The following is a 65,898-nucleotide window of genomic DNA, read 5'->3' on the forward strand; positions in this document are numbered from 1 at the left end:
TTAACATCTCGCTGCACTGCAAGTAGCTTCATACTCAGGCTATTATACTTCTTAGCCGTGGACAAAACTGTGATTTATTTTTTGTTATTAACACCATTTCTGTATAGCTAAAAGGTGTGCCAGCATTCACACCTGCTGAGCATGTACTGGACAATTTCTCACACAAGTCTTGCATGAAACCCAGAAAACATTTAAAGTTTGACAGCTCAAAAAGCTAAATTATAAGCATACAGATACAAAATATATGTTTACTAAACTCTAAAAACAAATAAACTTATAAAAATGAGGTAAACCAGAACAGTTTTCTATGTGCAAGCCTATATTCAGTCTAGAAAAAACTAGTAACAACCCTGCTCTTTTAAAGAAATTAGCTCTCACAAAGTGCAGCTAATTCACTGTCTTCAATATGAAGGACCTTGCCTATGTTACTTGTGAAAAGTCATGGCTAACATTGCAATTAGGAGCAAGATACTCAACCATCAGATGCTGTAAAATTAGATCTGGTGGTGAGTGGAATCACCTAATGATACTACAGAGTAGGAAATTCAAAATCACTTTCTTTTGTTGCCTAACCCTATTTTTGTCATATTAGGGTGGCTTTAAAATTTTTTCAAAGGCACATTTTTCTTTTAACATTGAAAGGCAACTATTTGCCTGCTAAATAAGTAAGATGGTGAAGTCAAGGTTACATTTGTTATCAAATGCAAGGCTTCACAAAGACAGTAAGGACAGAGAAGACTTCTTAAAGCAGTGGTCACTTCTACTATTCACTTTGCATCATTTTCTTTAGTCTTCTTTTTATCCCATAGATCTTTCTCTGAGATTTAGAAAAACAGCTTTGGAAAGAAGTAATCAGAACATTGCACATCTCCAAGTCATGTAGCACATACTACCTCTTCCCCTTTTCCCACTTGTCCATTATCCTATCCAAGTTTCTTAAGATGTATTGAAGCCACAAATCTTTGCCATGCACCCCTACATGCCTTTGCTACAAGCACACAGAGGGTCACAGCAAGCCTCCTGACAGCATCTACTGTACTCCAGATAGGTGCAAAATGAGTTGTGCCATTCTGTTTCCAGCCCTGTGCACACACATACTCACACACAGTTACCACAGCTTGCGGAGACACCCTTGCCTTCCATACACTTTGCAAGTCTCTCCTAGTGACCCAGGAGAGCTGACAGCAGGAAGAAAGCAGCATATACTTGGGATACAGGCAAGCTACTCCTATAGTATGTAAGATACACATGAGTTGCACCTTGGTTTTCTTTTCTTCCAAGGATAAAGTTTGGCTAAGAACTTCAGGAGCATAATATGGTTTAACAAGTCCCACAGTCTAATGAACTTGGATTTTTTCAGACAGCAGACAAAACCTGCCAGGTGGTTTCACCATGCAGTATGTGAACCAGAAACCTAGCACTGTTCTGTTGCCAAATGGAAGCATTCTTCCCCAGCAGTCTGGATCACCAATATGGTGATGAATTTTCAATCTGACCCGAGCTGTGCCACTGGGGAAACAGGCCACTGGACAGCCTTGGACTGCCCAGCTGATCAGGTTCTCTCTCTTGTCCTCTCCTTGAAGTCTGAAGATCTACATAGCCGTCCTTGGCAGACGGTATCTGAACACCATTAGGCTTCCACTCTGCATGTACAATTTTGTAATTCTGCCCCTCGTTATTGTCCCAGAAGGTATGTTCTCTACTTTGGTAAGAAATGCAAAACTCTATCTTCTCTTCAGAGGAAATGGCAGGAGGAAAATCAATGGCAAATGAGAAGGTATCGTTTTCAACATCACTGTAAACATTGTTCATGTACACACACTCAACATCTTTGTAGGTCTTCCATGTGTCGAAAGTAATACGAACCTGAACCTTTTTTTCAAAGCTGACATTTTTTACTTTCACAGTGCCTGACAGGACCTTCTCTTGCAGGGTGCAGGTCTCCAGGCAGACCAGGTTTGTCTGCAGACGGTTCCTGAAGTCCAGGTAGTCAGCTGAGGGCTGAGGGAAACCCAGAATCAAGTTTTTGTCCTCATGGAGTTTTAAGTCAGATGTTATGTCCTCAATGCCTAAGAGGTCAAAGGGCAGATCCCACACGGGGGGCTCCTGGAACTCGGAGAAGGTGTGGATCACTGTCAGGGACAGCCCCTTGGAGTCTGCAAACACAACGCGCTTCTTGGCTCGGGCTGCCGAGGGGCTCCAGTCGCTCTTCTGATCTTCTGAGTCACACTTCACATGAAGGCATGGCCTGAGAGGTTTGATTCTGTTCACAAAGCTGTTTCTTTGGCAGTCCTCGAGGGGGCTGAGAAGGCTCTTCAGTGGAGGAGAATGGGCTATGCAAATTCGCATGGCCATATCCACAGGCATGCTGGAGCTGGGCAAGGGTCTCGGCTCCAAGATCTGTATCATTCTGAATGGAGAAGAAACACAGGATGTCACCATTTATTACATCTGATAAGAAGCTTCTCAAGAATGTGTGTTTACTTCATCATTCTCTTAATTATTCATGGCCTCATCTCTGCACAGTTTTAAACAATGCAGCCTAAATCAAAATTGACAGTCCTACCTACAGAACCAGGGTGAAACTAATCAGTCATTTCTTGGCAATCCTAAACTTCTTCAATTCAAATCTACTGTCCTTTCTTTATCCAAACCTCTGAAAAAACAGATTTTAGTGAAAGCTAATTGAACATATTTTCTTGAAAATAGAGAAAATAACATTCTAGTAATGAGTAAAACAGATCTAATTAAAGTAGAAGTGCTCATCCACTTGAACTTCCCTCTTAGAGGCCCTGAGTGAGGTCTTAAAATTCCAACAAGCCGGATCAGCTGCTTCATCTCTGAGCACAGACAGCACTATATTAAGCAAGTTGCCTATCCCATCAGAGCATCAGATGGGATTCTATGTATCTTTATGCAGAACCATCATTCTGTAGCTCTGAATAACTGTCAGTTGATCTTTTTAGGAACTTGTTTGGTTGAATAAAAATACTAAAGCACCTTTAGAAACATTTTTATGAGCTGTGAACCCAGGTCTATGTAATAGGGCTCTTTGCACTGTTAATGTCAATGGCTGAGTGAAGCAGTGGAAAAAAGTGGGAGAAGAGAAGGACATACTATTTTTTCACCTCATGAGGCTTCAAGAATTGACTTTAAAACAACTTTTCATAATCTCTAAAGACTATGCTGAAAGTCTACTGCAAGGATTCAATAAGAATGCTACAGCTGTTTTGTACAGAATTACTCATAACCCTCCCTCTCAGATAATGGATATCAAAATTACTGTGCAAGGCCATGGCCCATGCAATGCCAGATAGCTTGAATATTTCTAAAAAGGGGCTTCAACTGTAGCACATCCCTGCTGAGATGAATGCTGTCCTTGCAGGAAATGCAGGGTTCTGTCGAGTCACGGAAAGGCATTTGCTTTGTCACTTAAATAAATGGCTTTCTGCTTCTCAGAGTTCGCACTGGTATTCCAGAGCCCTGCCAAAACTAAAGCAGAAGCTGCACTGGCCTCTTCTTCCTTTTTTTAATTGTGGAGTATTTACCATAATAAGCAGTAGGAGGAGAGTACTCAAATCAAATTAATCAACTTTTGCTTTGCTTTATTAGGAACAGAACTAAGGCTTCAGAAATACTCTCTCTGCAACTTTTTCAGTGTCAGGAAAAGAAAAAAAAAGAAACAAACAAAAAAGAAAAAGGAAAAAAAAGCTCACGCAACACGGAAATAGCAAACAAGCACCAAGCATGCAATCCCCACGCCACCGCCGGAGCAGCTGCCGGGTGCTGGAGGGGCAGCGGGCGCTGCCGGGCGCTCGGGCAGCAGCGGGGGCAGCGCCCGGCGGCAGCCGCGGAGCGCAGCGGGACCCGGGCACCGCTGGCACAGGCGGGCGGGCAGCGGGGCCCGGGCGGCGCTTACCTGGTGCGCTGCAGTGCTGGGGCCGCCACCGCCGCTCGGGCCGCGCCCGCCGCTCCGCCGCCTTTATGGGGCCGGGCGCGGCCCGCGGCCAAGGGGCGGCCCCGGCCGGGCCGTGCGGGGGGCGCGGCCGCCGCTCTCGGCCGGGCCTGCCGCGTGCCCGGGGGCTGCCGGCCGGACGCGCCCCCGGTGCCCCGTCCCTGTCCGTGCCCGGAGCTGCCCCCGCTCCCTCGTGCTCCGGGAAGGGCGGCAGCAGCTGCGGGCACGCAGGGCCCGGGCAGGGCCGGCTGCAGCACGCGGCTGTGCCGCAGGCGGGGAGCGGACGCGACCCTCTGCGGCCTGCGGCAGAGCCAACAGGTGGTGCCCGGGTGGGGCTGCTCGGGGCGCTGCTAAGGACCTTGCCCCGTGGAACTAAACCCGTGTTAACTTATAGACTTCTCTGCTACGTGGAAAGGAGCTGAGACTCTGAGTGGTAAGGTAATGTTCCCAGGGCTAGAAATCCATCGTTCTGGAATGTAACTGCCTTTGTCGTCAGTGAAAAAGCACTTTTGAACTTTTAATGTGAATGGCACCGATAGCTTTTCACCGCCCACACCTGGTGATCTGTGCGCTATCTGAGGATGACAGGCCTTGCTACAGGTCCCACATTTTATCTACTGCCTTTTTCCAGAGGAAAGGGACAAAACCTGGTGGAAGGCAGCCCTCACAGCATTAGCCATAGCAATACTGTGGCACTGCTGGTGTCCTGCCTCCCAGAGGCTCCGTGGCAAACAAGCCCGTACAGAAGCTGTGGACAGCTGACAAGCAGCATGCTGTCTTCTGCAGGCTGAGTAAATCTACTAGAGAAGGTTCATCGCTGAGTTACTGCTCTTCAAAGACCATGTCCTGGTTGCTAACTTTCTCTCTGGGTCTTCTGTGGATCAACAGTTCCACTGCCACCTTTTTGCTGCCCAGCTGCTCTTTCCCAAGGGTAGTAGATGACTTGCAGACAGCCTACAAGATGTGATAGGGAGTCTGTGAACTGAGATTTTTCTGAGTTCACAGCTTTTACCAGCAGATGAGACCGCATACATCTGTATGAACAGCAGGAGGTCCTATGTTCTACATGAAGCTAAGGGGGCTTACAGTGATGAGCAAACAGTAAAGAATTTTTCTGTTCTTGATTTGTGAGCAAAAGAAATTTAAAGCTCTACTGCTTATGTGTGAGGAGTTATTAGAAGATGGGGTGTGAGCATACCAGATGATGACAAGGACACTTCCACCTTGGATTCAAGCTACATATAAGCAGAGGGAGCAAACAGGAAAGGCTAGAGGCTTCTGCTGACAGATGCATAGCACATGGATCAGTATCTGCCTCTGCACAAATAATGAGAGTATTCATAAAACAGTAACACTTCAGTTTCTTAGTTCTGCCCCTTGGTGACTGAAGTTCCTGCCTTTTGTGACAGTACGTGACATTAAGTGTCACCCAGACGAAGCCTGAAGCAGTAACTGGCAATGCAGACAAGGCTTTGGAAGGTCCTGCTCCATTCCCTGGAGCCACTTACTCAGGACAACCTTCCCTGGTCCTCCACTTCTCAACTTGCATCCCTGCTGCTCACATTGCTCTTCCTCTCCTTTCCCTTCTTTTATTTTTTGGTGACTGTTGGCTCCCTATCAAGGGCAGATGATATTTTCTCGTTGTTTGTCTACAGAAAGTGATAGAAAACAGCATCTGTGTTTTGGAAACCTTGCTAGTAGCCTTACTAGTAGCAAATTTATTTTTCTTTTGGAGGAGCTACAAAGACTTTCAGCCCCAGACCCCACCTGCAGTAAGCCAGGCCAAACATACCCATAAGGGTATAAGGGAGGACTGAACACATGGCTGGCACTTACCAAATCTCTTCTATTTACCCATTATAAAAAATGAGTAAATAACCCTGGAGTTTGTTTGCCTGTGCTACTTGAATCTTTGTCCATGGATCTTCCCCCACACACAGCTTAGCTGGGCTGCTGTGTTATCAGGGATCACGTGCAGCAGCTGGGGCTGCTCTATCCCACTATCTGCAGACACTAAATATGAGCTGCTTGATTCCTGTAAAAAAGGAGTTGCCTCAAGGCTTTCCTACACATATTTCTGTTGCTATGTAGTAGCTCATTGCCCTGTTGGTGCTATAAAATATTTTGCTCTTGCTGTGTAAAATATCTGTTTTGCCCAACTTGGAAAACATCTTGAAAGATTGTTTAAAGTGATATGTTTAGCAAAAAGCCAGTAGTGAGATCCAGAGCCTTTCACAGGCAGATCATTGCCCAAGTCAGTAAATACAGACTGGATACGGTAACTTTGTGCCTAATTGGTAATCTGGAGCACATTCATGGCCGTGGACTTGTGTCCCAGTTCCTGGTTGCCAATACAAGCAGAGAGCACTGTGTAGAGCCAGGGTAACTCTTTCCTCACCCAGGGAGACATCCCTGCATTGAGGCAAACTGACAGGGTTATCTGAGTTAGCCCACCAGTTTGTCCTGTCAGTGATGGTTCCCTAGCTGTGCTTTTTATAGAGGACTCAGGTTTCCAGATACTTTGGTTTGGCATTTTAAAATGTAGATCTGTCTGTCTGTCTTACCTTTCAAATAGTGCTGCTAAAATGGGAGCACTGGAGGAAAAAAAACCTACTGTCTTATTGTGCATTTGACAGCACTTTGTGGCATATCAGCTTTTCTGACATTTGTAGGAGCACAATGGCAGAAATATGTAACTGGAAAAAGCACAGCTGATTATAAAATCAAGCCCCATCACAGGGGGCTGTACCTTCAACCACTTCTGTAAGAAGGAAACCCAAATCAATCACCCAGACTAGTTCTCTGTCTTTTCATGAAAAAGTGGCACATTAGATCTAATAATTTAATTGCAACACATTAGCTATAGAAAACACAGTTCTATCATAGCTACCATAGTTTCACTAAACGTTAAATGTATGTTTTTAAAAACACTTTGCAGCCTAGATGGTCCAGATGCAATGGAAGGCACAGGCTCACTTTCAAGGAGTTCATTGAGGTTGCTCAGTGACAAACTGGCAATTGGGTTCACGCTGTTCTGTTCAAAGACAAATATATGGTATTAGCTCCACAGTGAATGCTTTTATATGCAGATGGTCCTCCGGGTCTTGCCATTCTTCACCTCACCTGAACTACCCACGACCTTTCAATCAGCAGTTCTGAGAACAGATAATGAGTGATTGTGCCTTCCTGTCAGCCATCACACTGCAATTGGCTGCTCTGGTAATCTCTTTGCTGGCTCTTGTCATTTTATGAGAATGAAAAAATTGCTTTTTTTCAGCCTCTGTTCTGAGCATGAGTAATTAAGCAAGGATTTTGTGTTTACTCTGATTTTATTACTTTCAGGTCGCTCTGCTTCTTTGCTATCCTCCCCCACAACTTCAGGAGGGAAGAAAGGAAATACATTGCAGTGGAGGATATAGAAAGAGTAGAGGAGCTATTAGCATTTAATTAAAGCCTTTTGAAGCAAAGATAGGCAAATATTTCCTCAGAGCAAAGTAAAGTCATGACGGCATTTATAGGTAAAAAAGTCCAGAGAGAAAAACATATGTCCATTTCACTTGCATAGTATCTCTTGAGAAATCCCTGCTGTTTACAAGGGAGAACAATGCTAGCTTAATGCAGTTACAGTATGCAATTGAGCAGGGAAGCTTTTGAGTTGGTTTTGGGCTTGAAACTAAAACAAATTGCTAGGCCAGGGGCACTATACTGGTGTCATTAGAAAACAGAGTATGTCCACCTTATTGGCTGGCAGGTTCCTGCAGCATCACACAACACCTGTGACAGAGACAGAGCTTTAATGAGTTTAAGGAACACCTGTGGAAATAGACAGGGATAATTCTGTCACACAAGATTAACAGCAGCATTTTTTTCCCTTGTTTTGAGCTCTTCTGTTCAATATTTGTTCTCTGCTACTAAGACCAATCTTTGTAAAGTGTATTATCTATGAAGTTGGGTTTCAGTTTTCTGTGAAAGTGACTGTGAGGCAAATAGTGATTTTTCAGATACATAGCAAGTTACTTGAGCCTGTAAGACTTTGAAAATTTAAAATTACTTTTAATGGTCTATCTGATGAAATACAGTAGGCAGAAGTTTTATTAACTCTTAATAGAAGGCTATATTTTTTTCTTGCTTCTCAGAACCCTTTGGTGAACTTTGAAAATTACTAATGGTTGCAAATATATACCAAGGAAACTAGTCCTGGGAAACTCTGTTATTGTTTTAGGAATTTTTTCAGCACTGATACAGTCCATACAAGGAAGAAACAAATTTTTGATATTTTTAGAATTTTTATTAGCCCATTTTTCATGATTGGTGGGGGGGCATGGTGTCAACCAGATCCAGCATGCTACAGCTGTTGGGAAGCACTCACTGAAATACCTGTAAATTGTACTTTAAGTAAGAAAGTGTAAATAATTACCTTGTAATCACTTGCTAATAAATCAGAGAGAGCCTGGGGAAAAATATTGCGCTGCCCTCACTGCAATACTGCCACAACCATCCCCCAGAGAGCAGGGTAAGCAACGTGCAGCCAAATGCACATGCAAAAATGGATCAGATTTTTGTTTTCTTGCAGCAACAGGACATGGGTCTAATTCTTTGGGCATTCATAGGGGTTCTAGGTCTCATTCTATTTCAGTCAATAGTGCAAGTTCTTGCCACTCCTGGAAATCTCTAAGGTTAAATTCAAAGACATTTAAATTCCTTGTAACTGAAAGCTTTGGACTGAATTAAAAACTCGAAATTGATTTAAAATGTCTAATCTTGTTAAAGCTGATTAATGATAAATTAGTCAATTGTAGATGAGTCATCACTTTGAAAATGTATAGTGGCAGAGAAGTGCATTGCTTTCTGGAAAAAGTGACATACGAAAAGCAAGAAAATATATCTCAGCTTCTCAAATGTTTAATGTCATGTGATTATATCAAATTCAGGATATTTTGAGCAAAATTCCTTAAACTGATTTTATGCAAAATGCAGTCTTTTAGAAGTCTTTGCTAGTATGTAGTAAGATGAAATAAAGACAATGCCACATTATTTATTAATTGCTGTGATATAGAGTGAAAAAGGAAAGAAAACCAGAAGAAGGAAGAGCACAAATGTAGGTATTCATTCATGGAATAACCTGAACTTTCCATGAAGTGTCTTACAAGAGTGCAGAAAACAAAACATGTACATATGTTTTATACATGAGTATAAATCTGGCTTATAAGTGCAGACCAGATTCACTTTTGAGAATGCAAAAGCTGTCCTAGATATCTAAAATAAATGCAGTATTTCAATATCACAACATTCTTTTTCTCCATTTTTTGTGGGTTTTATTTTTAACCACACACCTAAGATGGTTGAACCTTGATAACCTGTGGCCAAACATTTTATAAATATAAATCATGTTGCTGTGTATAGATAATCAGTGTCTCTTCTCTGCTTTTTTCTCCTAGGCCTAGATAAAGGAATTACCTCTGCTGACAAATAGTCTTTTCCAAAGAAAACAGTAAGTGAAATGCTGCTTTGTGCAATTTGGTTTATGCTTAATGTTGTGTGAAGAAGCAAATGTTGGTTCAGCAGACACTTCCATCAGCTATGTGGGCAGTGTTCTTGTTCTTTGCAATCTCTCAAGGAAAAATGTGATTTTTTTATGCACATGTGTATAATTCCCTGCAGACTTGCAGGAGCCATGTGATTATTCAGTATGATTACCATTCCCATAAAATTTATGTTGACTAAAACCTTCATCCTGAATAAGCATTGCTATATCTGACAGCAGCCCAACTGAGAGCTGCAAGATGTTCACACAGAGTGTTTAGAAGCCCTTGAAGGGTCTGAGTAACACTCCTTCTCTCGTTCTGCCACCCAAGAGACATGATCCATTTCCCTATTTTAGGTTCTCTTACAAGGTCCTTCTTGTCTTGTGTATCACCAGGGAAGAATGGGGCTTGCAAATCAGTAAAGTGAAATTCTGTGCCAAGTTTTTCTTGGATTTTCTGTGCGGGGAAAAAACTCCCCTATGGCATACTAAGAGATGAATGAATGAATCTTTTCTCTTCCAGATTTAATTTAATTTCTAACCACTTCAGACTAAAAATTTGAGTTTCCCAGGATCTGACCTAGTTATGCCTCTTTGGGTGCAGCATACATATGTATATGAATGTATCTTTCCCCAGTTTCATGGGGGTCAAATTTCATGCAGACATTCACTTCATTTTTAGATTTGCTGGAAACAATGAAGCTCTTCAGTCCAAGTGCTGTAACATCATCAGTCCTCTTTCATCCTGCAGTGGAAAGGGAACTAGTTATGGGCCTGACTGTAGGAAGATTGTGGCCTAAATAAGATATTTGCAATAAATTGGTTTCTTTGGGTTATTCTTAGATGCTGCTTCCCAGAACCCAGATGGTTTACTGTCAAAATGTGCTGCTCCATATATGCAACAATGCTTACAGTAAGTTTTGCAAGATTCAAAATGGTTTTAATCAGTGAGAATAATCTTGCATTCTTCTCTGGAGAATTGCAGTCACAAGAATAGTGGAGGTTGCAAGAGGCCTTTTGAGGTCACATAATCCAGTCTCCTCCTCAAAGCAAGAATAGCTTCAAAGTTAGATCTGGCTGCTCAGATTGCTCCTCCAGCTGAGCTTTTAACAACTTCAAGGATGCAGCCTCTCTAGACAACCTGTGCCAGTGCTAACAACTCTATTATTTTTTTCTGTTTATCTGTCTGGAATTCCTTTTATGCAACACATGACTGCTCCTTCTTTTCCTTTTGCTGTACTTCTCAAGGGAGAGTCTGGCTCCACCTTCTCTTGATTTCCTCTCAGTACTGGGAGGCTGCAGTCTGACCTACTCTAACTTAGCTTTTCTTTTGCAAGTTAAGCAAAGTCAGCTCCCTCAGTCTCACCTTCTGCAGCACATTCCAGGCCACTAACCATGCTGGTGACCTTCCACTGCTCTTAATGCAAACCTAACCCCCCTACATCCTTCCTGGCTAGCTCTTTTTGTCCACTTTGGCACTGGGATGGACTTAGTTCATTGAGCAAAACAGATCTCATGCCCTAACTTCATCTACCCTTCACTCTGCTGCAAAGGCATGGATCTCCCCTTGGTGACACTGACATGCACTTCCTAGCCATAATGTACACTTTAAGGGTATGAGGACTGAGGGCTTTCATCTGAAGAGAAATCACTGAGTGTCTTGGGGGGAAAAAGAATTCTGGTTTTATTCCCAGACTAGGTGAAAACAAAGCCTGTCTTAAGCCAGAGGTAGTTAGAAATTTTTCTTTTTAATGAAGTTCTGATATTTAAAGGAATAAATATCCACCAGAGTGCTTCTTGGAAACATAGCATTTAAAAAACAAAACTCAACAAAGCCAACCTTTCTCTTTGCCTTTGGCAAAGATTTCTATCAAGGATCCCTTTGTGGAGAATGAGATGGGACACAAAATAACACATGGCATTGGTGGTGTGGCATTCATGTCCTTCTCCTAGGTTAGGACAACCTGTCCTGAAGTACTTGATCCTTTTTTACCCATATATTTCTCTGCAGTATATTTATACATGCAAAGATCCATAGCTCTAACAGGAGAGGCTCAGAGAGATGGAGTCCAGCCAAAGCAGTTTTCAGCCTATTCATAGGACAGGAGCTGGCTGTCACCAAGCCAGGGCCTGGCCATATCAACTGGCTATTATGGGAGAGGAAGTTGTGGTTCTGTCCTTTGGGAGCAAGTGGGGAAATGGAGGGAAGTAAAATATTTACACAATAAATCTTTTTCCATCCCATTTAAATTACTAACTTTTTTCATTTCTCTGTACCCCAAAAGAAAAAGAAGTTGCTCCCTTGGTAGCTTTTTTCCTCAGGCCAGTAATAAAGACAGTGAACATGAAAGAAAATAAACTGTAGTTCCGTATGAAACAGGTAGCACAGAAATTATGCATTGATTTTATTACTGCTGTCATATATTACACATTTGGTTTCCCAAGAAAATAGCCATATTCGTAATTTATACAGTCAGTGTTTGAATATCCCACAAAGAAGGTATTTAGGGAGAAACTTCTCTGCTAGTCATAGCACAACAATGTTGAAAGCAGGATGGGGTGTTGGTCAATGGAATGTCTCTGTTTTAGAAATTACACCCTATTATCAGGGCTGCTAGTTTCAAAATCAGGTTAGGCATGCCCTGCAGGTACAATACCAGAAAATAAAACAGAATACCTGGCCCTTTTATGTAACACAGTGTAAGTACAGATAGAGGAAGAGAAGTGATGATTCATTATCTGTTCATCCAAAAACCAAGAATGCTGATTCACATACTACATCCTAAAGCTTCACAAGTCTAAACGTATTCTTGACTATTGTTAAATCACCTTTCTAGATACTGTGCAAAGGAGACGGGCTATGCTTTCTGTCACTGATGTTGTTCTAAATCAAAAGGTTTAGATCAGCCTTAGAGTCAGTAGCATTTAATGTCTCTTCTGGTATATCCTACTTCTATCATCCCTTGTTATAAGTTTTGCAAGTGATATAGTACTTGTTTTGTCCTCTATGTTTTCAAACAGCATATGGAACTTTAAAAATACATAATATAGTTGATAGCACACTATGGCTTTTTATTCCAGGCTTATGTTTGTGCCCTGTTTTTTATGATAGCCATATACAAAAATAAAAGCAAATGAATCCTTCTTGCAGGGAAAAGTCATTCTGTCCAAGACAGGGAGCTTCCTGGACTCTGACATTTATGGTTTTTATTTTTACATCAGTTTGCTGAAGCTAGCAAAACATTCTTTCTACCATTTTTATCAAAATAAGACATTCATCTCTATTTCGTTTAAACTGTATAAACTATGAGAGTTGGATGCAAAGTGGATAAAAACCAGCTGTTCCTAATGAAACTGCATGAGACCTACTCCAGTGTAAGCACATCAGACTGGTGTGAAGTATGAATAACATCTACCATGTAAATATAAAAAGTCCCTGCCCTGATTCTCTGGCTGACATTTCTAATGATACCTTCTCAACGAAGTCAACAGAGATACAGATTGCTTTCATGGGTCTTTGAGGTCCTCTGTTCTCAGGATCATTTCTGTTCTTTATCCATATGAATTTGAAAGAGTAATTATACTCCTGAAGATCTTTCCCTGAGCAATGTTACCACACACAGTGTGTAACCCTTACAATGCAGCTAATAACAAGGGTGGGAACCCCCACCTGAAACTCCTGCCAAGCTTTTCTTGATGGGGCAAAATGGTGCTTAGAAACACATTCAGTGGGGTGTGTTCCCAGTTTAGGGACAATTACACTTTCACTGTGCATCATTCCCACAGCCACAGTAGTTTGCAGAAATTTAACAGAGCATGGGGTTCCTTTGAATCCGTGGGTTTCTGTACTTCAGTATACTATAAACAGATCAAATGGCAAAAACCAACTCAAATCTGCTGCAGTGCTGAAAAGAAATGCCAAGAAGAGCTTACAGTTTTATGAAGTGTTGCCTAACATTGATTTCATCTTTCTATACTGTCTGTTTATGGGAGGAGTGGTTCAGCAGACCAGCTGAGCACACCTTCTTTCCCTGCAGATTCATACTGGTGTAAGTTTAACAGTGGAATGATGATGTTTCCATGCCTTATCAAAAGAGTTAGACAGTCAAAGATCTGAATTAGAGCAAGACTTTATAGCAGGAAGGAAACATGACTTACAGATAAACCAGACACTCCAACAACCTGTAGCCAAAGTACCATAGAGCTCTTTGACGTGCTGCTATGTCACACAGTATTTTAACTACTACCAAAATGTATTGTGGCTCCATTGGTGACATATAGTATCAAATCTAATTCCAGTGTTCTTCCTTTCTAAGTCTTTTGAGTAGATGAGTTCAATTACCCACTGAGACTTCACTCCTGCAGATAATTGACTACTCAACCACCTTAAATTTGCTGTTGGTAGCCAGGCTCAGAGGGCTGATGATAGGATGGCTGATGCAAAAAGCATGTGCATGGATTTAGAGTGGGTGAGAGAGATAAAAGCATACATCCTGAGAAAATGCTTAGCTTGCTTGCTCTTTTTTAATCTGAAAAACAGAGCACTGATTTCCTGCCAGGGGACACTTTTGAATAGGAATATCTGGAACTGCCTACTAAATTTGGTTTAACTTGGAGTAGCGGCAGAGAGCAGGAGGAAGTCATGATGGAAAAAAATGTATGTCAGCCTAGGAAAAAATTGGGCTAGAGGCTCTGTATCTAGAGGCTTTCTTCTGTCTCTAAGTAGATGCTGTGACAGAGGCCTGTTTTTGTGGAATCATGCCTTTTCTTCAAAGGGGACCCAGAAGGGAGTGCTGCCAGTTCATGTCAGTCCTTTTCTTCCATCACAAATGTCATCATTTAAATGCAATATGTGCCAAGAAAGGCCCAAGCAAAAATAATTTAGATACATTGTCTAAACATGAAGGGAAATTTTAAGCCTTCATAAATCCTATATTCTCACTGCAGGTAAGTGAGAATATTCTGACAGAAATTCAGTCTTGGATGTTACTTAAAAAAAAAAAACGAAAATCTTTTAGTGTCTTTGAGCAGTGCTAAGCACAAGGTCTCTAATTCAGAGGAGATGCTAGCCACTGCCCTCCCTTTGCTCTGTTTCCTTCACCTTGTGCCTCAATTGATGCAGCACAAAATTAAGAAAAGGTGACAGCTAAAATGACACGTGACATTTTAAGAAGCACGTTTTCCTGACATCCAGTTTCTCCTCCTACCTCTTTTTTTTCATCCCTGCAGTTAGAGGAGCTGTGCTAGTCACGAGTGTCTAACAGCTCTGTGTGCCAGTCCTGGGGCTGGGCTCACATACCTGCACAACAAACTCTCCACAGTGGAAAACTTATCCCTGGACTGGGGCAAAGCAAGTTACTGGAGGAAATGTAACAGGGACTCAGTGTGGCATTCTTGCCCAGAGGACTCAAGGGGAAGGGATCAGATTCATCCTTGCCTCCTCCCACTTGTAGCTGACAGAAAACAGTCAAGAATTGATTCAGTGAACTAAGAAATTTAGGGTCATGTCAGGTGTTTGCTGAAGACAGAGCAGGACTTGAGGTGAACTCCTTTGTCCTGAAAAATGGCTAAGAGCAGTCTTGTTCTCAGGTGCAGCTGAGGCAGCTTCCAAGGTGCACAGCCTGTGAGCTCCAAGTGATCCCTCACAGAATCAGTGAATTAGTCTTACTATATGCTAACACAACAGGTGCAAAAGCAAGGTTAGTGTGTCAGTGGGTCTGCTGCAAACATGTGCCAATTTGGTAGCACAAATGCACAACTATTCATATTTATCTTAAAGGAAAGGCTCTGCACCTTATGCAGAAGCAATTTAAAAATAGGAGAGTGTTAGTTTCATATAGATAAACTTGGAGGACTGACATAAGATAATAAAAGGTACACAGCAAAGGAAAAGAACATTCAAATAAATCCCTGCAGGTCACTGTGGCCTGCTTTGAATTCCTTCCAAATTTAGCCTGGAGGGTCCATGCCCATGTGAAGTTGTTTTTGTACACAGCACAACAGAACTGGTCCAAGCTAAGCTTCAAACAGAAAAAACAAATTCCACTATCTCTTTCATATTTTTCCTTCTTAATCACTTGGTAACTTAAAACCTTCCAATAGCTGACAGAAAATTTGCTAGTTAAGAAGTTGTTTAGAGATCCCTGAGTTGAAAGAATGTGAAGTGAATACCAGTCAAGGTACCAAGGAACTGTGGAAGATCTTCTCTGGGACTTGTCCCTGGAAAGGCTGTTACTATTTGGGGCTTTTTTTGTAACCATACTTTTTCCTGCAGGAGAAGGATATAATTTTTCCTATTAAGTCGCCACAAAGAGCAGATAATTGTCAGTCACTGGTGAAAATATTTCCCTCTCACCTCCCAAAAGTCAAAAACTTCTTAGACTTTTTTTATATGAATTTTTTTTATTGTTTGGGATTTTTGGTTAACATTTATGTAAATAGTTCCATTTAGTAATTTTAAGTGCTGTGGTGTTTTGCAAAAGAACGGGGTACAAAATATCCTGTGTGCAGAATTACAATTTAATTTGTCAGCCATGTTTCTAATTCAGTTTTTAGCATAACAGAAGTACCATTTTGGCCTAAAAAATCGAGGTCTTTTACTGATTTTAAATTTCTGGTTTGAAACTTTTTGACACATAATTCACATTATGTTTATGGTGGTTTCTCTTCATTCAACTTCTTTTTCCCTAAACAATGGACAGAAGGCAGGGTTTCCAAATGGCACCATGTTCTAAGATTTATCAGGGTGCTTGGCATCAGAATTAAAAAGACCATCAGACTTTGCCATTACTCACAGTAACCACATGCCCAGCTGCTTTGCATAATTCCTCCCAATTATAGCCCCACAGAGGGGCTATATTAAGCCTTGTCACAGTTTGAATTTGGAACCCCTGTCCAAAAAGTATAATGTCACCTAAGCTTTCACATTTGTGCTGGGAACAGCTAGAGCAGAAGCAGGGGTTTAAACTAGGACACTGGCAGTTTGCCTGAAAAAAAAAAAACCAAACTGCCAATAAATCTTCTGTCTAAAGTATTTGGACAAAGTGTAACTTAGAAATTAAAAAGAATCAGTAACCAGGCAATTTCAAAATACGAACACACAATCTTGGATTCCTTGTTTCCTTGTCAAGAACAAGTATATTTCCAAAGTAAGTCAGTAACTAAAGGTTAAATCTGATTCCTTAGGCTGCTTTCCTAAAGGAGGAGCTTAAGTGCTGTGCCAAGCTGACTTCTATCCATACATACAGATATCAATCTTGAGCAACTCTGTGACCTTGGCCTGTGTGGGAGCATAGCTTGAATTTCATCCTTCCTGATCAGACTAATAATAATAGCAAGGCTATGACTGCTTCATTCTGCCAGCAGAACTATTTAGGTGGTTTAATATCACTTTGCAGAACATCTGCTTTTACTTCACCCTTTTTTCATTCTCGAATTAACTCTTACCACACCTACAGTGAACTCTTCTACCATCCCAACTGGGTAATTACCTCAATAAAAAAGACAAGATAGCTGTACAAATGCTGTTTTGCAAGAAGTGCAAGGTGGTGCACACTTCACACAGCAGTGTTGCACTCCCTGCCCATCCTCCATCCATCCTGCTGCCTCTCAAGCCCCTTGCAGCCTGCAGCCTTCGTGGCCCTGTGCAGAGGAAGGCACCAGCTCACACCATGTCTTAACCCAAGCTTCCAAGTCAGCAGCTGCTGGACAAGGATGGTTTCCCAAAGCTTTTTTGAACAATGTAAGTAGCATGAATACTTGTTTCATTTCTTATTATACTGAAGCATAATGTCCTGATTTCTGATTCTTCTCTTCAGGGATTTATTAAATATTCCTTTTAAGAATGTTATGAGCTCAGCATCAAAGTACATTATAAATCTGTCCAGAAATAAATAACACAGTGCTGAGGAATGTTAGCTAAGGGAATCTATGGTAGATTTATTTCTTTCTCTCCCACTCTTCTGCCAGTGCAGAGGCAAAGCTTTCAGATTCTTTTCCTATCCCAAAGGGACTGGCAGTTGACCAGCTTAATTATCAAAGCTCTCTATGTAAGTCAGTATGACTACTCCAAATATTCCAATATTTTGCTAGACAGAACTAGGCCATGTGGGGAAAAAAAACTAATTCAGCTCTTAGCCAAGGTGGGCTACAGGAGTCTGTGAGATCTCTGCTAAAAGCAGACCAGTTCTCTCCCAGAAGATGGTGTTACATCTTGTGCTGTTAGATGCAAAAGACAGTTTCTACTTCATACTGTCTATAAGGCAAATCCAATTTCCCAGAACTTCCCTCTCTGTGTTACCTGAGTAGATGCTAAGTAAGAATTGCTCAGAAAAGTACAATTTTATTTTATTCCAAGTTTGTTTTGCTAAAAGCTCTTTTGGCTAAATTGGAGGATTCCCAATGTTTCCTTGCTGTGGTTTTTCTGTCTTGGACAAAATGAACACAGGCATGTATCAGTAGTTGTGGTAAATCTGCACTGTGGCTTCTCAGATCTTTGCTACAGCACAGACTGCTTTTGGATCTCTCAATGTAGCTATAAAAGGGAAACTAATATTCCTACTAGCATTATCAAATACTGTTACAGTGTAAAGTGCCTGAATGGAGAAGAAAACCCTTGAGCCATTTGTGCATATGCTCTTATCAGTTCTACAGTGCTCTGCACCCCTCTGAATGCACAGCAGACTTTGCTGGTTGTGTCAAACTGACTCAAATGATAATTTGTTTGCCTACCATTTAGGATCCCTAGTAACTAGTATGCATTCCATATATTTTTTCCAGGAATACCATTTATCTTGGACCAAATACAAATTAGGCCAACTTGTATCCAATGTTTATCTGTTGCAGAGGACTTCTGTTTACAGGCTAAGAGGGCCACAAGAACATCTGGATCATGTCATCTAGATTACAAGGGCTATTCTGGCCCACACTGAATAGTTTCCATGCAAGGACAGTATTGAGGAAGACAGCAGTAGCTCTGCTCCATGAACTGTCCAGACAGCAGAGAAAGAATTTCGCTGATGATCCTTTCTGAAGAAAACCAGTTGGTAACCTAATGTGAAAAATGCTATTTCACTGTTAGATGCCTGTGGGACCTTGATTTGTGTGCACACATATTGTGTGCAGAGATAATATTTCAAATGTCTTTAAGGTTTTAAGATCTCTATCATGCCTACTCTTCTCCACACCAGTCTAACCTTCCATTCAGCTGTTCTGTTTCCAGTCTTGAAGTTGTTCAAGTTATGAGACAGATCTGGAAGTAAAATAGGCTTCCACTGGGTATTTTCTGGGGAAGTGAGGTAGGAGACTCAGTTAAGTATTTCTCATCTTGAAGACCACAGGGCCTGGCCAGATGAGGCAAAGAATTGAAAAGGAAAGAGAGAAGGATTGACCATTCATGTTCCTGGAACCATTCCAGAGAGATAGAACATAAGATATATTTAGTAACCTTGCTGTTGAAATGAAATATTGTGTAACTTCACCTTAGCAGCAACAGTTAGCATTTGTGTAATCATGCAAAGTAAAAATGACCTACTTTTTAATTATAAAGAAATGTATTCAGTAACTCTAAAATATAAAAAGGAAAACTTTAAAATATACTTCCCAGATAGCTAAAATCTTCATTACATAGCATTACCCTATACACTAAAATTATTGCCATTTAAAGAGGAGTTTCTCAGGTATTAGGCATTGGCTGTACTGGCCAAGTACACAGTGCTGTGCTAAATAATCACATTCCCAGGTGAAATTTAGCACCATTTACTATTTTGAGGCAGTCAGATTACATCACTGTGGACCCATGATCTTGAGAGTCACTATAAGGCAACATTTCAACAATCAAGCATGTTTGATAAAAGAAGAAAATCAGTAATTTTCTAAACGTAATGGAAAAATTATCTTCCATGGATAAAAAAAGACATAAATTACTGCTCTAAGGCTTCATATAAACTATATAGAAGAAATCTCAGTTGCTTATAATAATTAGAGATTAAAAAAAGTAGATCACAGAAAAAATCCTAGAATAAACTGCCTGAATAAAGTGCTTAAAATTTTCTCTCTCTTGCTAAAGGCTTTTAACTTATTTTTGCAATTTAATTTGCTTTCAACACTGTTCAAGTATATAGTTGTTTCAGAACTTTCTGACTACTCAATTTTTTCTAACTTTTGTTAGACTCAAGCCTTCAATAAATTTAAGGTGCAACCAGCAGTTCTGCTGCTTTTTTTGATCTTGTAGTTCTGATAAAGGGATTCTGCCTTCAACTGACTCAGGGAACAAATAAATGAAATATACATCCCTTAAGTGAAGATTAGCCCCTTATTTGTAGAGTGGCTGTCTAGTCTGCATTCAGGTAGGAAGGCAAATATCTTTATCTGGTAAATATCTGAGTATTATGAGACTTTTCTGTTAAAGACAAAAATATCTTTGGATGAAGATTTTAAACTTTGCCTGCAGGAACATAAGAATTGTCTTAATGGAGCACTTTTTTCCTCAAAGAATATCCCTCACAAAATATACTCTACCCTTTCTGAGACATTACTGGTTACAATGAATTTTAAGGTGTGGGAAAAATCCTCCCAAAGGAGAAGTTTCTAGCTGTAATGCTGGTTTAGCTCTGCGATAACTTATGCTTAGTAGGACATATACATTATTGTGTTCACTTCTCATAATCCTCCTTTTAAAAATAAAAAATTGCATTCATTTTTATAGGCTTTACTGAAGATTACTGACCGTTAGAGTGTGACACCAACAACCATTTGAACGTTTCCTACTTTCTGTCACTAAGTTAAAAATCTGCATGTATTCTTCACAGTAAGTCTTAGGATTTTAATGGTTTAATGTCTGATTTCAATATCACTGTAATGACATTCCTTCTTTTCATCACAATTCCTCTTCTGAATCACTGCCATGGACTACTTTTCAGCAGGAGCCTTCCATTATAAATACTGAAGTTCACTGGATTTGACAATTATTACTTCATGGTGAAACTGTAAAAACTTCTTAAACTAAGTAAGTTTTTCTTAGGCTGAAGTCAAGAATAGCTTGTTCATTCTCCTATTTTTTCCCTGGACTGTGGAACTAGCTGTTCCAAGAAGCCATCATTTGAATTGTTGAGAAATTGCCTCTCAAAGATCTGGCCTGAAATAACAACTTGACAATCTATGTGCAACTATTTGGAGTGGTACACTACTACTTCCTTAAAAAAAACCATTACATTTAGTTGCTTCTTTGCTTTCCTTCACACTGCCTGCTCTGGATGGTATTTACATACTATAGGCAACCAATTCAGGTATCCAAATTAAAAGTATAGGCTTCTTATGCCATCAGTGGAAAGAGGAACATTGCTTCAGAGGTCAATTAAGAGTAAAACACTGAGAAATCTGCCTGCTTTGTTAATTTATTGGAGGACCTGGGCACTTCTGTTAAAGGCCCGGGGCAGATTGTGAAGATGTCTGAACCTCCACAGAGCCTTTTGTATTTTTTTGCTTTTAATTGGGACAGAAAACAAGTACAAAATTTGTTAATAAAATGTCCCTTGAATTGCAATTTAAATGCATGGAGAGTCTCTCACTACTTGTTGGTTGCTCCTTCTAAATATTCTCCCTTTGGATGATTTTTCAAGAGAATTGCTCTTTCCCTATTACTATCTCAGTCAGTTCTACACAGATTTTAACCTAATTAGCCCACTATTTTTTTTTCTTTTGACTGGCTCCAGAAAAAATGAATTTCATGGCTGGACAGATATTCTGGTTTGCCTTCAATTGCTTTCAGCATGTTCATATTATTATACCTATTTGAGGTACAGATTAATCTGTTTTGCTGGCATCCCCCGTCAATGTTGATCTTTGGCCCTACTGCTCCTCTGCTGCTTGTGGTTTCTTCCCAATAAAAAATCACAGCTTCCCAGGCCTCTGCCATGTTCTCATGCTGGCACCCTGTGTGGTTCTGCTTTGCACACAAGGAGCCTATGCTTTTAAAAAAGCTCTCTGTCACCTCAGAATGTTCCAGGCACTACAGATAAACAAACAAGAGCTCCATTTAGGCCCTCTAGACATGTTTCTGTCTAGCAGTTTTTGACAGAAAACTGGAACAATTTTAAACAAATCACAGGCATCCTGGACCAATGGCTTTCCTTTTTTTCTGTGCAATCTAGTTTCCATGAACTCTTATACATTTATCTGTGCTGCTGGTGTCCAGAACACAAGCTTCTCCCTAGCACTAAAAAGAATCTTCTCTAACTGCTGTCCCCACAGCTGGTCATGAAGCTGCTGAACAATTATCTGGGTTGCTGCATACACAGGTAGAGTATTTTGATAACTAAATGGCCTCCCATTACAGCTTGTTAGCAGCTGACAGTATATCCCCATCTCCTAGAGGGACCACTTGGCTTTGTGCTTGCTCCTCTCTGAAAAGCTGTCTCTCAACATTTCACCATCTCTGTGTCTCCTCGTTTTTGTTTTTTTTTCTTTTTAATTCCTTTGTTATTCCAGAACAACATGTTATAATTATTACACTTTACCCCCAACTGCTGGTTAAATATAGGTGTTGCATATAAAACACCACTAACTACACATGGGTAACTGGCAGAAGAAAAGAACCAGTTCCTGCTTGTTTAAGAGACATAGCCAAAGTACTTGATGGATGAAATAAGGGGAAGGGAGAAAGTTTCTGTAAAGATCCAGTATTACACATACTAATGTACAGCCTGTACTGCTTTGATTTTGCAGTGAGCCTATATTTCATAAATTGATCTTTTAATTTAGAAAAAGAAGCTTGCACTGAGAAAGTTTCTATTTATACTTATAAAAATATAGTAATAAACAACAGATCATTTCTGTTTCTCTCCAAAATAAACTCTTTTCTTTATAGGAACGTTTTATTATTTCCTGATGTACACATTAATTATCCCTGGTTTGGGCTTTTTTTCCAAGTCTCATCTGGAAATACTTCAAATGGAATAAATTTTGAATCATTCTCCTTTTGGAATACACTAAATTTCTGAACTCTTGAAATGTTCTATTTATTCCAGCATTTTACTTTGCTTCCAAGAGCAAGGCAAAGAACTGCAGGGACCAATTGGAAAAAAAATGGAAAATCCTCATAACATGAAGGGCTGACAGCCGAAAATCCTAAACCTGATGGACTGCCTTGTAGATTGGCATGAACAGTGTCTCTCCCCAAAAGTAAACCTTAATCTCCTAAGCAGAAAGGAAAATAATTTCTTCTTAAGGCTGCAAGGCTGCTGTAGTCTTTCCATGCCCAACAATCCCTCTTTTCCTTTCTTTTTCTATATATTTCTCTATTTATTTTTATTTTTCTTCTGTTTTCTTTTTTTCCCCGTCATTTTTTTCTATTTTTTCCTTCCTTTTTATCTCTTTTCCTTTCCTGCCCTCTAGTGACCAACCAAGCATGTTCCTAAACAAACTGAGCACGCTTCCAAAATACTTCATGTTTCTGTTTTGTGAGGTTATGCCACCAGAATAAATATACTTCAAAGGTAGAGGCCATTGTTATATCACAAATTAAACTAAAAGGAATAACAGTGAAATGTTTCTGATCTGTTCATGGCTGAGCTTCTTAGGCTGGGTTAGTAACAGGTGGGTTACAAACCCCCTGCTGCATCTAGAAAAGTCCCTGCCACCTGTATTGAGTGGGATTTGGCATATATTTCAGCTATACTTTTCTAACCATGGTATTGTACAGAAGAAGGAAGAAAAATATTGAATTTTACAGATTATTTTCTCATAAAATAAATAAACATATAAATAACATATAAAAGGGGGGTATGTATGGTGAATCTCAAAAGTCACTGAGAAGGCTATTAACACACCAGTCCTAAAATATGCTGAGAGTCTTTGCCTCTTGAATTAAAGGCTAATTGAATCCTGCTCTTACAGAGTAATTTTTTTAATTGTTTCCATTCATAAAGACCTGCTGTAGTTTCACAGTCAAGCTATCACGAGGGCATGCTGGAAAAGGACATCAGGCTGCAGATAATTTAGAATAATAGTAGTACCTTTTGGGTATAGTGATGTGGAGAGAATGTAGAATTTATTTCAGGCTATGCTCTTTATAATCATGCTCCAGCGGAAGAGTAAAATATTGTTCTGGATTTTAAATTATTTAGAAGACTGAGGAGCAGGATGTGTTTGTGTTTACACAAGTATTTGCACTTCCACAGATTTCTAGATACAAAGTCCCTTCTTTAATTTTGATATGAAAGCAGTCAAGTTAATGCATTTGCTGCTTCTGCTGTTAGTGCATTCTGCTGCTTCTCTGCTTCTGCAGAGAAGGGTTTATGAACTCAAAAGCTTGTATCATTTTCCAAGCTATGCTAATGGTGATAATAAAAGATACAAATGGCAGCATTGCAGGTCTTGTTTTCAGTCTGTGGTGCCTGCAGGCAGGAAGGGAAGCTCTCATCATGCACACTTTGGAGGAGTTGGGAAGGTCTGAGAGGGCCCATGAGCCACAGTTGATGACAGTTTATTTGGGAACATTATGGCCCCATGCAAAGCAGTGGATGAATTATGTATGTGTGGGACTCTTGGCTATTCCCTGCCTGCTGAGCACAGTTTGAAATTTCAGTGGAGACCCAGAGAGAAGCCAGTGGGATTACAGAAAACACACATGACGAAGGCATGTCAAAGCATGTGGTTTCTGCCCTGTGCTGGCTGCATTCTTCTGTCACTCTGCTGCTGTGGCTGTGTGTAAATTACCAAACTGAACACACACTGACACGAGCATCAGACCTTGCTCTGTCCCTAGCATGGTGGCAGCCTGGTACGGCTTGTAGTCTCCCCCAAAAAATTCCTGAGTTCAGTTTAGGCATTAGCATGGATCAGGGAAAGAAAATTTGGATGTAACTGCCTTGTTTCAGGGACAGGGATATTTGACAGAATGGAAGTGACTAGACTGTACAAATGTGCTAGATCTTTTTCCTTGTACTTAAGTAATTTCCTAATGTGACAGAAGTCTGCAAGGTGAATTGACTTTGGAGCTACTCATCTCTGCATTTGCAACAGGAAGGTACTGACCCTATTCAGCTACTTTTTCCAAAGTGTTTTAATATGGTGTGAATGAAAAAAAAAACCACGTTTCAGAATGATCAACTGAATTCTCTTCCAGTCAGTCCCAGAGGCTCAGGCTTCCCCATCAAGCCGATGAGGCTTACTGCAGGGGCAGGGAGGAACAGAACACTTCCTATTCTCTTCCAAAACCTTGAATTGGCAAAGTCAACTAACAGGTTTTTTAATATCTGTGTTTCGAGATTAATAAAGAGAACTGTGTCATTTAAGTTGTATAATTTCCATTTCATAGTTATTATGCAAGCTCTGAACTTCCTAGGAGTCACAGTATTTTCCTATATAAGCAACTGTGCAAGGATCATGAAGCCATTGGCACCAAAATGCAGTCTTACACACTTGCAGGGGGGAAAAATCCCTGAACAGAAAAATCCTCACATTTAACTACTGAAAGCACCAAAGACACATTTGTTCTTCTGGGACGAATGGCTGGCGCTGTATTTATTTTCTGCTCCTCACCATCCCTCCCGAGGGAGCAGAGGGCACTGAGGGCAGCCCGTGAGGGGCCGCGCCGGGTTCCCCTCCCGGCCCGGGCCGCAGCACCGCAGCCCGGCGCTGGGAGGCTCCCGCCGCGCGCGCCTGCGCACGAGGCCGGCGGTGCCCGGATCCCTCCGCCGGGCGCAGCGCCCGCCCGGGAGTGCGTGCGGAGCCCCCCGGGCCGTGAGGGGCGGCGGGCGGGGGCTGCGCGGGGCCCGGCCCGGCCATGGCGGGGCGAAGGTGCGCGGGCGGCGCGGCCGCCCTGGCCGAGGCGCCGGGCTGCGGCGCGGCGGCGGCCGAGCCGGCCCGGGAGCTGTTCGAGGCCTGCAGGAACGGGGACGTGGAGCGGGTCAAGCGGCTGGTGCGGCCCGAGAACGTGAACAGCCGGGACACGGCGGGCAGGAAGTCCAGCCCGCTGCACTTCGCCGCAGGTACCGGGGCAGGGGGAGCCGGGCGGCAGTGCCGCCTCCCTGGGGCGCCGGGCTGGGCCGCGGGGGAGCGCCGGCAGCGCCGGGCCGCCCGGGCCTCGCCGCTCGGGCCGGGCGCAGCGCCGGGGTCCGAGCGCTCCGAGCGCTCCGCCGGCCCCGAGCATCGGCCTCGGGCCCGAACCGGTGTCACCCACGCTGAGGGGTCAGCGAGCGGTACAGCTGTGTCCGCTCGCTTATTTCATTTTTCTTTTTTTTCTTTTTTTTTTTTTTTTAACAAACCTCGTCTGGCTTTGAGGACGGATCTGGAGTGGGGTTTCTGCTGTTCGTGTTGTGACACGTGAGCTCTGACAGGGACACATGTCCCACGTACAATTCTCATGGATTTCAGCGGGCCTGTGCATTTTCAGAATTGAACGCATGAAGGTGTTTGTCAGACAACACCGTTTCTAAGCTTTTTGCGTTCTTATCTTTGACAAATGGACTTTGTTAATTCAGGACGTAGGTAAGCAAACGCCTGACGTCACAGGACAACGGCTTTCACTGGCAGCTGGCCAGAAGATTGTATCCCACCTTTTCAGACAAAGACCTGACTGTGACTCTTGTTTTCATGTTGGTTGTTTTGGTTTAATTACAGCCTTAGATGTAGGGCTGACAGGCTGCAGAAAACAGCAGCTTCTTTTCAGCTAATCAATATGGGTAGTAGCAGAGATGTTTCTTTCTTTATTAGATTGTTTTGGTAAAGGTTTCTGCTTCAGGTGTCCTTTCCTCATGTTAAGAGAGCTTGACTCAGACTTAGGTCTAGGTTCTTGAAAGTCTTCTCAGGACAGCAGTATTTAATAAATTCAAAAAGCTTAATTGGCAAGAGAGCTCAGGAGACAACTTAAAATATCCTGTCAGAGGAAAATAAATTTTTGTAGCTAATTTTTTATATGCAGCAATCCTTCCTGTGCACTTATAGACTTTGAACTTCTAAACAACTGTGTATGTTTTAGGGCATTTGGGAGAAGTGAGGGGTAGGTTTTATTTATTTATTTGCTTTTGGTTAGTTTGGGGTTTTTTTGCCTAAGATGTTTCTCATTCACTATAATGATCTGTTTTATCTCTCTGAACAGGGGTGATCTGTCTTGACTTTAAATAACTTCTGATCTATAGAAAGATTTTTCTTTTAAAATGTATAGCCATAGGTTCGTGTAGTTGTTAGATTTCTGAGGTTAAACATGTTGTTGTGTAAGTGAGAGACACTCTTGTCATCCCGAGTCTTCTTCCAGCTTGCTACAGAGAAATTAATTGCTCCTCTCAGCGGCCTGCAGGAGATGCTGAGAGTTTCTGGTTAAATGGGACAGAAAACGCTTGTGTGATTTCTCTGAGGAACTCTCTGTACCCCTCAGGTCGAACTCTGCTGTTGTCAGCCCACCTGCACTAGGCTCTGTGTGAAAGGTGGACATAAGTAGCTCTTGGACTTGGGCCTGACTGGTTTTGTTTGGTTTTTGCCTTTCCCCTATTATTCACAGTTGGAATAATACTCACTTCTTTTGTCTTTGCCTCTGAAAGAGTCACATTCCAGGAAGTAAAAGCAAAAATCTGTTTTATTCTGGCTTTGTTTATCCTAGTTGTCTGGGTGTTCTTAGAAAATACATTACAAAACTTCTCTGACTAGTTTCATTCAGTTTCAAGATTTCTTTTATGGAGGAGTTGGAGCTGAAATACATAATGTCACCATGTTTTGTATTGCCCTTTTTTCCTTTTTTAGTGGCATTCTGGGTCTAAATTTGGGTTCTATTTTTTAAGTCTTTTCCCCGATCTTACTTAACAATTTTTTTAAAAAAATAAACCCAATTCCTCTTTTTTTATGTGTCAGTTTGTAAAGGCAGATTTTGAAGAAAAAGAAAAAAGCTTCAGGCTCTCCCTAGAAATGTGTCATTATCAAAAGTAATACATATTGGAGTTTTGCTGGAGGTTGCTCTTTGGATTTTGTAGTACACAACTGTGTGTGTGATAGTTAAGTTATCCTGAAGGTTTAGTCAAGAGCCCACCATCCTTCACAATAAAAGAGGCTCCATCCTCTCCCATCATAAACTGCATCTATTTCCTCAAGTCAGTCTTTTTCTTCGCAGTGTGTGTCAAAGTATCACAAGGTTTTAAGGACTTGGCAGGTAAAATGCCCTTCCTGCAATCTAAATTTCATAAAATATATGAATATCCAAGGTAGGGGAGAAGAATTTGAGCTAAGTTCTTTCTGTTAGCTTTTTATCCCATCAGAAGTAGCTGAATGTCAGTTATAACCCACTGTGATTGTAAATAAATACCTTTTTAAAATTATGCACAGTTGTACATTTTGTCTATGATTAATAATTGCAAATTGTCAGCTAAAAATTTGTAACTTTCCAGGGAGCAAGTGCATTGAGCTGCTCAACTGTCACAGGTGATAGAAGATCGTCAGCTCGGGGTCCTGAGTAGCCAGCCTTTCTTGCTGGCAATTAAAACAAAGAGTTCATGATGATAAGACCATTACCTTGCACAGTTGAAACGTGGTCTCTTGATAAAAGCCCAAGAGCTAAAGAAAACACCTACCTCTTAAAAATTACAGCGTTGGGGTTTTTTAAAGTGTTGAAATAGTTTTTACTGCAGCCACTAATGGTGAAGAGGAGCTGTTGGAGTAGGCAGTGACTGCCTTCCCATGATAGCAAAGGCTGCCCCTGCTTTCCACTCTCAGGAAAAACAGCAGAGGCAGAGACCATTGTGCAGTTTGGCCACTTCCTCTGTACTCATGCATCCTTTAGAAAGCAATGGGAAAATAATTCCCCTTCCATATATGGTGCCCTGTTGTACAGATGCTTCCCCAAGGAAGTAAGGAATCCCTGCTGTGCGCTCGGGGCTGGAGAGAAGTTACAAAAATTGGTGTGATACAAATGAGTTCATTTCATGGACATCAAATTAGCTGCAGGGGTGTTGCTGTACTGAAGGTACTTTGTGAATAGATGCAGGCTTTGCTGAGAGAGAAGCTGTGGATTGCTCATGAATTGTATCTGATTGAACGTCTGTATTAAATAGAGGGAATTCTCTATGCCTAGAATAAGGTTTACTACAGCTGATTTTCAATTATGATGTTAATTTTCAATTATGATGTTGATTCCTGGTGAGGAATTTTACCTGTAAAAACGTGGCTTTACATCAATACCTTGAGGGGTGGGAATTGTTCTGTACAAGAATGAGTGGTTTAGCTGCCAGATATGTAATAAAGAATTTGATCAGAGTCTTGTGTAGCATGATTGCAGCAGTCCTGGAGAACATTTTTTGGTACTTAGAAGAAAATACCAAGCAGTCTGTCATCAAATTACAGTTTTGATTATGTGTTTGCAGGACTCGTGCACATGTGAATTTCTCTTCTGAGTAGTTCCTCAAAATAATTTAGTACATTTTGATTATATATTCAAACTATAAACAGAATTTTTTGAAAGCTTGAGGAAACGAGAAAAATGTCGGGACACATTTAAGAAAAATAACAGTATTTATAATACTTAGAATAGCTGAACATATTGAAAAATGAGAAACATTATGCATATAATGTAATATAGACAATAAGACTGCATGGGTATAGCCACTAATAATTTTTTTGGCAGCAGAAATATGATTGCATGTGCAGTGAATATGAGTTACTGTGCCTGTGCAGATAAATTGGTTTTGCATGGACCATGTATCTGATCCAGTTCTCATCCCAAGTATTCTGAACTACTCTTCTCTGTTAGGACAGGCAGGGTGGGTAAGTGGCATGGTGAGACTCAAAAGTGAATTTGCTGTAGAGTCTGTGGTTCTGGCCTCATATGGAGATAGTAAAGCAAATATAGATACAGTTTGATGTCCTAGTTCATTTGCCAGATATACAATAAACATATAAGTATGCCAGATACAGCTGAAATTGGAGGGAACCCTATCAAGATATTGTTTCTGTAATCTTTAATATTACTTTTCTACTGAATTCAATCAAATTTTAAAGAATTTCAGAAACATCCTTAGTATGTAAATGCTTCTTTAGCAAATATGCCAGTTGTGATTGTCTTTAGGAGTGGTCACTGTTACTGAAGTTTGTTGGTTTAATCTGCACATCTGGGGCAGGATTTTCTCTTCCCCCACCCTGAAGCCTTTTCTCCCTTTCCTCTTCCAGGTTTTGGTCGGAAGGATGTAGTTGAATATTTACTTCAAAGTGGTGCCAATGTCCACGCCCGGGATGATGGAGGCCTTATTCCTCTTCACAACGCCTGCTCCTTTGGCCATGCTGAAGTTGTCAATCTGCTCTTGCGGCACGGTGCAGATCCCAATGCTCGAGATAATTGGAATTACACTCCCCTTCATGAAGCTGCCATTAAGGGGAAGACAGATGTCTGCATTGGTAATTTTCTCCCACTCTTCCTGTGACTGACTCACTTGTTTTCACTGTAAAAAATCTAGAACCCTTTTAAGACCATTTTAACTCTATGGAGCTATGGCTGATACAAGGGTTAAAAGTAAACATCTTTCATAAACTTCAATACATATGTCACTGTTACAAGATACAGGTTTTTGGATCTTTTTTTATAGTTTTTTTATAAAGTCTACCTATTAAGGTTCATCATGGGAAAAGTGCTTTAAAGGGACATGATGGAGCTAAATTCTCTTCTATTTCAGCCTAGACTCTTATGCTGCCTTTTGCTTCTGATCATAGTGCAGTGAGAAGAACAGAAGTGATCTTAATAATGGATTCATTCTGTCTTATGTGTAGCAGCTGTGTTAAATTAGTTAAGGATGGGAAAACTTCAATTATATTGACTACCTGTTTTACCTACACAGTTCTTAAGAGGAACTCTTTAAGGAGGAGGTAGAAAGTTAGACACATAGTCGAGACACATTTCTTGATTGTGTGGTTTGCTGCCATTTACTTTAAGAGAGCTGTAAAACTCTAGAGAGCTGTACAGATAACATTGCCTGTTTAACCTGAGTTCAGCATGCACAGCCTGCCACTACTGTCTGCAGGTTAGCACAGGACTTGGGGCAGCATGCTCTGGAGCTGATGGAAAATAGCTGAGTTTTGTGGTGGGTCGGTCACAAGCTTTCAAGTGAGATTTTCTCTTGTCGGTCTGTAGTTGTTCTCTTTCTGATCTGCTTTTTTCTCTTAAAATGTGTCTAGACATGTTTCATCAGAGACACTGGTCACAGATGACATTGCAGAATGCTGACATTAAAAATTGGAAAAAGGAAGTTAGAATGATTCTTTTGTTGTTTGCAGATGACAGTAATGTTATGTCTCATAAACTTTGTCTTGTAGAATTGTTTTCTCATGGAAAACTTTGGCATTTTTGCAGTGCTGTTGCAGCACGGTGCTGAACCAACCATCCGGAACACAGATGGCAGAACAGCTTTGGATTTAGCAGACCCGTCTGCAAAAGCAGTGCTGACTGGTAAGTGATAATCTTTAGATTCCTTTGGGACTGATGTTGAACTGATGTAACACAGTAGTTTGGAGCTTGTCTTTTTGATACTACTTTAACTTGTCTCTGGTTTATAATTCTAAATAGAATTCCCATATGGCTTTCATCATCTCAGTCATGGCATGGGTTCTGGGTAGTTTATCATGCTAGTTCAATAATGAACTGTCAAATTTTTAGAGTCATAGAATGGCTTAGGTTGGAAGGGACCCTAAAGATCACATAATTCCAACCCCCTGTCATGGGCAGGAACATTGACTAGACCAGGCTGCCCAGACCCCATCCAACATGGCCTTAAACACATCCAGAGGCAGGGAATCTACAACTTCTCTGGGCATCCTATTCCAATGCCTCACTACCCTCTGAGTAAAGAATTTCCTCCTAACATTTAGTCTAAATCTCTCCTCTTCCAGTTTGAGCACATTTCCCTTTGTCCTATCAATACCCACCTGTGTGAAAACTCACCCTTCCTCTTTTTTAAAAGCTCTCTTTAACAACTGAAAAGAGTACTTGTAAGTACTCTAGCACTTTTGGTCTCTAAAACTTTTGAAGAGGAGGATAAATATTGAACTGCACGTACAGATATTTATTTGATAGCTAAAGAAAGCCCTTTTGTCTTCTAGGTGAATACAAGAAAGATGAACTCTTAGAGAGTGCCAGGTATGTATGTTTGGAAAATAACTGGAATTAGTTGTATTTGCAGAATTTTGTGTAATTTATATATAGATATTTAGTCTTTGGAGCTTGCATTCCATCTAGATGCTAAGTTTTGCCTGTTTTCTGTGAATGAAGCTACAAAAGTAGTTCCATAAATGCATTTTTGTTCTCTCTTTAATGCTGGCAATGCAGATGGGAATGTGTTGCGTCAGATCTGTTGAATGTGAAAAATATAAAACCAGAATAAGCTACTAAAAATTGGGATAAGAATATTTCTGCTCATTTCACATCTTGTTTTTCAGGAGTGGAAATGAGGAAAAGATGATGTCTCTTCTTACACCATTAAATGTTAACTGTCATGCAAGTGATGGCAGAAAGGTATTTTTGTTTAAAACTGATTTAAAAGTAGTTATCTCTTACATGATCCAGTTACTGTTTGATCAGATTTTAAAAATGTTAAACATAAAATCTACTTTCTTCACTGTATGTGGGAAAAATAAGATTCCACCTCTCTAGTAGCCAGCTGAGGGGTTGGTTTTTTTTTTTTTTTTAATCTTAAAAGGACTCTGCAAGTAATTCTATATAGGATCAATAAACAAACTCCTCAGTTGAAGCTTCTGCTTGACCTTCATATCTGCAGTGATAAAGAAGTGAGGACTTTGCACAGATTTTTGTCCCTGTCAGGGAGAAATACACAGGTGCTTTATTTGACATGCACCCTTAGGCAAGTTGCTGCTCCTGATGCAGGAGCAAGCTGCTCATTGCTGTAAGTAATGGTAAAGAAAGACATAAAAATGTTCAGAATCTCCATTCTGAAAAGCCCTGAGTCTTCTGGTTTCAGCCTCTAGCCTACAGAAGGTTCAGGTTATTGAGTATCACTTTTTGGCATCATTATTCTCATTAAGTATTTGTACTCATTCACCCAAGTTTTGATTTAGTTACTTCCCCTTTGTGAAGCTTTGTGGTAAGATACTGGGATCTCCAAAACACTGATGCATCTCTGTTTTCTCATCTGGTTATGAGGCTCATTCTCTAGGAACTGTAGAAATCTGGTTCAGTGGATGGGTTTGTAAATGCAGAGGATAAGATTCCTCCTCACTAATTTGTAGCTCTGCCTTTAGTGCTGCTGATGCTTGAAGGCATTTGCTAGAAAAGATCCTAGAGCAGTTAGTTATCTGTGTGCTCTCTGGAGGGTGAGAGTTTAGAAGAGATGAAATTTCCCCCACACCCTGCTCACTGCATTCACAAACGTGGATAACAATCCTTCTTGATAATTTTCAAACTTACTTCACTGATTGGCAGAGAGACTTCTTCATAGTTTAACAGTCATTGTTGCTAATGGTCTTCCTACTTCCCCTTTCACAAGGATATAGTTTGTGCCAGCAAAGTATTTATAGCTATGGTAGGCTAAAAAACCAAAAGTGGCCTTTGTATTAGTGATGGAGTAAATTTGGGATTTGTGTTCATGTTGACTTCAAGAGTAGTCAGTCAACAGTGAACATAGTTATCAAATGTCTGATTCAAGCACTCTGGGATTTTTTTAAGCTTGTAAGTCTTGAAGGACTTCATCATTTAGTACTGTTAACAAGTTGTGAAAAAATAAATAGAAACTCAACCTTGATTTTGTGTTACTGACTCATTCTGCATTCTCTTGTTTCAGTCTACTCCATTGCATTTAGCAGCTGGGTATAACCGTGTGAAAATAGTCCAGCTCTTACTGCAGCATGGAGCTGATGTGCACGCTAAGGATAAAGGGTAGGTTCCTTTTTCCCTTTGTTCAGAATAAACAAAATCCATTTTGAGGTGAAGTAAAGAGCAGTAATACTGTTTTAAGCACAGAGAATTTCCAACTTTAGACTGTTCTGTAACCTTTAACCTTTCTGTTGTGACAAAAATGCGAATTGATTAGTTTTCACAAGAGAAGATATTACAGCATTGTTCTTGTGAAAAAGGATATAATTAGGGTCACTCCTGAGCATCCCCTGCAGATAGTTGTTCCTGCTTAGGATTCCAAGTCTGAGTGGAATCATTTCATCTGCACTGAGACGATGCAATTCACTTCTCATCTTCTGATTGTTTTAGATGCTTACTGTTCTGATAAATGCTGATGGGATTTTCTGGTTTCTTCTTCAGCTTCTTACTTCTCCATAGTTTCATTTGAACATTTGTCATATAATTTTTGTAAAATGTTCAATATGAAGCATAGTACCAGTTGCAATGTGTTTGATGCATTTGAAATTAATATATGTGTATTCTGAACTAATCATCCTTCTCCTTTTTCTTCTATGTAGAGATCTGGTACCACTTCACAATGCCTGTTCCTATGGTCATTACGAAGTAACAGAGCTTCTAGTAAAGGTTGGTCTTTGAAGAGATCAAATTGCATATTATTAAATAAGAACAGTTTATAATAGACTAATACAAGTTGCATATTTTTTTATTTTGTATGTAGATTTACAAAACTTAATAATAAATTGCTTTTGCTCTACATGATAGTGATTATTAAGCTGGAGCTACAGAATCTTCTGCTTGCAAGGAAGCTTTTTCTTTATAAATGTGCTTTCTGTTTTTAACTCTCTCTGCTCCAAAGTTGAATATTTTCATACCACCAAGTAAGTACTGCTTATCTCAATCTTTCTACACTCACCAACAAATAAAAAATGAAGCACCAAAAAAACTCCTACAAGCTGAGTAATTTTTTGAGTTTGACAGTAGAAGAATATTTTAGAAGACGAAGCAATAAGAGATGTTTTAAAAGAATACTAAAAAGATAAAGATAAGGTAAAGATAGTAAATGTTTTAAAACTAAAGAGCAGTCAGTCTTTTCAGGAAATTAACTTTACAGCATCGGTTCTGGCCCTGAATTGTAGCCTTTACCCCAAAGAAAGAGAAACCTGTCAATTTTCCTAACAAAAGGGAACTCTTGGAACTGAAGCAGTGTATCTGGATTATGTTAGTCTTGAAGATAAGTATGATACACTTTAAACTAGTGGCTTGAAGATGTGGTCTGCAGCATAATATGTGTACTCCACCAAAGGAGTTTTGAGCTGTGCCTATTCTCAGCTGCCACAGCAAATCAAGATTGTTATAACAGCTGAGAATGTTCTGTTGTCTAACTCCAGACATTTGGCTGCTCAGAGAATAGCTCTTGTTCTGCTATGTGTGTTTCAGTCCCCCACTAATTCCGTGTATCTTTCTACTTGTTTAGCAAAAAATTTTGCAAAAGAACCTATTGAAATAAGCTTACATTGCCGTGAATATAAATAGTCATGATTTTTTTTACTTCAGGGGCCAGTTGTAAAGTGAATTTTTACAGTGGTGGTACTAGACACAGCCCCACAAATGAACTTTTGACTATACACTACTGTGTGTCTAACTGTTTATCTAGAGTTGTGTTCTATATTGGATTTCTGCTCTAGAAAATTCTGAATTACTTTTTGCAAAGCTATACATCTTTAAGAGAAGCCGTGGGAAAGAGCATGTACTTGCTTATAGACTGAACTTGAAGTACAATCAAAATGTTACTGGAGAAGAATTACACATACATTACTCATCCAGGAGTATTACTTGTAGAATCTTGTACTTAAATGTTTTGAATTAAAATTGAGTGCCCATCTCAGTTGAGATACCGTGGCATTCATATCTTGGGGTTTATTCACAGAACTTGTATTTATCTTAGTACATCTGGTCACTCTAGACATTTTCTAGAGCTGCAAAGAACTAGAGCTTGTTCACAGGTGATTAGGAGAATGTGAATATTTCTCTTTCTCTGATTTGACCTGTAGCAGAGCTCTTTTCCTTTTTGAAATAAGCCTGAAAAGACTAGCTAGCCTTTGGATTCTTTGATTGTACCTGTGGGACACCAGGTGATTAAAAACCACAATGTGCTGAAATGTTGTGTTAGATTGAAAATTAGTGTCTTGGAAACAGTTTGCATATAAGCATTGATTTTTATTTTAACAGTCTACTGTATTAAAACTAATAACATAGTCTTTTTCTAACGTCCTGGTTTTGATTGCATCTTTTTTTACCCCTTTCCCTTTCAAGCATGGAGCATGTGTGAATGCAATGGATCTGTGGCAATTCACCCCTCTGCATGAAGCAGCTTCTAAGAACAGGGTGGAAGTATGTTCTCTTTTGTTAAGTTATGGTGCTGACCCAACACTCTTGAACTGTCACAACAAAAGCACCATTGATTTGGCTCCAACACCCCAATTAAAAGAACGATTAGCATGTGAGTATCAAGTGGGATCAGTTCTGCAGTTACAGCTTGTAATGTGTAATTCGATTCCCTAGACAGTGACCAGCCAGAAACCAGATTTGGAAAATGCTTATGCTTTAACAGTAATTGTGCAATGTTACACAGTATATTTCACTGTTTATAATTTGAAACTGCTGTATTTTCTGAATGAAGGTATTTAAAAGACTTTTACTGTCAGTTTTATAGTCAAGTGGTTGTGATGGGTTTTGTAGCTTTTCTCCCTATTAAATGCTTTCCCTCATGACCTTGCCAGTACACTTTCATATCCCATACTTGTTCCTGTCATTGCATCAAGATTGTTGAAATATTAATTTTTATTCCACAGTTTTTTCTTTGAAGAAAAGAGTAACTGTTTAGAATGCTGAATACATTTGAGTGTGCCACAATCACTGAAAGTTGAAAAAAACTGATGAAGGGCATTGATTTTTGTCTAGCAAACTGGAAGAGTGAAAAGAGTGAACTCAGATTCTGTCTTTGAGTGGTTAAAACAGTAACTTTCTGGGATATTTACAAAAATTGTCAGTAAATACTACACTAGTAGTAGTATTTATTCATGAAAGCATCTAGAAATTATTTTCCAGAAATAGGTCAGAAGTAGAGATTTTTATATGCCTGAGTTAGTACCTGTGTGAACAGTAGAACCTACAGAGAGGTGAGTGAAATAGGTCTTGTGCAGCCAGTTCGGATGTGTCTGGCTTTGGTTTAGAAACAAAGCCAAAGTTGTGTAGTGTTTTGACTTAACTAAAAGGTTCTGTCAATTGATGTAATAGCTTGAGTCAGACTTGGAAATGTGTGCTCCATGGTCTGCTGAATGCAATTAATTTCTTTTTTTTTAACTGAAAGAAGCAATTCTCTTGATCCTTTTTGAGCCAAGGAGTGTAACCCTCTGCTATGTATTTCTTTGTTTTTTAAGATGAATTCAAAGGTCACTCACTGCTGCAGGCTGCAAGAGAATCAGATGTAGCTCGTATAAAGAAACATCTTTCTTTGGAAACAGTGAACTTCAAACATCCTCAGACACATGAGACAGCATTGGTAATATCTCAGGATTTATTAATGGCTTTGTATATATTGTGGCTAACCTAAGCACACTAGGTAATACTTTAGCAATAAATACTGCAGTGTCAAGTGTTGTAATTCACACCAACCTGGAATACACAGTGTCTAGCTAAGCAAATAACACTGACTGATATTTTGTTCTTAATGTTAAGACTAACATAAATTATTTAGGTAATGTTAAGACTAACATAAATTATTTAGGCCTGTTTAGATTGTCTAAATGACTGGGTTTTGTAGAATAGTCTTATCTTGAGCAACAGCAAGCTATATGTGCTAGCTTTGTTTTGATGGTTTCCAGCAGTTATTAGAAAGGGGAGTTCTTGAAAATACCAGAGTAAATCCAAAAGCCCATTAATCTTCCAAATTAATAAGTGTCTGAGGGTTTGGGGGATTTTTTTCTGTTGTCTTTGTACGCCACCAGCTCTTAACTGCCTGCTGATCAGCAAAACCTGCATATTGCTTGCTGGTTGTTAATTGTAAACTTTTTCATGTTTACAGCACTGTGCTGCTGCATCTCCATATCCTAAGAGGAAACAAGTATGTGAATTGCTGCTGAGGAAAGGAGCCAATATCAATGAAAAAACAAAAGAGTGAGTGGTTACAAATGAATGCTCTTAACTGTTTGCTTAGAAGATTTTGCAAAATACATTTTGAATTATTCTTTTTTCTTTTTTTAAGCTTCTTGACTCCTCTGCATGTGGCATCAGAAAAAGCTCATAATGATGTTGTTGAAGTAGTTGTGAAACATGAAGCTAAGGTATGAGTATCATACTTTTGTTGACATTCATGTACTGTACAGGTTTTCACACCATGAGAGTGGAAGGTTTGGTAAAATAATTTGTTTTGGAAGGTTCTAGATTTGGAGACTTCAGCTACAGGCCATCAATCCATCAGTACAGCCCTGTACATAACAAAATCATCATTGGTTTGGTCCTATTTTTTAAGAAGTGAGGACGTAGTTCTCTCTGGGAAAGGAAAACTTTCAAAGTGTCTTATTCAATGTTTCATTGTCCAGCAGGAATAATGGAATACATGAGAAAAAAATGGGGGGGGTGTATATGAACAGCAAGAAGCTAAACTGAACTGTGTGACAGACTTTACATGGTGTTGTATGCAGTAAAAAGTAAAATTAACGCAAAATGTTAATTCATAATACAATGTTTAGTTCAAACTTCCACAGAAAGAAAATGTGGAAAGGAGAGACTCTGTAGTGCTTGAAGCCTCCAAGATGGAGTTGAATCTCTCTCATAGAAATTTGATTGTAGCCTGACTGTATGAAGTTTTCCAAAACCAGAGGAAGAGAAGGGAATGAAAGTAGGGTTTAGGTGCAGAGTTTTAAATTGCTGAATACACTTTGACTGAGCTAACAGATAGGAAGCCCTCAGGCTGAGAAACCACAATAAGCCAATGCAAGGTAGAAGCTGTTCTACACGTTAGCATTGAAGTTAGTACTGCGAGGAGCAAAATAGTGAATTACTCCTGTTTGTGGTAAAAATGCAGTGGATAATTCCCATGCCTCTAAAAGGGGGCTACTTTATGAACTGTTTTTGTTTGAAATGTCATCACCTTTGGAAATATACTAAATAAGTTATTTTTATTAGTGTAAGGATGCTACTTGTGAAATGTTCCCAGTCAGCAATGAAAACATCTTAATACCAACTTGATGGTGGTATTTCTTGTCTGTGTTATTTTTTAGGTTAATGCATTAGATAATCTTGGCCAGACCTCTCTTCATAGAGCAGCACATTGTGGTCATCTTCAGACATGCAGGTTGCTGCTGAGTTCTGGATGTGATCCTTCCATCGTGTCTCTGCAAGGCTTTACAGCCTTACAAATGGGGACTGAAAGTGTGCAACAGCTACTACAAGGTATGCTGAGTTATTCAGCATCCACTGAGGTGCTTTGTTTCACTTGCTGTTCCAAGTGCTGCCAAAGAATAGTGAAGACTAGTCAACAAAAAAAAATGTTCTATGAAAGACAGTTCTAGGTGATGTTTTACTTCCTACTTAACACTATCATTTAGTGTCTGAATAATCAGATACGAAGATTTGTGGTACAGTCACCTGGAATAATTTTATTAAAATCCTGACATAGGGTGGGGGGAATCTTGAAACTAGAAAATGAGTTTCTAAAACACAAAATGCTTGATTTACATTTGTGAGTGGAGGCAACAGTGTAGGTGGATTTTCAAGAGTAAGGTTTGGACATTATAATACATACATAAACTTGATCTGGTCTAATTCTGAAACATTATATTATACATACATAAACTTGATCTGGTCTAATTCTGAAACAGAAATAAGAATGCTTTGTTGGTTCCACAATATTCCAAAACATACAGGAAGCATGCTGCTGAAGTTAACTTCCCATTAGCTAATGGTTAAACACCATTAGCTCTAGCAGCTATAGTTGTAGATAGTAAACAGAGACAAAACTTGTCAGTAATTAGTTAACTTTATTTCAAGGATTTCCCTTTAAAAAAGCTCAAGTTATTTCCTGTCTTAACAAATTTCTTCAACTGCCTACATTTAACCTGTCATGCAATCTCATTTATTTTGCAGAAGGTATCCCATTAGGTAATTCTGATGCAGATCGACAGTTGCTGGAGGCTGCAAAGGCTGGAGATGTGGATACCGTAAAAGTAAGCTTAAACCTCTCCTTAAACAGAAGAGGGAATTGGTCATGGTTTAACCTCAGCCAGCAACCGAGCCCCACACAGATGCTTGGTCAATTTCCCCCCAGCAGGATCAGGAGAGAATCAGAAGGGTAAAAGCTGGAAAACTCGAGGGCTGAGATTAAGGCAGCTTAATAGAGAAAACAAAAGCCACGCGCACAAGCAAAGTAGAGCAAGGAGTTATTTCACTACTTCCCATGGGCAGGCAGTGTTCAGCCATCCCCAGGAGAGCAGGGCCCTATCTTGGGTAACAGTGACTTCAGAAGACAAACTCCATCACTACAAATGTTCCCTCCTTCCTCCCTGTTCTCCCAGTTTATGTACTGAGCATGATGCCATCTGCTCTGGAGCAGCCCTTTGGTCAGTTGGGGTCACCTGTCCTGGCTGTGTCTCCCCCCAGCCTCCTGGCCAGCGCAGCAGCACGAAAAGGCCTTGGCTCTGTGTGAGCCCTGCTCAGCAATGACAACAACATGTCTGTATTATCAGCCCTGTGTGCAGCACAAATCCAAAACACAGCCCCACACCAGCCACTGTGAAGAAAATTAACTCCACCCCAGCCAAAGTAGCACAGAATTATATGCCAGTGTATAATTTCTCAAAGCAAGCAATCAAACAATCCTTCACTGACTGCTTTAGAATTATGATTGGTCCTAAAACCTTTGCATTGCACAATTACTACAGATTGCAGAATACAATATTCATCACCTCCAGATGCCTTATATGAAAAGCATTAATTGAAGTTAGAGGTGTGGATATGGGGGCAGGTGGATTTTTTCCTCAGGATGAAATCTGTAAAAAGTTAAGACTGTAAAAATACTGTTTCTTTATTGAAAACAGTTATGCAAAATTAGATGTGTATAACAATATTCTATGACTAAATTAGAAGTGTCAACACTACATATAGTGACATGTTTTGTTTGGGGAACTTCACAGAAGCTGTGTACAGTCCAGAGTGTGAACTGCAGAGATATTGAAGGACGTCAGTCTACACCACTTCATTTTGCAGCTGGATACAACAGAGTATCTGTTGTGGAGTATCTTCTTCAGCATGGAGCTGATGTACATGCAAAAGATAAGGGGTAAATGCTTGAATATGTATTTTCTTGGCAATTGTAATTGGTCATATCTATCAGCTTTTGAATATTGCTAGCTGATAAGCATCCCGTTTTTCTTAAGACGTATTTTTATTTTCATGGAAACTTCTGTTAGAATGAAGATGTTAATATCCAAAAGCATTTGCAGTACTTAATATTAGAGCATCAAGAATTTCTCTGGCCTTGTGTTCTTACTTCTCTTTAGTGCCTCGCTGATTTAAGTTTTTACTGCAGTAAGGATTCCTACTATATTAGACTGTTGTGGGGGGGAGGGAAATAATTTGTTAGGGTTTGATATGGTCAAAGATGCATTTATTTTCAGTTTATATTGTTGTTGAAAAAATACCCTGTTTTTAAAGAGAGTTTTTCTCTTCTTCTGTTTCCAGAGGACTTGTCCCTTTACATAACGCCTGCTCGTATGGTCACTATGAAGTTGCAGAGCTGTTGGTTAAACATGGTGCTGTTGTCAATGTAGCTGACTTGTGGAAATTCACTCCCTTGCATGAAGCTGCAGCAAAAGGAAAATATGAGATTTGCAAACTCCTGTTACAGGTATTACATATGCTGGAGGGAGGTACATTTCTTTCTCGTTCACTTTCAAAGTCCATTTAAGTTTCAGAAATTGACTTGTTGTTTCTAAATTATTGTAGTTAAATGTTTTTAGTAAAAGGGATACTGTTAGTACCTGTGTTGGCCTTTTTCACACAGTAAATGGAAGGCTCTCTGCAGGATTCCAGTATGTGTCAGAATACTTGCTCAACAAGGCATTAGATGCCTAAGATGCATCATGTTTATTCTACTGACATCCTTACCACCTGTTTTTGGTGTGCACAGCATGGAGCTGACCCTACAAAGAAAAACAGGGATGGAAATACTCCTCTAGACCTTGTTAAAGATGGTGATACTGATATTCAAGACCTGCTTAGAGGAGATGCAGCTCTCCTAGATGCTGCAAAGAAAGGTTGTTTGGCCCGAGTAAAAAAGCTCTGTTCACCTGACAATGTCAACTGTCGGGACACACAAGGACGGCATTCTACACCACTACATTTAGCAGGTCAGTGCTCTAATTAACTAGTTTGACTGGTTACTAATTACTGTGGCTGAACTTTCTATGTCTACACAAGTTGTAGTGTAGCCTCAAGCTGGAGGATTCTGTACCTTTGCTTTAAAAAAATTAGATTCTTATGCATATTAATTTTGGGTTGCTTTTCAAACTGTTTAATTATTTTCCTGTTCTGTCTAGCCACAGAGGGTCTTTTATTGTTTTTTGACAGGTTTTAAAACCAAATACTCTTAAGGTAATGCTGTCCTTCATAGTAGGTATTGCACTGTCTTCACTGGGACTGACAATTTAATTTACTTTCAAGTAATTTAAGTTAATTATTAACTTCTCCACAGCCTGTTGGGGATGGTGTTTTAATTCTATTTATTCTGTCCTTCTGCAATTCCAGCTGGTTACAATAATTTGGAGGTTGCAGAATACCTGTTGCAGCATGGAGCAGATGTGAATGCACAGGATAAAGGAGGCTTGATTCCTCTGCATAATGCAGCATCTTATGGGGTAAATAGCTCAAACTTTCCGAGACTTTATTTATTTTTTTTAAATGGTACATTGCATTGACAGCATTTTGAGCCTCTGTAGAATGCTTTTGCTGTTGAGTTATAGTACAATCTTATTTGTAAGACACAGAATGAATAATTAGATCACAGCTTATGTTGTAGGTAAAGACTTATAAATTTGTAAAGTCACGAATGGAGTTTTCTGACCATGAATGCCTAAAAAGCCAGCAGGCTGAAAGGTGTTCTGTAAAATGCCTTTCCTTACCTGTGCCAGTCAAATTTTATCAAGAAGATCTCACTTTCACTTATATGAATGCTGTTGAGACAGCAGTTGTTTTTGTGAACTTCCTGAATCTTTGTCCCTGAATCAAGTCTTTAACCAAAACAGTTGGAGAACTTTCCAAACTGGAAGTTCAGAATCAGGCTTTTTTTCCTTCAGATTCCTCTGGATTTGGAATTTTGTTTTACTCTATCCTTTTTTCACAAGAGAACAAATCTTACTTACCTTTTTACTGATATGTCATAGGTGAGGAAGAAAACACCTTGCTTTAATACTTTCTAAAATCATAATTAAATGCATTCTAAGAAAATTCAGAATTATTCTGATTACAGAGAAATAACAGTAATAGTTCTGAATTATTTTAGTACACTGTGGTACCTTGGAATTTAACAGGTGTTTTTAACTTTTCCAGCATGTTGATGTAGCAGCTTTACTTATAAAATATAATGCATGTGTGAATGCTACAGACAAATGGGCTTTCACACCGCTTCATGAAGCAGCCCAGAAAGGAAGGACTCAGCTCTGTGCCTTGTTACTGGCACATGGGGCTGACCCTACTCTGAAAAACCAAGAAGGACAGACACCATTGGACCTGGTCACTGTAAGTGATGGGGCTCCTCCTGGGAAATCCATACTTACTTATGTGTGACACCTCATTTAAAACTGTCCTTTAAAAAAACAGTAATGCAACCACTTCTGCAAAATTAAAAATACTGTGGTTTCTGTGGGGTTTGTATATGCCTGGCAAGGGAAGTCAATAGAGCTTTATAAATTTTCTTTAAATAATTTCTTGCTTTAGGCATCTTATTTCAGTATGGACTAGGGGTGAAAAAACCTCAGAATGCTAACAAAGTGAATTAATGGGTCTAATCTGATGCTTTGAATTCAGGGCTTATAGTTTGACTAATACAAAAATTATGACAATAAAATATAAGCAAACTTTGTAGCAGCATAAATGTAAGAAACTATCTGTCTGTTAAATTCTTAGGGGTGTTCTTTCTAAGTATTAGAATGTAAATAAAACTACACTTAGAGAAACTGTTTTGTTTCATAAGTTCTGGTTGCCAGTAGAAGCTTCTGTTCATTTTTCATAGCAAATTAATTCTGTTTAACTGCCATTACATTTTTTTTAGAAATGCTGAAGTCTTTACCTTTTTACAGCTTTTACATATAGACATTTTGCAATTTGATGTATGCTTTTGGCAGAAAAGACCATTTGTAAGCTGCACTGTAAAATGCATTTTCCCAATATTATTTTGCAGTGTACTTAAGAAATCTCCTATAATGATAGTGCATTCTAGGAAAAAACATTGTGCAAAAGTGTTTCTCTGTTTTAATGAGTTGTTTTCTGCTCTTTAGGCAGACGATGTCAGTGCATTACTGACTGCAGCAATGCCTCCTTCTGCCTTACCGACTTGCTACAAACCTCAGGTTATAAGTGTGTCTCAGACTACAGGTTCTGCAGCTGATTCCCTCTCTTCTGTTCCATCCAGTCCATCCAGTCTGTCTGCTGCAAGTAGTCTTGACAACTTGTCTGGTAGTTTTTCTGAACTTCCCTCTGTTGTTGGTACAAACTGTGCAGAGGGAGCTACTGTTCTGGAGAAAAAAGAAGGTGAGGCTTTTTCAGGAGTGAATAGCATTTTTTAACAAATGGTGAACACAAAGGTGTCAAGTTTCCCATACATTCATAGAGGTATTATAGCATACACAATAGTTAGATTCCTTATTATGCCATTATAGAGGAACAGAAGTCTGAAAGTCTTGCAATATAAGATTATACTGTTTTCCCCTTACAGAACCTTTAAATTTGTTTTTTTGCTGAACAGAACCAATATGGTGAATTGTGTTTTAAAAGAGAAGTCAAATGAAATTTGGCTGTATACCAAGCAGTATTTTACTGCAAACTTTATCTAGTTTTTAAGAGGCTGTTCTTAGATCAGGTATCATGAAAAAGGTTATTTCTATGACATTTTACTTGTCAATATATTTTCTGTAGTAATGTACATTTCTGGTAGCTGGTTGCCTTGTTCTGTGGCAAAGACTGCTCTTAGGGATGTAGAAGAGCAGATTAGTTTATACTGGTTAGTGATATTTAATATTTAATCTACATCTGCAAAAGACCAGGAATTTCTGCTTCTCTCATTGCTGCCACAGATGTGTATGCCTTATTTTACAATACAGGTATGAATGTACATTGTGTTTTTCTTCTTACTTAGTTTCAGGTGTAGATTTTAGCATTAATCAGTTTGTGCGGAACCTTGGCCTTGAACATCTAATTGACATATTTGAGAGAGAACAGGTAAGTGGTTATATTTATTTCCAGATAGTCTGGGCTAGAAAGCAATGGAATAAATAGTGACTGGTTAGTATAATGTAATAAGACAGATTTTCAATGAGTGACAGTCAGAATGAGTTGGATGAAGGAAAGGACTGTAACTGGATTTTTAATTGATATATTAAAAAATGTATCTTAAAATATATGCATATATATTAACATATGCATACCACTTGCAAGCAATGCAAGTTACAATTTGTAGTTTGTAGCATGTTTACTTGAGACAAAAAGTTAGAAGAAAGCAATTGAGTAAAAGTAAAATATGTAAATAATACGCTGAAGCCTCTAATGTTCCTGTTCTTTTCACACTTGCTTTTTCTCACGGCCATTGTGAGTATATTTTCACTGTCAGTGCCATTTGTTCTGGTACAAAAACCATGGTCTTGCTTTAATTATAGATAACATTGGACGTATTGGTTGAAATGGGACACAAAGAATTGAAGGAAATTGGCATTAATGCTTATGGCCATAGGCATAAAATCATCAAAGGAGTTGAAAGACTTATTTCTGGACAACAAGGTATATGCTTATTTTAAATTATCACATAATACTGCCTTTACATAATCAATTTTTATGAATTACTTATGTTATTCCAATTTGTATCTCATTAGAAAGAATGGGTAATAAAACTTGACCTAGAAAATGGTAAGAATGTCTTCTGACTGGAAACTTGGGTTTTTTTAATTTTTTTTACTTTTATTTATGTTGTGAATTACTGTGAATCTTGACTTTCAGTTCTCTGATTTATTTTTTTTCTCTGTGGTCACTTTTTTTTGTGTACTTAGGTAAAGTGTTGACTTAGTGCAAAATGTTCATAAGCTCTTTGAGATAGGGAATATTTGTCTTCATCAAAGCAGAGCACGTTCTGTTGATGAGTTCAGGCGTGTTACGTCCTGTTTCTTGGGTCCTGCCACAGAATGCTGTCTGCTCACTCAGAGAGCAGCTGAAATTCTTACACTTTCTTTAAAAATAGAGTTGGTGTGCTTTCAGTGAACCAAAATTAACCTAATTGCTTTGTTTAACAACTTTAGTTTGCATTGAAATTACTGCTAAAGCCTCTTTAGTTGTGCAGGACTGTTGATACCAGCACGGTCCCAGCAGTTGTAAATTCACCATCATTCAGTATGCTTCATTTAACTATGGCTGTGGAGAAGGCAAATAAAACCCTCCAAATCTCTTTTTCTTCTTTGACTGCTTGAAATATCACTTACTGTTGTATTGCTCTGTTTCACAGAAAGGAAATAAATTAGAATTGGTAGGATTTTTTCCCTTCCTGATTCACCATTTGTGAAATCTCATTCTAAAATTTTCACTCCATAGTAATGAGTCACTATCCCAATCTCTGAATTACTTTTTGCTCCTTAAAACAGTAAGAACCAACCCTAAGATAATTCTTTTCCTGATAATGAAGTATTTAAGTGAATCTGCATAATTTTCTTGTAATTGTCAGGTCTTTCTGGACAGACTCATGAGTAATTTGGATAAAAGTTAGTTTTAAGGTGTGATTTCAGCCTTGTGTCTTGTTTGAGTTCAAAGTTTACATAGCCACTAACTGTATACTTTGCCTTTTAAGTAGGCCTGATGTATTTTTGAACATATGTGTATTTGTACATATGGCATCTCTTCCTGAAGTATAACCATTGTTTTGAGGTTAGTAGTGGATGAGCTTTATTTTGGTTCTTGCCACTTTGTTTCTCCTGAGCACTGTTCCAGTTGCACACTGCTAAAGTGAGGCTCCAGACTGTGCATGAATCTGTAATTTCCACTTTCCCCAGATTATTCCTTTTAAAGAGCTCATGGCAGACCTAGTGTTTAATTCTGGTCACCTGTTAGTTGATGCACACAGTCTTCATATTCTTATATCCAGTAATTACGCTCCCGTTACTTGCCAGTTATGCCAGTTAGAGTGCAGTCTGTCCAATGCAAACTAACATTGGATTCTTTGTAAAATTCCAAATTTTTTTGCATATTTGGAAAGATAGAGAAGTTTTCTTTTAAACATTCCATATATTTTAAGCTTTCATTACCAGGCTCAAGCATTTTGGATTGACAAACTTAGTTCTTTGTCAGTTCTCTCTGCATGACCATGGGAAAAACACTCCTACTAAATTAGTGCTTCAGGTTGCTCTTCCCATTCATGATGCCACTGCCACCAGTAGTTGTGGACTCTGTACAGGGAGTGGTTGCTCACTGTGTCACTTACCTAGAGTTGAAATGAACTCTGAAGTAAGCAAGTGTTTACAAGCATTTCCCCTGTTGTGTGTATTAGTATACTGAGCTAAGCATGAATAAATGGGTTAGTGCATCTGAAATGATGATTCTTGCCAAGAGAAGGATCAGTGTCCACAGATCAGAGAAAACAGCTGTGGTTTCTGAGACTGTGTTTTATTACATTCACATGCATTTTGCTGTGTTTTATTGCATTCACAGGACTGAACCCATACCTGACTCTAAATACTTCTGCTAGTGGAACTATTCTCATAGACCTTTCCACCGAAGACAAGGAATTTCAGTCTGTAGAAGAAGAGGTAAATGCCATTCTTTGTATTCTTTCAGTATTTTTGCTATTGCTGCTAAAGAAGCAGATAAGGAAGCATTGCTGGACAGTTTAACAGTACAGTAAACATCACTAAGTTTAAGTAAAACCTGCATAAGGATACTTCAGACTCCCAACTTTGACTGGACCACTTATAATCTGTGGTCATGATGTCTGTAACTTTTTTCTTTCTTACATTATTATTGCTTGTAGTATTTTTAAAACCTGTATAATATATCAAATATCTTCAATATAACTTAAATTCTGTACTACAAATTAATTGCCTGTTTGTCATAGACAGTTTTACATCACTTCCTTTCAAAGTGCCGTAATCACACAAGGCAAAATTCTGAACAAATACAATTTTAAAGAGATTAGTGATGATCTTCTCCAGTTTGAAGACTAGACCATGGAGCAGTCAAAATACTGTTTTGGGTTTTTTTAAATCATTAAACCTATTCATGTGCATTCACAAAATCTGGCATTACTTAACAACAAGTCACCTAAAATTTCTCTTATGATTTTTAATTGTGTTAATAATACATGATTCATTATTTTCATTACTTGACTTGTGTAAAGGGAAACGTGTTGAAGATCTTGTGCAGGAATGTCATCCTCTTTAAATTCTCAATTTTCAGATGCAGAGTACTGTCCGAGAGCACAGAGATGGAGGACATGCTGGTGGAGTCTTCAATAGATACAACATCTTAAAGGTGCTTGAGTTTTTTGTGGCCAATGGTTTTACATGTTTGGAGCTTTGTCTTAAAGTAACATATCCATAAACGTTCTACACGTGTTTGAGTTCCATAAGGTGACAAGATTTGCCTTTCTGAGACATGCACAGGATAAAGATCACTTTCCAGGGAAATTCAAAGACTTAATTTATATGGAAAAGCTATTTATGGGTTAATGGTCAGGAAGAAATTGACATAGAAAGATGTCACTGAAAACTGGAGAATTTTTGAAGGAAAAGGCAGAAGGTTTTATAAGAAACAGAAGAGGGTTTCTTCTCCTTTTGAGGGAGAATGGCAGGAAAGAAAGAGAAGAAGAAAAAGCAAAACTTTTGAACTCTTATTTTGGCTTGATTTAACATCAAACAAGTGTAAAAAAATAGGCAGTAGATGAGTTTAAATAATCTAATGGAATTTTGGTTTGTATTTATCTGGCTTTCCCTCTGAAGTAATGGTAATTTTCATTAATATCATAAATATTTTGATTTGCAAGTAAGTACTACTAAGTTTAATTCTTAACTGAAGTTACAGTGGAATTGCTATGCTATATCTGCATGCACAAGACATTGCAATACCCAGCATACCTCTGCAGGGAGTATGTTATTTACTTTCTTTTAGAAGTGCTTCACAAATCTTCATGGAAGACATTTCTTAATTTATTGATTGATCTTTTTACTAGTGATTCGGCATCAAGAAAAATTGTGACTGAGCCTGTTAAATTTAAATTAGAGCATATTTAATTTAAGGATTATTAACAAGGAGCTCTGTAAAATGAATTGATTCTTAAGTATATAGCTATTACTTACTTGTCATAAAACAACAATCAGTTTGTGCAGGGTAAGTCAATTTGTGTTTCATTGAGGCCTAAGAAAAGTATTCTCATTGCAGTGGCAGTGTAACTGTACTGTAGTGTAGTGGCTATAGATTATCTGTCCAGTGAAGTGAACTGAGATTTTTGGTGTTATTTTGACTGTTTCAGATTCAGAAAGTGTGCAACAAAAAACTATGGGAAAGATACACACACAGAAGGAAAGAGGTCTCTGAAGAGAATCATAACCATGCCAATGAAAGGATGCTGTTTCATGGTGAGAATTTGAAATGCACTTAATTAACTTATTTCATCATCAGCACTCTTTATTGGAGGGTTTCTACTGTCTCAAAGAAAGTCAATTTCCTCAGTGGAAGTAGGTTCCAGGTTTTACATGAGTTTTTTATGAGCAGGTGTTTGTGTATTTCACAAGGGATGATACAATGTACTGTATTGTTCTTCTGAAATTTGCATCTCCTTGTCTCTCCCAAAGGAGACTTCAAAGGTCTAAGTGAAAACATTTCATTAATTATGAATGAAGATTAAGTAGTGTGCCTCCTCGAGGAGGCTGTTTTGGCAGCTGTAGGACCAAAATGATTAAAGGTCAAACTTTATTCTGTTAAGGATTGTTTTGGGGTGCGATTTTTTTTGTTTGTTTTCTTGGTTTTATAAGTTGATAAGTTAGTTTTGTTAAGCATTCCAAAGATAGCTTATCATTAGCAAGGTAAAGCCAGCTGAAGCCTTTACTGTGCACAAATACAGAGTTTGTCCTGGTGAGCAAAGTTCACAGTGCATGTTCACAAGGAAGGCCACATAGTTCCCGGCACACTGGGAACAAGTGTTTGAATTGTGACACATACAGAAATGTGTGTACTGTATTTTCAGTGTTTTACTTTCTTTCTCTTAGGCTCCCCATTTGTGAATGCAATCATTCACAAAGGCTTTGATGAGAGACATGCCTATATAGGCGGCATGTTTGGAGCTGGGATTTATTTTGCTGAAAATTCTTCCAAAAGCAATCAGTATGTGTATGGAATTGGAGGTGGCACTGGATGTCCAATCCACAAAGATAGATCTTGCTATGTTTGCCATAGGTAAGTCTCTTGAAAGAATCTGATTTGGCTTTTTTATATTGTGTCCTAGACTATCAATGCAGCAGTCTCTCTCTGAAGAAAGATTTTCTGGCTAACCAGACCTTCTCAGTACTCCCTGTATGCTGGGCCTAATAGAAACTTTCAGAAAACTTTTGACATTTCAAAGTCCCAAAGAACCTTCAACCATCTTAATGCATTTAACCATATCTTTTCCCTTAACTTAGTGTAAAAATCAGACTTAGGAAGCCAGAGAATGAAGAGGATGTGCTAGATGCTTATGTGAAAGATGCAATATGAGAGTTTAGTTCATTGTGTGTTACAGGGAAAGGAGAAATTCAGAGATACTCAGATGCAGTATTTCTTTGAGGAGGATGTACAGTCAGCACTCACATCACTGCTTTTTCACACACTGAAACAGAGATGTGGATTTGTGGATTCTGCCACTAACTGAGTTCTTGAATCCACTTTTCAACAAGAACACCTGTTACAATACCATCAGTTCAGAACAAACTCTTAGGTCATGGAGTCAGTTTTGGTGGTGGCAGTCATTTCAACCAGAAGAATATTTAGTGTTTGTGTGCATGCTGTTTTACATTGGTATACAAGGTAAAGTCATCCTTCCAGTATCCTTCTTTGAGTCTCTCTCCCTTTTCATGTTGCTTACTCTTTTGTGGGACTCTCAAATAATGGAGATCATCTTCCAGAGTTACAGAGGATGTCAGTCTTGTCATGCTTTTTAAAGTTTTGAATAAGAAGGGATTTTTAGTTTGTCTTCTGCAAAGAATGATAAAAGCAAAAGTTTTGGCAGAGTGAGGGTGATTCATAACCTTGCTCTATAAAAATGCCTGGATTCCATTGTCAATGCAGTAGGTACATGTATACAGAAGTAAGAGCCCTTGTTGAGTCTTTTAATAGTGAAAACAGCATAACAAACTGACAAATACTAGTCTGAGGTATTTTGCATTGACCTAGAGTTTGCACTTGGCCTTGATGTTGACTTGGCCTTTGGATACAAATCTAGCATTAGAACACTTGTGAATTATGTTGTCAGGATGAGTAATGGGGGGAGGGGATAAAAAACTTTTTCCTAAAACGCCCAAAAAATTTAAAATAAATAAGTAACAGGCAAAGAAAAGGTGGTGGCAATCTCTGAGTACATTGTTAAGCATGCTGTTTCCAGTAACTAAGATTTTTCCATTTTACTACCAACCCATTCCTTGGACCAGAGCTTTCCAAAGTGAAAGCTTTTGTTCAGCAAAACAGAACCTGAGAAATTTGAGCTATGAAAGCTGACTGAAGTGGCTTCAAGGTTCAGAGTCATAAGCATTATGCATTCATGGTCCTTTTTCCCTTTCAACACAGGCAGTTGCTCTTCTGTCGTGTGACATTGGGCAAGTCCTTCCTGCAGTTCAGTGCCATGAAAATGGCTCATTCTCCCCCAGGACATCACTCAGTGACCGGGCGGCCCAGTGTCAATGGATTGGCATTGGCAGAATATGTCATTTACAGAGGAGAGCAGGTAAAGAGATTTTGGGTTGGTTTCACAGACTCTCTTTTGCCTTTCAAAGGCATGTCATGCATTGGGGTTTTTTTCCCTAGGTTTATGGGTGCTAGGGCTTGATTTTGTTTTTGAACAAACTCCAGCTGTGGTTGCAGGTGAAGGATGCATGTTTCCTGAATGATCCAGGGATTTTTACCTTTGGCATTTTGCCCTTTTTTCCTTTGGCATTAATTTTTTCTCCTCCTTAACAAACATTATTAATTCATCCAGAGAATCAAATAATAATAAACAATGTGTGTGTCACTTTTCCAGGCTTATCCAGAATACTTGATTACTTACCAGATTATGAAACCTGAAGCCACCACTGAAGCTTAAGACAAGTTACTCATGGGAAACCATCAGACTTTGGATGTGAAGATACCAATGGCTGCCATCCCAATAATAACAAGTTTTTGTTGAAAAACTTCCCATTCCCAGGTGGTGTGGTAGCAAATGTGAACAAAATATACCAGTTTTGACTTGATAAAGCTTTAATAATGTACAGTATGTTTTTCTAAAATTTCAGAAATGTCCTCTTTTTCAGCACTTTAACAGATACCATTCCAGGCATAAACTGGGGTTTGGCTGTACTAAATTATAAACAAAAATTAACTTGAAACAATGGTTTTATACAATACTGCATTCAAACCTAGCAGAAATTGTAATGGTCTATACAGGAACTCATTTTACTAATATTGTGTTCTTTAAAACACTGCATTTACACTGAAAACGTTTTCATTTGTAAAACTGTAAATAAGAGCTTTTGTACTAGCCTGGTATTTATTTACATTGCTTTGTAATATAGGTGTTTTAGAACTGCAATCTTGTACAAAATGTTCTTTCCAGATGTTGGTTTGTTCATCTGTGTTTTCTCATGTGAGATAGATTTGAAAAGTCAGGTTTTTTTCAGGTTTTATCACTTAATTGTGGGGGAGAAAGCAAATTTTATCTGAAGAGGCTTAGAAATATCCAATATTCAATATTTAGATTGAATACACAAATTTTTTGTTCTGTATTTTTATTTATGAAATATACATTCCTGAGAATGATGGGCTATGAAAATAGAATGTTCCAGACAAATACTAAAGTGGTTTTCCACCTACTTCCTAGAGTTGCATATTTTATTTCTGTAAAATGCCTTTTGAAGTTTTTTATTTAACTATAGGTATAGTTAACTTGTATCCTCACTTCAAGGCTAGTAGACCTTGCAAGTTACAGTTTTAGTAAATTATTTTCTTTGAATGTAGATGGAAAATTAACCTCAAGAAGTTCTTTCTTGAGTTTCTCTTGCTTACATTTAAGCCAGGAAGTTAAATAGTTTATTCCTAATATGAGGGCAAACAACTTGGTCTTTTTTATATGCTTTTTTTGGTAGATTAATCTACCTGTTGGTGCCCTCAGAATATGAGCATTGCAAGGTGGAAATGTTAAAAGGCATCCTCTCATCTCCTGTGTCTCATCCATGTTAACATTCAAGCTGTGGTTGAAGCAGGTGTGTAGGAGTGTGTTTGTCTGCTTTCAGCTGCGTGGAACTGCTGCGGCTGCACCTTCTGCACCCAGCTCAGAGCTCAGCCAGCTGGGAGAGGAGGAGCAGCTCTGCCACAGCCCTGCTGAGGCCCCTTGGGCAGAGGAGGAGTGCAGAAGGTACAGCCCCTGCCCAGGTGTCACTGGGGGCTCCTGGCTGCACCCACCCGCGCTGTCATAGCTCTCGTGTGTATTCTGCTTTCCTGCCGTCTGCGGTTTTTACCTACATATTTCAAAAATATGTAAATACAAATTATAAGTTACTTGGGGTTAAAGTGGGTAGGAGTATATTTTAGTTGTTTAATATTTCTACATACAGAACACTGTCCCAGAAGACAATTTGTTTGCAGGGCATGTTATCTTACCATGGTTTTAAATGTAGTAACTGATCAAGATAATGAAATCCTCTTGCTGATGTGGTGGTTATGTGATTATGCTCTATGTAAAAATGTATTGAACCTTACCCAGTTATGTGAGGAAACTGAATAAGATTGCAGAATTCTTGCAGAAGGTAATATTGGCTATGAATAAAAGAGGCTTTGATTTTTAGGTACTTTCTCCCAGCATGTTGCCTGTTCCTTAGGTATAGTTATGCTGGAATTTGTGTTCATGCAAAATCTGTTAATTATGTTTAAAACTTTTTTGTTATTGCTAAAATGCTTCATTCTATATGACTGATCACCTAATGTCTTGTAAAATATTGTGGTATGATAGCATTTTAAGTGGTACCACAATGTTGGTTTTGTCTGTTTGGGATTTTTTGAGCTGTTTTTTTGCATGACATACCTTGCACTCTGAAGATGGAAGCTGTAATGATTTGATAATACTGACTGTTGAGGTGAACCTTTAATCCCTTGTGCAATTAGTTCTGCTTTACTCATCTTGAAGTGTCTTTACATGTACTTGTATGACATTCCATATCCATTTAACACTAAATAAATTTAATTCACTGGTTTTCTGGTAGCTTGGGAGTAATTACAGATGTAGTATGTTAACCCATTGTTTTAAATGTAAGCATGCACAATGCTGTAACAAACTGCATCACTGGAGGCAAAATTAATTACATTAAGTAGAAGAGCTTTTAATGTGGATGAAAACCTGTAAATACTGTGAAAACTTGTAGTTTTATATGTGGCTAACTAACAGCTTTAGCTAGTAGTGAAAATGTTTTAGTAATAAACCCGGAAGTCAGCTACAATTTGTGCACTTCAAACTCCATTATATGGTCCAGAACTGAGAAAGAAAACTTGTTTACGTTGGTTTGGTAAAATGAAAAGTAACCTGAAGAGTCTTACTTTCAGATAACTGCATGGGTGTCATACATACCTGAGAAACAACAGAAGGAACTGTTTAGATCACTGGTAGTATTGCAATCAGTAAGTAGTTTTATTTCAATAGGACCATTTATATGGTGGTAGGTTTCCAAAACCAGGTTTGTATACAAGACTTAAATAGACATGAGCACTAGAGGGCAGGACAGCGAATGTTTTCTAAGATCAAGGGTAATGAAAATCTTTAAAGGGTCTTGGGAACATAACTTCTGATAAAATTGTTTCTGAAAATTCCACCTATCTGGGTTGTAAAAAGTTAACTTTCCATTTTGCATTAGATTTGGTTTTGTTTAATTAAATAATTAGTATAAAAAGAAATTATACAACTAACCAAATTGGAAATGTTAGGATCTTTTATTAAAAAATTTACTCAGAAGTTAAACTTTAGTTCTTAGAAATCAAAAAACAATTCAGCCACACTCTTCTCTTATATAATTGAAAAAGTTGATTACCCATACAGTGCATGTTAGAGCTATGTTGGCACTCATTTAGAATGCAAATGACAAAGTGTATAAAGGAGTTCCCACTGTCCTTTCTACCCTGAACTTGCTCATTAGCCATGTATGTGTATCTGTGCATACACACACTCTTGCTCAGTCTCTGAAAGAAAAATTTAAAAGAAGTTTTGAGGGTGTTTTTTCCTGCAGAACATCATTGTCAGTGAGAGTGCTGCAGCCTAGGAGCCATGTCCCCTTCTTTGGCCCATCTCCTGAACTTAATATAATAAAATGGGTTTTCTCTTTCACTGGAAACAGCCCCATGGGTGGCTTTTCTTCTGCCTTCCAGTTTAAAAAAATAGAGACTTGATTGGTACTGAGCTGAAGGTTGCTTTCTTGCAGTGAGGCTGACTGAGGCCTGCCCTTCTCTGGCAGTGAGGCTGACTGAGGCCTGCCCTTCTCTGGTTCTTGGAGCTGTGCTTAAGTTGCAGAAGGAGGCGGAGGTGGTGGTGTTACCGTGGAGGGCATAAGGGGAGGTGTGTCCCTCCTCTTGTCCCAGTGCAGCAAGCATAAGCAGTGGTGCTTCTGAGAGTATCAAGGGGTTTCTTCCCTCTCCCTGTGGCTCACTAGATCAGAAAAAGCTACAGGCAGCCAGAGCAGGACACAAAAGAAAAAGCATGTAGGTGATTGGTTTGAAGATAACAAGTTCTGCCCTAAAAAGTGCAAGGATGGCAACTGAGAGAAGACAGACAGGAGGGAGAGAATAGAAGAAATAGTAACCTGTAAAAAAAGAAAGGCAAATTCTACACACACTGGAAAGGCATGTTAGGAATAACAAATATAATTGTTGGGAATGGCCAAAGTACTCATGGTATATCAGCTTCCCAATTTACATCTGACATAAAAAAGCAGACACTGATCTATGGACATTATGAGGCTCTTTTTGAGAAGAACACGCGTTTTAGAAGGGGAAAATTTGCAGCCAATTCAAAACATTAATGTTAGACCTGGTGAACTGTGTGCAAGAAAAGAAATAGGGTTTGAATACCAAAGGCAAATGTCCTGCACAATAGATCTTCGAAACTTTTGAAGCGTTGATTTTTGAAGCGTTGATTTATCAGAGGCAAGCTGAAAACCCCCTGGATTCTGTATAGTGGTAAGATGTATATGGGAAGGTGGGGATTTTAATGCAGCCAGGAAATTGGAAGGAAGTGGAGGTGAGATCCATCTCTCCATCTGCAATCTTGATAAAGTTGGTTCATTTATGACTGTGTTTCAGCTGGGGTCTTCCTGAGTGACACCAAAGGTGATTGGGGTGGCTCCTGACATGTGCAGTGACACAGCCAGGGGAACACTTCCTTGCAGAGTTTTTAAGGTAGGACCATTCGCAGTTTTCAAAAGACCATGAAGTATTTGCAGACCTTAACATGTAAAACAAATGTGAATTGTTTAAGGAGCAAAAGAAGATGCACCAGTGCCTAAGAATGTGTGATTGAGGCCTTTTATAGTTGGAAAAGCAGCTTCGTGTCGCCTGCTAACACTGTGTACAGAACTGGAGTGGTACATGTGGGGAAGGGTTAATATTGAGTAGTTGACAGAAGTAACCTGTGAAGTGGATTGGGAAGTAGTTGTTTTTGTCAGGGACAGAAATGTCTGGCTTTGTGCTGTCCAGCTGCTCTTCAGAAAGGTAACCTTTGCCAGCAATGCATTTGGAAGCTTATTTCACAATAAATTTATTCATTCATATTTATTTCACAGGAAATCTATTCAATTTTCTGGGGCTGTGGACATCATAGATCAATAGATGTGTACAGAAATAGAATTTCTTACTAGCCTGATAAAGAAGCTGGTAATTAAATTAAGCAGGTAAATAAATTAAGCAAATAGTTTGGACTCAATCTTCAAGGGCTTTTCCAATCTTACTGATTCTGTGATTCTATGAAAGGTAAAAACTGATTTTGTTACAAAAATGAGTAATAGTAAATCAATTAGTCTATATAATATTTATGACCCAGCTGAGGGGAATATTGTATCTAATAGCTTTTTAGTCAAAGTAGAAGTGACAGCAGTCACATTAAGTATTGTGTTAATTAATGCTAGAGTTAGCTACTAAGCAGTCCAAAAGTGTCATCTTTAAATAAATAAACCTGCATATGATGACTGATCATGATTCCCTATTTGAAAGTATTTTACTGAAGCATAGCAAACATGAGATAAACTAATTAGATTTGAAATTAAAGAAGTTTATTTTGAATAATAAGTATTCATTAGAGCACTTGTTTCTATTGAACAAAGTCTAATTCAGTATTTAGGGAAAAAACCCACTTAGCAGTTGGGTACTAAAACTTCAAGATTTAGAAATAATTAAAAAACACATAAATGAGTGCAATTTGTACAGACAGCAGCATAGTTCCAGTAATAACATGAGGGCCCTGAAGCACATTGTGCCAAAGGTGGTTTTTAATGCAAAGATTCTAAACCAGGTAATCAGACAGTGAAATAAATCTGACTTCAAACTAAATGAGTTAATGTTAAAGCTTATTTCAAAAGATTAGGAATGTGAAAATGCACTAGAAACTGCAAAATTACGGGTTTTAAGAAAACATTCTCCTATTGGGAGTAAATCTCTGAATGGAGAACCATTTAGCACATTACTAGAGAGATGGATTTCTGAAGGTGCAGAACAGACCTTAAGAAAAAAATGAGGTTTAAAAAAGAGGAAGGGAGCAGGGTTGTGGGTGTAATTTACTGAGCATCTCAGAGTGGTGGGAACTACATTAACAGAGAAAATCAGGTCAGTGTTACACCACAAGGTCAAGGAAATCATCTACACTGAATTAGAGTGAAAGACACCAAGTGTCTTGATAAGGAGGAAAAATTAGAGAAACATGCTGCTCTTTTTTGCCAGTGTGTCAGATTGCTGAATTTCTGAAATAAAAAAAAAACTTAGTGAATCTTCTATCCAACATCCTACATATATATGCCATGTAAGCATTTGGGCAGCTTTAAAAGCCTCTTGGCATTTGTATAATCAGACTCAAAATGAGGTGGAGAGGCAGAATGATGAGCTAGCTCATTTCAAGCAATTCTCAGTTTTAGCACAGAGCAGATAAGTCCCAGGGGAATGCTAATGGGAATAACCCATTATGGATAGGACTGGACAAATATGGAAACCTGCTTTTTTATGTAATTGTATATTAAACCATATTCCAAAGCACTTCTGAAATACCACCGATTATTAAAAGTGTTCTTAGTCAATTATAAATTTGGAAACACTAATAAAAGAACAGATATTTATAAAATTCAGAAAGAAATAATAACCTGGAGCAGTTAAGTGGAATGTTTCAGTTAGAAAGAAAATTTGACACTTAGTGTAAATAGATTTATTCAGGGACATGCTTTAAAGTTTTGGATAGTTTTATTCATGTGAGCACCAAGTGTCAGCTGTAGGGACGTAGTCCAGCAGATATACTGAAATCATGACAATACTTTGCAAGAGATACAAGAACCTTGTGGCAAATTTTAAAAGCCAAGGAGTCATATAAAAATAGTCCATAAACTCTTGGGTTTAGGTATGCCTCCTCTATGTCTTCTGAGACTTCCCTCCCCTCTCTCAGAAATACTAGCTGTTCAATAAAGCAGTTGAACAAAATGTATGAGTTAAATATTTCATATATCAAGTTTCAGCTGTGTTTAGTATTTTGTAAAGAAAGAATAATGGTGTGACTTTGTACAATTAATAGCTTAGATATTATTGTGTGATAGGGTGCATTGTTATGTATTACAGATGTTTTACTGCAATATCAATAAATAACATGTTTTCCTTTTAAAAAAGAAACAAACAGACTACAAAATAATGTTTAATATGTCTCCTCCACTGGACAGAATTTACAGTACTTATTTTGTGGGGTTTGTGGTTCAGCATCTTTAACCTACTTAAAATAATGTGTTTGGACTCACTGACCTACTAGTTTTAATACAATGAATTATCTCATACCTGTAAACACACATTTGCCTCTTAATTCTGTTAGTGTCCAGAAAATTAATCAGAACTATATTTATATCATAATTTAGCAATAATGATTTAAGGTTATGGTGTTGGAATAGTTATCATGTCATCAGACACAATGCATTCTCCCCCGTCATATCTAATTCTAATGGTAAAATACAACCAGGATTTCCCAAGCAAATTCATTATGTCCTTAAGTTTTAAAACTGACTTTCATTCGGGTTTCTTCTTCTTTGCAGCATTCTGTCTCTTTAGACCCATCTGAATTATTTAACTGTGGCTGCCTTTTGCACCTTCTCCCTTGTTGCAGAGAGCAGGGATTTGCCAGCATTAAGCAGCTCAGCTTCTCAGTTCAGAGACTGCCTCTCTCTAGACCATCTGAACAAGCAAAGAAATCTGTTCTGTGGGGCTGCAGCTTCATGATCTAAAATGAAGTGATGTGGGTGGCTTGTGACAGGAATGCACACATCCTAAATGAACAGCAGTTTCCATGGGGATGTCTGTACCTGTAATAGCAGACAGTCACATGCCATTTTTATTGCTGGAAATCCCTGTTTCTCTACAGCATTCTTTATAATTTTGTCTTGTTTCTTTTTTCAGCCCAGTGCTGTAATAAAGTGATTCGACATGGAGTTCTGTGATAGTCACAATATCCACTGAGAAGCTGAAAGACATTTCAGTTCATAAAAGCGACGTTCATCCACCTTGGTCCCAGGTAACTTCACACAAAAAGTTCTGCTGTGATGTTTTCAATATACACCTTTTAAAAGCAAATTATTACAGAATCCTAGAATAGTAGGGTAGGAAGGGACCCTTAAAAATCCTCTAGTCCAAACCCCTGCAAAGAGCAGAGACTTCTTCTACTATGTCATCAGGTTGCTCAGAGCCCTGTCCAACTTGAATATTTCCAGGTATGGATAATCTACCACCCCTCTGAGCAACCTGTGCTTTTACCACCCTCACTGTAAAAATTAGATTAATTCTGGCTGGTATTAAAGAAGCTATATTGCAACTGGTAATTTCAAAGCTTGTATTTGAGAAGGATAAAATGAACATATTGTTATAGAGATACTTTATTTACAGACCTTTGCTTGCTTTGAAATAGAATATTTCCATCCTAGATGTTAAATCTTAGGAGTAAGATCATATCATAATAAAGCTGTTTGCTCTTTTCAGTAGTTTGAAGTAAGGAGTATCTGCCTGAGAGAAAAGGAAATATGTCCAGCTTGTATTTATAGTTTAGGATTCAAAAACTTGAGGAACATACACCACTAACTGTTGAGAACAAGGTAAACTAATCTGCTTGCTGCTGATGAAAAATGCATGTGAAATCTGTAGCTCCCTATGTGGAAAGCAGGACAACCAAGACCACCAGTTCTGCCAATCAGTCATTCACATTTCCCACTGTTTTCCTCTATTGTAGCAAAATGTGAGAAGCTGCCCCCAGGCCACACAAACAATGCTCTTCATTGGTCTTTACTGAGGCATGATCGGGCATCTATGCCGAGACTGCCAGCCTCAAAGTGCTAGTGGATGACATCTGCCAGCCTGGCTTTGCTACAGATAGATTTATGAGCTGTGAAAGATGGCCAAATTAACATCTTCTGCATTCTTGATAGGATTAGGGTTTCTGGGACACGCAGCCATTTGCATATTGCCTGACTTACCACATCAGTACTGTGTTTGTGGCTCATTTTAATAGATTGGGAGGCAGTGGGGGCTTTCTCCCTTTACACCCTACTGCTCTTCCAGTCAGTCTGGCAATGGCCTGGCTGTGTTGGTTTAATAGACCTAACAGAAATCATATTGCTTGGTCTGACTTCTTCCAGCTAGACCCTTAATGCAACTCAAGGGCAGCAGCATCTGTAAAAGCCGTTTTGCTCAGGGAAAGATGTTCTTCACTGTGGTGAGCTCATGCAGGCACACACATGAAGTTGAATGATAATGCATTTCTATGACAGTCCACAAAAGTTGTCCCTAGGAGTTAAAGAGAGAAGATCTGACAGAAGCTGCCTTTCTATGGCCTCAAGCAATTATTGAAGGGTTTGGAAAGGTTAATTTACCAATAGGAACATAGGTGAAAACTCTGTTACCCTTACATTTCTGCCCCTTCACTCCCTCCCCACACAAGACTTTAGACCACTTTTTTTTTTTTGTAATTATTTTTATTTTATATTTATTTATAAATGGTGATCATCCAGAGTTGGTAAAATATAGTTTGTTCTTGTCACTAGACTGGAGATGGCTTCAGTTTGCTGTGTGTTGAGTGACAATGGCCACACACCCCTCACAATATTCCCCAGCTTTGGGGTGCCTGTGTGGGATAACTGAGTTAACAGCACAAACCTGTGCTGAACAGGATCCCTAAGGTGCCTAGAAAAGAGAGGGTGTCCAACAAACCACTGTCTTAAATTTTCAAAGAATATTTATATGTACTTACTCCTTACCTAGACTGTAATAATAAAAAAAACAAATGAGCTATCATTTTTCAGGAAATTATGACTTTTCCAGGCTTATCTTCTGAGTTACCTATGCCAATTTTTTACTCACACTTTCACTGATTTAAAATTAGCTGGTACTTCCTCTCAAGTGTAAATGACTTCTACTGCAACTGATGTGTGATGGAAACATTTTCATTAACCTCATTCAGGGGTTAGTTCCAAATTTCCCACAAGAAGCCTACCCCACTCTGGCACCTTAGTTTGAATAATTTGAAAGGAACTAGCACTGTTGAGAGTCCCAACTCCATCAGGTTGTGGGCAGAGGAACTGTAGAGATGGAAATGGACCTGAGCATCAGAGTCTGATCTCCTGAGGCAGCAAAGAGTGTGAAGAAGGCAATGAAACATCTGCACAACCTCTGCAGGTGAGGAGGAGCCATGTAAAATGCAGACCAAGCTGTGGCTGATTATATTGGGGTATCATCAGGCATATATTCATCACTTTGTGATGTTATTTCATTACTAAGCCACGTTTACCACATGGGCACATTAAAAGGAAGAAAGCAACCAATGCCAGGTGATTTGGGCTCTCCCCACCAGCCTGGTGCTGGCAGAAAGGGCCAGCTGGCTCCTCTTGGTGTCCCAGTTCTGTGTTTTCCCCATAGGTGCCCCCTGCACATGGCTGGCCCCCACCCCAGGGCTACCTCGTCCCACAGAAATGAAAACAGAAGCTTTATCTCCCTTGGGTCTATTATAACTTCTTTCTTAAACCAAACTACTTTTTGTTTTCTGCTGCTGTTTTCCTACACGACCCCCGGCCCCACAATGTTCCGGCCCAGAGATGCCCATTGAAAGGAGCCATCCCATTCGTTCCCGCTGCCATTTGCCAGGCCCCATAGAGCTCCAGAGAGCCCCGAGGCCATTGAGATGCTGTCCGTGTGTCTGTGTGTCCGTGTGTGTGCGCCAGCTGGGGCTGCAGGCGTTCATTGGCCCCTGCTGGGTGGGATGACAGCAGGTCCCGCTTGCCATAGGGCCTCCAGCTTGCCCCGACGTCTGCTGAGGGCTGCAAGAGAATAGAGCTGAGGGGAGAAAACCATCACACTACCCCCTCTCGGCTCCAATGGGAACACAGGCAGCTTCAGCCAGGGATAAAAGAACTTAAAAAAAAAAGAGACACTGTAGTCTTGCTATTAACGGGAGATGAATTGCGAGAGACCATTTCATGCCCAGGGACTTCAGAGAGCAGCATCCCCAAGAGCCATTAGCTGTCAGTGAGAGTCAAGAGTCCTGCTGAAGCCCTTTGCTGTCAGGACAGAAGCATGCATATAAATTTTATACCATTTGTCTTTGAGCAGAAACAAAAGATCAGCTCCAAATCCTCAGCATCTTGTCTCGACCAACACGAAATAATACTGTCTTGTGTGGCTGGCTTGTTAGTCTTTTCCCATCAAAAGATTCCCAGTGATAAATTTATTCATAATTTTGGAAAAGGTTTTGCTCTTAAAATAAAAAAGAAGCAGCAAACACATGGAGTTGAGGCTATATTTATTCCTGTTAGTGCAAATCATGCTGCTGCTAAGGATCGTGACTTTGGGAAGTGCACAGTACTTTTTTAAATTGAAAAGAAACACAGCTTTAAAAGGTTAGCCACTACACTTTCATCTCCTGCATTTCACTAAACTAACTCTGAGGATGATACATCTAACGTATTTTCTAGTTCCAACTGCAGTGTGAAAAAAAGAAATTAATTAGGAATTTTTTGTTCTTTTTCAACCAAGAATTCAAGCCCTACAGACATTTTGGGACCTAAGACTTTAATTTGCTCATGAGAGAATATCTGCTGGCTCCAGTAGTCAGATTAAATACGAGCTCTGTAAATAACATGGAGAATGAAATGCTTTAAGATATTTCTTATTGAATTAAGAATGTGTGCCTAAGTAGATATTAGATACAATTTTGTATTTTAGGATTTGGATGTCTTTAATTGGACCAGATTTTGTCCTATGGATTTCCTTTGTTAAATAGATATTTTAGTACTTTGTGAATGTGTAATAAGAAATTAGTTCTGTGTTTCACCATGATGCTTCCATCAAACATTTTCTCATTTTATGCCAGTAAATAATATCATGTTAGAGCCTAAAATTATTAAAGCTGGAGATACACATGTACCAAACAGATACATACTTGTATCTAACAGATACAAGTTAGGTATCTGTACAAGGTACAAGGAAGGAGAATGAGGGCTGAGAGAGTTAATCTAAACTCTGTAATACTGTATGGTTAAAAGCCTCTTTCATGTAGCTGTGTTCGTGAAGTGAGTTTGGAACTCTTAAAAATCCAGATTATTACAGAGGAGGTGATTTGTTATTTGGGAAATTGACAAAGCCTGCCATTCACTCACCTCATGTGCTGCTTGGTTTTACAGTAAGTACAGGGTTCACAGCACAAGGGAGGCCTGAAATATGTCAGGGGCAATTAAAGAGAGATTCCCAAAAATTTCAGGTTCCATTATCCAATGAGCTCCAGCTTGAATAGTTGCTTTTTTAATTTTTCATTTCTTTTTATTCTTTCTGTGTCTCTGCCTTATTCTTATTTGCTAATAGTCTGATGGCTTTTAACTTGCACCACAAACCTCAAAAACATTGCATCCCTTCAGAGACTCTCCTAGCACAGGCTGGTCAAAAACTCAAGTAGGAAATATCGATGTCAAAATTACATGTGGAAACATTAATATGCAAATACAGGCAAGTACAGCTGGTAGAGCTGAGGGTTGAGCTATGACTGCCTGAGCAGATTTCATTCGCTGAACCTCTGAATTCAGAGGAATGAATAAAGACTGAGAGGGAAAATCAGCAACTTCCAGAAGGAAGTGCCTAGTGCAGAACCCAGGAAAGAGTAATTCCTGTTGTGGACTGGGACAAAAGACTGAACTGTTCAAAGTCTGGGGTCTGCAACTCCAGATCCATTGTGGGACAAGCTCTGCTCAGACGGTCATGAAAGAGTAATTCCATTCCATTTATTAATTTTTGATGTCACTTTACAGGAAAAAATTGCTACACTCAGCAAGACAGCTTACTGCCTTCTTTAACCTTGCAAATTACAGTAACATCTTCTAATTGTCCCTTCAAAATCAGAAGGTGGTGAAAGAGAGATTAGTGCTATTTAATAGGATCAAGGGCTTTCTGCAAATAAAGAGAGCAATTAAAGCCAGATGCACTAATAGTATGCCCAGATTCAGCATCACTGATTTTTCTTCAAAGGAAAATCAGGAAATGGTTTTGCCAGCTTCCAAGGTTCTGTTGGAACCTCCAGATACAGAGATGAGCTCGGCACCCAGAGGAAAGAAAACAATGTCATGTGTAATATGGCACAAAGATGTGGGGGGTTTTGGTTTTTTTTTATTTTTTCTTCTGAAAACTTCCTGAGTTAGAGCTCCCAGAATTCATTTCCAGAAGCTAAAATGTTGATCATTTGGGTTTTGGGTTTTTTTTAAGATAGCTTATGCTTTTTGCTTGAAAAACACACCTAGTGTACTGATCTGTCAGCACCCTTGTGATGACAGCCCAAGCAGCAGCTGCATATGGGAAAGGTTGATTATTCCCAGCACCACCTTCCTCTGGGAGGCAAGAGTTTATCAGGCCAACGGGACAAACAGTCAGGGTTTGGACCACACTGGCTCTTCTTGCTGAGGATAGTCAGGAGGTGCTGAGGAAGGAAGGATGTGATGACAGGAGCCAGCCAAGCCAGGACCCAGAGCAGAGGTGAAGGACTGCCACAGCTGCAATGGGAGAGCAGAGGTAAAGTGTGGGTGCGTGGGCAGATCTGGGGAGCTGAACGAAATCCAGGGGTGGGAAGTGTAATGAGTACCTCTTGTGGAGCTGCCACAGGACTAAAATGAATTGTTTCTGTTGGAAGTGGAGATCTTGGCTACAAAGTGTTTCTGGTTTGGTTGCCTTAGCTGGTGGTGGCAGCTGTTATCCAATCATGGGAGAGGATTAAAAGGTTGAGATAGGAAGCAGAAAGTCATGGTCTTCCCCCATGAGAACAAATCTGAGGATCTCACTATGGTTTCCCAGCCTTTGGGATCTGCAGGTCAGTTTGTCAAGAGAAAAACTGAGTGTATATTATTCAGCACTAGGCTTTGGTGTTATTAACCACAGTAAATGCAATTAATACGGTCTCTTGCGTTGCTGTATTTTATTAGTTAGTGGTGCTAAAAGGAAGACTTTGAGCTACTTTGGAGACTCAGGGAAATATTGTGGTTAAACATAAAGTAAGGGATCCTCTGCTTTCTTCTCCCTCTTGGGTAAACAATGAATTTGTTCAGCGTTCCTAGCTGGGTTTTTAAATGCAGAGTGATGTGGGTAATCAGCTTGGTTGCCATGGTGTTCCACCTTTGCATCTGATGGTGAGAAATACAAACTCTAGCAGCACTGCACAAAGCTGCTGTGCTGGGGCCATGGAAGTAAAACAAAGCTGGGCATTATTGCAATGTACTGTGCAATGCTCTAGCCAGCAGCCTGCTCTGTGGCTGCTTGGGTGGCAGGCACATGAAGGAAATGTGAGCAGTCATTAAAAAAAATAGTGATCCAAGCCACATTCAG

The 65,898-nt window shown here is 39.2% G+C and overlaps 2 protein-coding genes across 2 annotated transcripts in view; one reads left to right on the forward strand and one right to left on the reverse strand.

Annotated features, from left to right (window-relative positions):
* The window catches only part of PPP1R3C (protein phosphatase 1 regulatory subunit 3C), a 4,138-nt gene extending 106 nt beyond the window's left edge, over window positions 1-4,032 (reverse strand). The window contains exons 1-2 of the mRNA XM_071439115.1: window positions 3,920-4,032; window positions 1-2,410 (exon numbers count right to left, since the gene is read on the reverse strand). The exon at window positions 1-2,410 is cut by the window's left edge and continues 106 nt beyond it. Coding sequence (XP_071295216.1) covers window positions 1,465-2,409 — 945 coding nt within the window. The 5' untranslated portion in view covers window position 2,410; window positions 3,920-4,032 and the 3' untranslated portion in view covers window positions 1-1,464. The remainder of the gene's footprint in view (window positions 2,411-3,919) is intronic.
* Window positions 4,033-25,152: 21,120 nt separating this feature from the next.
* On the forward strand, window positions 25,153-54,040 carry TNKS2 (tankyrase 2). The gene is made up of 27 exons (XM_071439116.1): window positions 25,153-25,468; window positions 29,628-29,852; window positions 30,802-30,897; window positions 31,548-31,584; window positions 31,884-31,959; window positions 33,242-33,336; window positions 33,873-33,939; window positions 35,629-35,815; window positions 36,756-36,877; window positions 37,400-37,491; window positions 37,580-37,658; window positions 38,598-38,769; window positions 39,463-39,542; window positions 40,509-40,654; window positions 41,056-41,221; window positions 41,504-41,723; window positions 42,121-42,230; window positions 42,922-43,110; window positions 43,869-44,121; window positions 44,726-44,808; window positions 45,243-45,363; window positions 47,275-47,372; window positions 48,019-48,093; window positions 49,091-49,196; window positions 49,827-50,013; window positions 51,376-51,532; window positions 51,827-54,040. Exons 1-27 carry the CDS (start codon window positions 25,264-25,266, stop codon window positions 51,887-51,889), a joined length of 3,507 nt encoding a protein of 1,168 aa, XP_071295217.1. The 5' UTR covers window positions 25,153-25,263; the 3' UTR covers window positions 51,890-54,040.
* Window positions 54,041-65,898: the final 11,858 nt, after the last annotated feature.

The sequence above is a fragment of the Agelaius tricolor genome, unplaced genomic scaffold (genome assembly GCF_023055355.1).
Source record: "Agelaius tricolor isolate 1412-34295 unplaced genomic scaffold, bAgeTri1.0.p SCAF_13, whole genome shotgun sequence".
In the NCBI taxonomy this organism is placed as follows: Eukaryota; Metazoa; Chordata; class Aves; order Passeriformes; family Icteridae; genus Agelaius; species Agelaius tricolor.

Coding starts and splice junctions, on each gene's coding strand:
- TNKS2 (XM_071439116.1), top strand. CDS start 25,264: ATGGCGGGGCGAAGGTGCGCGGGCGGCGCGGCCGCCCTGGCCGAGGCG. Junction 25,469..29,627: donor CCCGCTGCACTTCGCCGCAG/GTACCGGGGCAG, acceptor TTCCTCTTCCAG/GTTTTGGTCGGAAGGATGTA. Junction 40,655..41,055: donor GTACATGCAAAAGATAAGGG/GTAAATGCTTGA, acceptor TTCTGTTTCCAG/AGGACTTGTCCCTTTACATA.